The sequence below is a fragment of the Schistocerca piceifrons genome, chromosome X, assembly GCF_021461385.2.
Source record: "Schistocerca piceifrons isolate TAMUIC-IGC-003096 chromosome X, iqSchPice1.1, whole genome shotgun sequence".
Classification (NCBI taxonomy): Eukaryota; Metazoa; Arthropoda; class Insecta; order Orthoptera; family Acrididae; genus Schistocerca; species Schistocerca piceifrons.
The window spans coordinates 473049982-473122070 of record NC_060149.1 but is presented as its reverse complement, the minus strand read 5'-3'; positions in this window follow the sequence as shown (position 1 = coordinate 473122070).

Genomic DNA, 72089 nt, shown 5'->3' with positions numbered 1-72089 from the left:
TGTTTACACAGATGGATCTAAGCAGAGGGATTTTATTAGCTGTCTTGTCATGTTCTCTGACATTGTCCTCAGGATAGCACTCCCAAAGCAGTTTTCAATTTATTATGCATAATTGTCTGCTATCCTGAGGGCACTGGAGCAGATGAGATGTCTCCATGGCAAGAAATTCCTCATCTGCTCAGATTCCCAAAGTGTCCTTCTTGCTATTAGTCAGATGTACCCAGCAGATTGAATGGCACATGAAGAGTAGAATGCTGTCCTTCTCTTGCAAAAGCAGGACAAGGTAATAATTTTCTGCTGGGTGCCAGGGCATGTAGGCATACAGGGAAATGAGTTCACTGATGTGGCTGCCAAGGGGGGCTTGCTGCCTTCCATCTCCTGCTTAGCAATCAGTCTCCCTGGAGGCTGTTGTACACATATGACCCAGAAGACCATGTGATGGTGGAAGGCTCAGTGACTAGAAACAAGGAATAATAAGCTGCATTCAATGAAACGTTCAGTGTGACCATGGTTCACCTCCTTCTGACAATGATGAGCTGAAGAAGTAGCCCTTAAAAGGCTTATAGTGGGACATTGCTCATTGACACATGGCTTTCTCTTATGCTGTGAGGAGCCCCCATTGAGTAACAGGTGTGAAGCAGCTGCTGATTTGACATTTTTTCATCGAATGTGTTTATATGATGACTTGAGAGCAGATCTGTGTCTCCCACAGGATGTGCCCTCTATTGTTACTGATACTCAGGTGAGTGTGATTCATGCTTTAAGATTGTATGTGATGTCCAGACTTCTTCCCAGAATATTAGGAGTTAGATTTTAATGTCTCACAAAGTGGGTTGGCCACCCATTATTTGTAAGTAGTCACCCAACCACAGTATCTGTACCCTTTTTAATAGTGTGTGTACTTCTGTTTTATCCTTGGTTTTATCTAGTTATTCTACTTTGTTGTTATAATTGTTTTTGCCTCACCTTTATGGCAGGTCTTTTATGGATCTCACAAAGTCAGGATTGTAGTTTCAAGTCTTGTGTGTGGATACAACACAATTTTCACTGTTACTGTTAATTTTATTATAGATTCTCACCACCCTCATATCTTTTTGTTTCATGTAAGGGTCCTGATGACCTCACTTTTTGTGCCATAAATCACAAATCATCATCAAATTTCATGCAAATTGTTGAAGAAATATTCAACAATTTCAGAAATAACAAAAGTGTTCAGGTATAATGTCTGATTACAACCGAAAGTCAAACAACATGTACTGCTCAAAGTGAGCTGTCCATCTAACTAAAGGAACAAATTAGCCAGGAGACTCAAGCTTATTATCAGAAGCACTAGATCAAGACAGACCTAATGTATCTATTTTGTAAATTCCCTAGGTATGTTTCTTAACCCATACAATACCCCATCACTGGAGATGTGGACAAATTGCACTATTCCTGGACTTTTACATTACGCAGGTTTTAAGCCAGCAAGTGTTGTCATTAAAAGTACAACCAACAAGCTTGACCTTCGGTCTTTCTATTCGAATTTAATATTAGTACATCAATTAGCAGTGAATAAAGGAGTCAGTTTCAATACCTAATTCAGTTCCTTACTGTAAGCATCCTCAAAATCTGTCAATTTTTCCACTGATAGGCCACTGGATACTGAATCCAAAGGAGGAAATTTAAATGTTCTATAATTGTTCCTCTTACTCAGCTAGTTGTTCCTAGTATTTTTTAATCTATGGACAGTGTCAAATGTTATAAACACAGGGGAATCAAACAGCATGAAAGAATCTGAAGTGCTGAAACTTTTTAGTAAAAGTAAAAATATATTTTTATTACTTCTATCACTATCAGATATCATGACAACAAAATTCAGACCACAAGAAGAAAGGAAATATAATTTTTTTTTTTTGCTATGATCCTGATAACTGTTTAACAAACAAAACTGACACATAGCATCTGGTCTCAAGTGCCAGTTATGACAGCAGTGTCATCAACAAGGATGAATACATGGCACTAAAGCATGTTTATTAAACATACAAAAAAGTAGAGACAGAGATAAACTGTCTGGATTAGTAGAGAATGCATCTATGTATACATACATACAACATTCTAGTAATTTTCTGTGTTCTGTAAATAGTCAACCATCCAAAAATTCTAGAACTCACAAATATCAAATACATAGGCCTATTGTTGTAGATGGCAGGAACTGACATACATCTACATCAACATCCATGCTCTGCAAGCCACCTGGTGGAGTGTGAAGATGTAAGAAAAGCAAGCATGTCCCTGGTAGCTGATGGAGAATGACATTCTTCATATTTATTCTACTTACTCTAGTGTTAATCTTTTCTGGAGTTTAGCATAAAACCTGAAACTTCTCCTCCTCTTCTGTTTCTGTATGTTTCCTTCCATTCTCTTGTTCAAACCTTGTAGGAGGCTGCACCTTACATGAATATGACAGGAAGTTAGGAGCTGGTATGACTCCTGATAAATTCAGTCATCTCTGTTGAGAGGATTCCTGGCATTGCTGACTTTTGACACAACACTGTCCTCAATATCTTTCATACAGACAACATATTTCTTGGATGGTTTCCAGTCACTTCTGGGAATGTTTTTCAACCAAAATATTCACTTCCTGTGTGGTATCAAAACAATGATACATAACCCTCTTTGTAGTGATATAATGCCAAGAGTTCTCAATATGCATACTGAGCCAACTGTCTCATTATACATAATATTAAGCTTAGCTTATGGGAAACAGTTTTCATGTGTTGTTTTCATTTTAGCTGTTTATCACTACACTTCTTACATCACTGCAAAATTTATGAATTCCAAAATTACTTGACTATCATGTCACAAAGTATCTAGGTAAATTAAAAGGTATTACCTGTTCCTCTGAAGAAGGATATTTAGGATTTGATAACTACAGAAGCAGGCTTCAGACTTAATTTGAGTTCAAAAACATGTGTCACAAGCAACTTGAACACATTAGGAGCAGAAACTGTGCACATAACTAAGGAAACTATTGAAGTTATGAACATTGTAATCAAGCACTGTTTAACAACAGAGTACAGGACAGTTTCTAGGAACTGAGATATTACTGTTAACTACATAGAACATTCTCACTGGAGCTATACTATCTAGTTTTATTGGATAGCACACATGAGGTTAATAGGTAAGAAAAATAATTGTTGAACGGGTTTGATAGCTGAAAAGACAAAGGAGTCCACAATCATACTTGTTGAAACATCTTTTGTTATAGGCTTTAGATAGATAGTAATAATAATTTTTAAGCTAATATTTTCATACAGGCATGCAGTGTCAAGAGATTTATTGGATTGTTACATAAGTTCATAGCATTTTTCCATAAGTTTAATAAATGCAACAGATACACATAACAGAGACTTTAGCCATCAATAATATATTCTCCTTCACTGTTTACAACAGTATGACAATTCCGGGTAACTTTTTTATCCCATGAGTGTAGAAATCATGTGGTTTTGAGATGAAGAACTCATCAATAGAAGTTTGGAGTGGATTTTTCTCTAGAAAGGACCTTCCCTGAAGATGTTTGATAAAGAGTGGGAAAGGTGAAAATCTGAGGGTGCAAGATCAAATGAATAAGGTTGGTGTGGAATGACTTCTCAACCCAACTCTTGTATAGTGTTTTTTGTCAGCATAGCAGAATGTTGGGGGTGGGAGTCTTCTCATTGAGTAGCATCACTTAGAGCAGTCTTACTGTTAATTGTTCTGGGATTGTGTCAACAAGGCATCTCAGTTGTCAATAAATGTCAGCAGCGATTTTTACTCCTCAGGCAAACAATTTGTAGTACACCATGCTGTTACTGTTTCACCAGATGCATAGCATTATCTTTTGTAGATGTGCACAAGTCTTGGCACGGGGAGTTGCTGCTTTGTTTGGGCTCAGCCATTCCATTCATTTCCTTAAGCTGGCTGCTGTGGCAGCGGTTCTAGGCGCTTCAGTTTGGAACCGCACTGCTGCTGCGGTCGCAGGTTTGAATCCTGCCTTGGACATGGATGTGTGTGATGTCCTTAGGTTAGTTAGGTTTAAGTAGTTCTAAGTCTAGGGGACTGATGACCTCAGATGTTAAGTCCCATAGTGCTTAGAACCATTTGAACCATTTTTCCTTAAGGGATGGTCATGTTGTTCATGAGCCAATTGATGATGAGCAAACAGAGATGCATATATGGTCCACTGATATCTATGATTTTGGCTTAGAGCGTGCAGTGCCCGTACACCCAATTTTTTAACCATCCCCATCACATGCAAATACTGCACAGTGGTGGAATTATGACAGTCCATCACATTTATCAGTTACTGAACACACTAACATGGATCATTATCCTCATATGTGGTGCAAATGCTTCTCAATGCCTCAGCTGCTTTAACCCTTCTATTGAACTCAGACAGAAGAATATGCTGGAAATGTTCTGATTTCTCAAGTTGGCACTCCGTTTTCTGGCATCCTAACTCCACTCTCTGTCTCCAAATGACAAAAGACAATACACAAACTCAAATAGCAACAGTAAACTACAAATAAAAAATGACTGTTGATAAATAAATCCACAGCAGCTGCAATACCAACTTGTAAAACAAAAATACTATGAACATATGCACCAACCCATTACTTAACTGTGATTCCAAGTAAGTAAATAAATATTAATTTAGCAAGCAATGCATCCAATATAGTTCCTCAGAATCTTTGAGGTTTCATAAACAGATATAATAATACTTCTTATTTGCTTAAATAGATTATGAATTAACAATATGAGAGAAAGAAAGTTGCTACTCACCACATAGCGGAGATGCTGAGTCGCGATAGCCACAATAAAAAGATTCACACAATCGTAGCTTTCGGCCATTAAGGCCTTTGTCAGCAGTAGACACACATACACATACACACACTCACACAAGCACTACTTACACACACGTCTGCAGTCTCAGAAAGCTGAAACTACACTGCGAACAGCAGCACCAGTGCATGATGGGAGTGGCGACTGGGTGGGGCTAAGGAGGAGGCAGGGGCGGCTAGGGGGAGGGATAGTATGGTAGGAGTGGTGGACAGTGAAGTGTTGCATTTTAGACACAGGGCAGGAGAGAAGGTGCGGAGGGGGGGGTGGGGGTGGGGGGGGTAAGTAGCGGAAAGGAGAGAAATAAAAATAAAAAGAAATTAAAAGACTGGGTGTGGATGTGAAATGATGGCTGTGTAGTGCTGGAATGGGAACAGGAAGGGGGGGCTGGATGGGTGAGGACAGTGACTAATGAAGATTGAGGCCAGGAAGGTTATGAGAATGTAGGGTGTATTACAGGGAAAGTTCCCACCTGCACAGTTGAGAAAAGCAGGTGTTGGTGGGAAGGATCCATATGGCACAGGCTGTGAAGCAGTCATAGAGGTGAGGGGTATCATGTTTGGCAGCGTGTTCAGCTACAGGGTGGTCTACTTGTTTTTTGGCCACAGTTTGTCGGTGGCCATTCATGCAGACAGACAGCTTGTTGGTTGTCATGCCTACATAGAATGCAGCACAGTGGTTGCAGCTTAGCTTGTAAATCAGATGACTGGTTTCACAGGTAGCCCTGCCTTTGATGGGATAGGTGATGTTAGTGACCGGAGTGGAGTAGGTGGTGGTGGTGGTGGTGGTGGTGTGTGTTTGTGTGTGTGTGTGTGTGTGTGTGTGTGTGTGTGTGTGTGTCTGTGTATGTGTGTATACTGCTGATAAAGGTTTTAATGGCTGTAAGCTACGATTGCGTGAATCTTTTAATTGTGCCTATTGCAACTCAGCATCTCTGCTATATGGTGTGTAGCAACTTTCCTTCTCTCATATTGTTACACTCCATCCTGGATTTGCCATTGTTAGATTAGGAATTACAAATTTATTAATATATGGACATAACTGAATGACAGGAACATATAATTTATTGTTAAAATGTAAGACTGTCAATTAACAGCTTGTTATTGAGGCAGTAATGTATTATTTTATAAGTTAGAAGTGATAAATTTTTCCACATTGTCCTAGACATACCTCCACATAAACAGAATAGCATTATGATAAACTACTATGTTCCAGGATGTGCGGCATTAACGAAAATATCCTAGTGAATGAGCTTCTGTGTATTACAAAATGCCACTTAACAAACTAACATGGATGGAATCTTACCTCCATAACAGAAAGCACAGGGTATTATTAGTAGACTGTATCTCAAGCACGAAAATAATGTCAGAATGTGATAACCTAACATGTGGAGTGCCACTCAAATTGGTACTGGGCCAATGCTTGTTTATAGTCTACATAAATTATCTTCCAATGACTCTGAAGATTAAAAATTGTTTTCTTTGTTAATAACACAATGATATTAATTGTCAAAACACACCCCAGTAGTCACAGCTCAGGCGACAGCTGAACAGATCTGCAAGTGATTCACATCTAAAAGTTTAAGTCTTATTCTCATAAAGACACAAATTATGCCATTTCAAACAAGCAGTAATTTAGTTCCAGAAATAGACATTAATGATCATTCACAGAATGAAGCACAATGTGTAAACATCCTTGGGATCCAGCTGGATAACAACTTTGAATGGAGTCTGTACATGAATAAACTAATCAAGAAGCTCATTTCAATGTGTTATGCCCTCAGAAATCTCCCCCATCATGTTGACCTAAAGACAAGAGTTGTGTCTTGTTTTGTGAATTTTCAATCCCTATTGTCTTACAGAATTATTTCCTGGGGCAGTGTACCAAAATTAGCTAAACTATTTCTTGATTAATGTGAGCAGTAAGTGTAAAGTAGGTAGTCATATCTCTTACAGAAACTTTTTAAGGATCTTGGAATTCTTGTACTTACTTCACAATACATTTTTGGTGACACAATTAGCAAAATGTTAAAAAAGTGCTGAAGAATTGAATTTTTGAATACCTTTATTTTTTCTCTCGCTGTACTCCAAAATTTTCCATCTGCCATGCTGTGTATCACTTACATTGTCTTGTATTTCATGCATAAGCAAATTAGCTTTAATAATGTGTGTTATCTCAATATTAAGAGGTACTTACTGCACTTATTGTGGATTGACGTTTCCCACAGAAAGCCATAGATCATGAGTGGCTCATCAAGTATGAAGCTACAAAGCTGGCTATAACAGACACCATCTCATCGGAAGAGTTATTGTGCAGTTAAGACCAAGCAACAACTACTCATGTTTCTCCAGGGCTTCCAATCCATAGACACCCCCAGAAAATTTGCATAACATACAGTCCATGGAGAATTTACTGATTAACTGCATCATATCTTGCACTCCATGAAGCAAAACTGTCATTCTGCTGTATGTGCCATAGCAGCCAGACTTATGATTCAAACTGTGGGAAGTTTCATTTGCTGTCTATGGTGTATGCTATGACAATTTAAAATTTGTACTTACCATCAGTGTTATAGAATTTCAAACTGTTTTGCTATAATCAGATATTATTAACCCTTAAGTGGTATCATACGTCTGTAAGATGGTTGTGGAACTTTATGGTGACCATACCCCAATGCTTTGGGGTTGTTACACCTTACCCCTATGTGAACCTTTCAGTTGAAGTGTTGGCTACTTGCCCTGAAGGTATGGTACTGTTTTCCCTATTTGAACGTGAGTAAATACACAATAAAGTCACCATGACATCTTACAGACTTATGATACGATTCAGATGTTTATTATTTGGCAGATATTTTATCAACAGTTTACATTTATTGCATTAATTACTGTGTAGGATATTACAGTTATTAATAATAGTGTATCATAATTAATGTCCATAGTCTGGAGTCTACTAGATCCATTTCACCATTCAAAACATCAAAGCTCTGCACACTCCAGTGTGACCCAAGTGCTTTCCGGCAGCAGTGCAGTGTACTACAATAGCAGCCTCATCAACACATGACAGCTGACAACCTAGCAGCAGTCACAATGATTGCCATGATATCAACAAATAATCAAGCAATAGATGTAGGTATCATTTATGATGTGGACCACAGGCAAGAAAAATGTGTACTTCACCTGTCAGCTAGCCAAACAACAACAGCAATCAGGTGTTGGCACGCCCAGTTGCCTTGTGAAGAAGTACCTACCCACCAACATCAAAGTACACCACTGATCCACCATTTTGCATGATCCAAAGACAGCCTCTGCCAACCAGTTGAAAGAGCTGGGTCCACCCCTGGCATTGGCAATGTCAGTTTTCCAGAAATGCCAAATCAACATGTTATTCCTTGTACTCATATTGTCCAGGACACTTGTTTCACAAACTTATTTAACTGAATCTTAATAAGATTCTGCTGGCAAAGAAAAACAATCAGTCTGTGGTCACATACTGCCTCACTACTGCTAATAATTCAAAAATTCATTCATTTGGTAAATGCTTCAAAGTAGAGAACTTGGGCTTCAAGGAACCATTACAGTGGGTTTTCCTAATAGCTGATGAGATATTTGGACAACGTATTAGTGTTCAAAAATTTCTGTCAGAATACGACAGAAATTTAATATTTTTGATAGACTTAAAAGTATGGCTTACAGAGAAACAAAGACAAATGTATTCTTCATCAGAAGAAGGCAGGACACTTGGTTACTCTGTGCAGCATTACACTTTTATACCATAAGGTTGACTTTCTAGGTATGGCAAACTTCTGTAAATGCCATCTACCCCACATGGCAGCCTTACTGTGGCCTGCCACAGCTGAATTGTCAGGATCAAATACAAGAGGACAATACCCCATAACTAGGACTCCAGAAATGTTGCAAGCATTTGAAAAGGTAAAATCCATCTTACAGTATTCCATCGTCTTAATGCACCCCATCCATTGTACACCTCTTGCCATCATAATGAAGGCTAGCCAGACAGCAATACAAGCAGCAATTCATCTACATCTTCATCTACATTGGTACTCCACAATCTACATTACAGTGAGTGGTAGAGGGTATCCTGTACCACTATTAGTCATTTCCTTTCCTCATATGCTCACAAAAAGACTGAGAGTAAAACAACTTTCTCTCTATATGCCCCCATATGTGACCTAAATTATCTTGTCTCATCTTTGTGGTCCTTATGCATAATGTGTATTGGAGGCAGCAGAATCATTCTGCGGTCAGCTTCAAATGCCAGTTCTCTACATTTTATCAATAGTATTCCTTGGAAAGAATATCACCTTCTGTCCAGGGATTCCCAATTGAGTTCCCAAACCATCTCAGTAACACTTGCATGTTGTTTGAACCTACCAGTAATAAATTTAGCAGCCTACCTCTTAATTGCTTCAATCACTTTCTTTAATCTGACAGGTATGGATCCCAAACACTTGATCAGTACCCAAGAGTAGGTCATACTAGCATCCTGTATGTGGTCTCCTGTAAGAATGAACCACACTCTCCTAGAATTCTCCCAATAAACCGAAGTTGACCATTCACCTGTCCTACCACATTCCTCACAAGCTTGTTCCATTTGAGATCACTTTGCAGTGTTATGCCCAGGTACTTAAATAATGTGACTGTATCAAACAGGATGCTACTAATGCTGTATCCAAACATCAGAGTTTGTTTTTCCACTGATCCACATTAACTTACATTTTATGGGATCTGCCTCTGCCCTTCATCCATGTTTTGCAGTATATCATGTGAGAAAAGGAAAGCTGAGTTTCATATGAAAAATTCTTTCTATAACCATGGTGGTCATAAGCTTCTTGGTCTCAAGACAATTTGTGATATTCGAACTGAGAATATGTTCAAGGTTTCTGCAGCTAACAGATGTTTTGGATATTGGTATTTAATTTTGAAGGTCTGTTCTTTTGCCCTTCTTATACACAGGAGCTACCTGCACTTTTTTCAGTCACTTGGGGCTTTGCACTGGGTGTGAGATTCATCATAAATGCAAGCAAAGAAAGGAACTTATGCCGTTGAATATTATTTGAAAAACAGAATTGGGATTCTATCTAGACATGGTGACTTATTTGTTTTGAAGTCCTTCAGTTGGTTGTCTACACCAGGTATGCTTATTACTACATTGCCCATACAGGACCCTGTTTGGTGGTCAAATAATGGTATGCTTGTATGATTCTCCTGCATGAACGATTTCTTGAGTGTAAAATTTAAAACTTCAGCTTTCATTTTCCTATCTTCAACTGTTACACCAGACTGATCAACAAATGACTGGATTCAAACCCTAGACACACAGTAATTTTACATAGGATTCTCTGCCACATGTTTCGCTAAGGTTAGACTGTGTAGTAATTGTATGCTTTGTGCATAGGTCTTTTCATAGACACGTGTATCTCTGCTTAACTTTGCTTGCTGACAATTTTGTGTTCTTTTGAACTGAGTGTGCAATAACCTCTGCCTCCTCAGCATTGTCAGAACCTTATTACTAACCATGGTGGGTATTCTCTGTTCTTAATCCATTTACTAGGCACATAATTCTCCAGGCCGTGAATTACAGTCTACTTAATCTTTGGCCATAATACTGGAACTAAGTGACATCAGTTCACTGTCTAAGTGAGATGTTAACAACTGCTTATCTGCTCTTTCTAGCAGAAATACTCTCCTAGCCTTCTTGACTGATTTATTAAGTTTTGTAACCATAGTTACTATAATGACATCCTGTTTGCTAATCCCTATTTCTCTGTTGACGTTGCTGATAAGGTTCAATCTATAAGGTCTAAGATATGTCCACTGCATGTAGGCTGCCAAAATAGCTGCTCAAGACAGTTTTCAGAAAACATGTTCAAAAGTACTTCACATGACTGTCTGTGCCCTCTGCAATGAATCCATAGTCATCCAAGTCTGTACTCAGTAGGCTAACGTCATCTCCAGTTAGTAATGCATGATCTGTTGTCTCCAATTAGTAATGTATGATCTGGATATTTACAGACTACTGACCATAGAACATCTTTGAATAACTCTAGAACTGTCAGTAGCACAATCAGGTGGCCAACAAAAACATACAACAATTAACTTGGTTTCTACTGCAACTATTATACATAACCAGATAACGTTACTGTCACACTCAATTTCAGCCTTAACAGAGGTAATATTTTTGTCAACTGCAATGAACACTCACCCTCCTGTAGCCTCTAATATGTCTTTCTGATATATATTCCATGACTCACTAAATATCTCAGAGCTTTCCACTTTGGGTTTCAGCCAGCTCTTGGTCCCAAGAATAATTTGAGTGAAAGAACTTTCCTGGAATGCAGTAAATTCAGGAACTGGAAGACTTCAACAATTTACTGATATAATTTTGACAGTCAAAGTTTCTTTGCTGTGAATGTGGTATGATTGCTCTTGGTGCATATTGACTATTGAGTGTTCGTCGGAGTACCTCAAACTATGACCTAGCCTAAAAAACCCCCATTTGCACTCCACAAGTACTCTGCTATCTGAGTAGCTGCTTTCTTTGTGTAGTGCACTCTGACCTGTCAAGAGGAGTCTTACAAATCCCCAGGCAACAATGCAGGTCCAGAAATCTGCAATCAAGACTGTCACAGAGCCGATGAATCCTTTGGTTGAGGCACTCCACTCAGCTTCAAACCAAAGGACCCCAATCAACTCTGGGAACAACGTTGCAAATTGTGAGCTCTGCATACACCCTAGTCATAAGGCGAGCAGCCTTCACCACTTCCACCAGCGACCTGTAGGAACTGAGGATGGCCTCAGAACCTATGTGACAATCGTCATTGATGCTGAATTGAGCCACACCTTGCAGACAGCTGCACCCGGCATGCTCAATAGCCACAGGCAATGTCACCTCCACATCTTGGATGTGGCCCCTGGCACACATATCGAGTGCACATTGGCTTTCTTTCCAACCCTGAACGCTATCAGCCTAAGGGGCTCCTACCACGCCTAATAGAAGGTATGTGGCAATTGCTTTGTTTCTATTCCTTGAAACTGACCAAGTCACAAAGTAAGTGGAGTGCTTACAAGAGGGAGCTGTTAGCTTTGTATGAAGCCATTATACATTTTAGGCTGCAAATAGATCCACTTTTTCACTTATCATAAACTTATTTCTTTTGCTTTCAAAACATCATGTGAATCTCTTTCACCATGACAATTCTGCCACCGGGAATTTACTACCAACATTAGACATGAGGAAAGCGGGTTGGGGGTTGATAATTTAATGGTTGTCATATTTTTCCCATGTAAATCAGCTACAAGAAGCTGGCAGTAATGTAGTACACCTTTCAATAAGCCTATAAATCCATATTGACTTGCTGCGACCTCACACTCGAGTGTAAGGTTTTAATTACATTTTTGCAGCAATTGATCCATTTAGCTGCTGTGTGGAAACAGTGCCTGTTGATATTTTTACTTCCCCTCTTGTTTTGACATCCTTAAATTTGTTTCTTCACTATTAACTAATTACCATTAACATACGTAAGCATAAACTGCATTTTCATAAAATAGAAAGGTTGCCCCCCCCCCCCCAGTTTTAAAGAATATAGCACCAGATCTAATTTTCTGCTTCATTTTGTGTAAGTAACAAATTTCCTGATTTATTTAGACTATTCCTAGTTAATATCTTTTGTTATAGGATGAAATCAGTAATTGTTTCATAACTTAAATTCTATTGTTGACTTATAAGCAAATATAAATTCTGTACTAATTACAAACATTTGGAGGAACTACTAATAGTAATCTTAAAGTATCCATTTGGTTCTATTTGAAAACATGTTAACAAAGCCAGCCCTTAATTAATTCCAAACGAATTACAAGTTTTGTCAAAAAAGTATTCCTTTTATAAATATATCTGTTAATTTCATCATTTAAACAAATAATTCGGGTTAATTCTTGTATTAGAAGAAACTGTTGACAAAATGGAATATTTCAATGTATTCAGTTAATTTAATGAGGTAAGTTTTAATTGTAATTTCTGTAAATTAAACATCAAACAATGTGTAGTTTCAGTACCTATTATTGTGATGATACATAAAGACACAATTTTTGGGCTTGAGACAGTCCATCCACAGCCAAGTTTTAGATGATGAACCTGTATTCATTAGATCAACAACAATGCATCAACTTAACTGTGAAATAAGTGTGACACAAATAGGCTGTGTGCTAAAACAATGATAGTGTCTGTTCAATATGTATCACAGTATTTGGCAGGAACTGTGAACTGTGTGGTTAAGTTTTTACTGCTCACAGATATGCAACAGTAAACTATTGTAGCACCATGCTGATGTATGCTTGAAAACTATTAATGAGGTTTATCAAAAATTAAACAATAGTGCACTGGCCATATTAACTGTGCATAGTGGGGGGTTGTGACAAGTGAAAGTAAAGAACTTTGAAACACAACTGTGCACCTGTCAGCTACATTATTTGTGGTAGTCAGAGTTGAAATTCCACCTCCCATTTTTCAGCCAGTATCACAGTGCAGTACATCGACACCGAGAACCATCAACAGAGAAATGAAGCACTGTGAATATCACAACCTAGGCTCTACCTACTAAGTAGTTACACATAATTTAATTAAATATTAGAGATTAAGGATTAAGAATACAATCTGAAATCTATAATATTCCCTCCTCCCCCCCCCCCCACTGTCCCCCTCCCCTCCCTCCTCAGCTAGAGGAAAATGGCTGTATTCATGATTGATGATCAGCACTTGTGCAATATGGATTTGTAAAACCTGGGGATTTTAACCAGGAGACAGGATACTGCTCCCAGTTTCTGAACACTGTAGTTTCTGTGCTCATTCTAATGTATGCAAACAATGTCACAGCAGGTAAGAACTATGATTTGACATCTTGATTTTTGAGGAGAGTGAAAATGTCATTACAAAAAGTTACAATGCCCAAGGTGTCGCTCACTCAAGACATGCTGCTTCTGGCTAGCTCTGCATCACATGTGCCTTGTAGCTGTCTCGCTATCTCAGTGCGCCACCTGCGCACACTGCGCTATGACCTCAGCACTAGTTTGAAACCTGCTTCTGTTGCCTTTGTCTGTTACTGCCTCCAGCCAGCTTCATAACACTACCTGTTTTCCCAGTACAAAGTCTGATAAATTGTTTCACCACTCTGTAGTATATGCCTTTTCTATGCTTAGCAGTGTTGAGCGATTTCCGACCCGCTATGCGTTGTCAGTTGATAGCCAGTTAATAATTGGTACCAATAATTTGTATTTTTCTTTTTTTTCTCTCCCCTTATGGTTTCATGTCAGGTTTAAACATTTCATCATCATTTTGTAGCGCAGCAACGTCCTTGCTATTGCCCATATGTTATTTCGTGCATGTGTTTTTACGTTTTATGCCATTTGTGTTGTATAATATGTACTTGTACTTTATATTGCTCAGTATGTAAAGGCCCACCACAGCCCTGGATTTTAGATATATTGCACTACACCAACCCTCCCATTTTGTAAGACTCCCCTTGCAGTCATGTTATCCCACTTCATGAGTTAGCGATTGCGGAATCCTATTATGCACCATGTTTGTGTCCAGAGTTGGACTGATATGTTCACAAGTGAGTGAAGCACCCCATTTACATGAAATACCCAATAGAGATGAGTTGAATGCACCCCTGAAGTTGAGAAGAAGCACGTTACCCTCTCGCTGTAGAGCGGTAAGCGAAATAGATTTTGTGCTAGGAGAGATGTGATTAAGTTTCACGCAAGTGTATAAACAATAGTAGTTAGCACCCCATGTGCATGTTGCACATTTATGAGTCTACCCAGATGAATTTAGGTTTCGTTGTTATTCACCCTACTTCTTGTGAAGTAATTGATTGACGAAGTGAAGTTGTTACAAGCGAGCATGGGAATCGATACTGCTACCTTTTGGGTACAGTGCCCCACCGTGCATTTAGGAAGTGACAGATACCTGTTTGTTTATTCAATCAAACACACCCATGACATTCCAAGATGGAAGCTCCCACTGAAATAAGCATTTGTTTGTGGATGATTAGCACCCATGATGTGATGTCGTCACACAAGCACGGTAACGCTCTATCTTGTTCAAGATTGTACTACTACACTATAGTAGTTTATTATACTTTATTATGTAGTTCACACCCCCATTTTTCATAGTTCACCCTGTTACTTCAGTAGAAATTCCCCCCTCCCCCAACATGTATCCGTCCTATGTCTTCCTTGCCCATGCATTCCACTGGGTTCTTGCCTTTACTTTGAGTTACTTGTTCCCACCTCAACAACTACTTTCTACCTCCCTCCTCCAGGGCCTTGTACTTACACATTGCAGTTAGTACCTGCAGAGTGCCCAGCTGATTGGTTTATTCTTTCAATTTCATAAACTGATCGCCTCCCAATCTCTTTCATCTATGTGTCATTGCCTTCCCCCAGAGAGAGGGGGAAGGATACCTTTTATATTTCAATACTGCTATGTAGTTGATCCACTGTCGATTAACACAGACCAGATCTGTTTTAACCCAGTTTAGTAGAGGCCAAATTTCGTTTACTTGGTTCCTTACTCTCTTGCTAGGCTGGGGGTAGGTGACTGATTCTGCTGTGGAAGTCCCTGTGGATGGTACGCCCTACTGCCGTATCAGTCACTGCAGATATTTTTCTTTTTTGCCCTCCCTTTTTTCTATTATCCTACTGCCAGGTCAATGTTTCTATTCTGTCTTTTTCCTTTCTTCTGTCAGGGAAGGGTAGCTTGGCTATGCCTTCCAGCAGGACCACAAGAACTAATATAATCCTGAATATTAGACACACTTTTCCAGCCATTTTACAGAGGTATTGTTCGTCCTTCGATTGCAGTAGCCCATTAACTACTTTCTGAGATATTACCATTGGGAAAAATCTGCGTTTTGGGCTAGTTATCCAAGCAAGTGTCTGATCACTCAGAAGATGTGTGTATGCAATCCCATATCTCTGTACCCTGCAACTATTAGGTATCACCGCTGAATCAGTTTTATTCTGAAACCTGTTATCTGAGCCTGTTCCAAATTATACTCCATTCCTTACTCTTTAATGTGAACACCTTCCCGGTTCACCCAGGTGTGCCTCTCGGCATAGCTGGCCAGTATGTCAGGCGAACCCGGCATTGGATCACAGATGTCAGTAAACAAATACACCCAGAACAAACTCCGCATTAAAGGCAACACACTTTTCCCGTTGGTCAAATCTCTTTTCCTTCTAAACCCCAACATTCCAGTACTAAAGCTTCCGATTTAGCAAATCACTTATGAAATCCCTACATACAGTGAATTCCACCTACACATTGATTGCAGGCATTTATTAATGCAACCCCTCTTTGTTGCACCCTTTCTGAGCTAGATGATGAGCAAGCACGACCATAACCCCCTCAGCCCCTCACTACCACTGCAGTTCTTTGGAATCTTTCCCGACTATTTATTCTTTTTCTGCCCATGCCTTCTGTTTTTCGCAAGTGGTAGTTCCTTAATTAGTTAACCCAATGCACGACGCTACGAGATGACTTCCAGCTGTTAACCCCCAGAGGGCAGTGAAGTTCTGTTGATGATGAAGAAGAACTGATTTTTTTTCCCCCTGTAAGTTGATTTGTGTTCAGTGAAGAGTTCCTGTGTGTGTTGTGGTAGGTGATGTTAAATGGTCTGTTTTATGCTGTCACCTCAAGGTCAGAGCAAAACCATTAGACATGATTCACTTTACCATGCAGAGAGTTTACAGTTGATACAAAGTTTTGGAGTCATTTAAATTGCATGTTATGCTACCAGTGACTGCTTACTATAAGCAGAGCACGGTGCAACCATGCAGACTGGAACAGCTGTCACCTTGTGATAAGCCAGTCATGACCCCAAATGCTACCAGTTCTTCACTATTCTTCACCTTGTCTGCCGTAATCAATTCTAATTTTCATATGATTTATTCATCATTTATTGTACAATTCTAGAGTGACAATGTACAGAGATTATAACTATGTTACAAATACTTTCGAGCAACCCAGCCCTACTGTGTGCTAGTTCTTGGGAGGCTTGGAGGTTGTGAAGTGGGGGTGGAGCTGCGGCCAGCTGCTGGGAGTGGACACATCATTTGCTCTCTTCTGCTGGCAGCTTCCAAACTGATCGCCGTAAGCGATAGCGATTTACTATTTAATAGCTCTCCCTGTAATATCACTACCCCCACTGAGGAGGTGTTTGCATGTTTGTCCTAGTTCTGTATTACTCCTTTAGAAATTATCTTGATTGATTTATCACTATGAGTAGAGTTTAGAAAAGGACTTTTTGCGTGACTTCGGTCGCCCCTTCTGCTGTCCCTGAACAGCATTCTCCCGGGGAATACCATGTTAAGTTGTGAAATGGGAGCAAGAGTGTTTCTTTCTGCCCCCATATGGTAGTTGTCAGTAAAAGGTAGTACTGAGAGAAAGGAATAGTAAATAAGTAAAATCTACCCAAAAGAAAAAGCATGGCCCTCCTTTAGATGTAAGCAACAAAATATGCATGTGAAGTGATTCAAAACTGTCAACCCTCTTCCCCCATTCCCCTTGTGATCTGTGCATCGACCCTTCCGTAACCCCCCCCCCCCCCCCCCCCTTATACACTCTGGTGGAAGTTGCAGTGCATCACAGTGCTCTGCTGCCTGCCACGGTCAGCGACCTCCGCTGCTGCTACCACCAACAGCTGATCGCTGAAACCAGCGCACTACTCACAGCATCCCACACCATCGCCGCACCATCCATCGTCATCCAAATTTTGTCAAGGAAGCATTCATCACCTAATTATTGTAATTGGGCCAATACTGAATGGATTTATTAGTACAAAAAATTTGAATTTTATTTTTGCTTGGTGTCCGTCAGTGCCTGGCGGTAAGTTGCAGTGTCTCAGTCACATTGCCCAAAACCAGATAGAACCACCCTGAAACTCACGTGTTGACCCATCAGCAGCTAAACTCATGTGTTGCTGATGAGGTAACGCTACCGAACTGCCCCTCTTATGATCTGACCGACCAATAGGTCAAGTCGGGGTGGAACCGAGGCCAGCTGCCGGGAGCAGACACACCATTTGGTCTCTTCTGCTGGCAGCTTCCGGCTGCCCATTCAGTCTTGCCTGCTTCTCCAGGCCTGCCTTTCCTTTTTACGGCATTAAAACTTCATTCAGTCAAAACTATTTTTGATTTTTCACCTCAACGGGTGCCTACTGCTTTCCCCTCCTGGCCAATCCTGACTCAATAACAGTATGTTGGAATGTTCAACATCTTCTCCTAAACAGCTGGACCAATTTCAAGCAGACTTGGTAAACATATCACTTGGTGCACATATCAGAATCTGTCTGGAACACATCACTATGGGGCTAGCAACAATCCACCTATTGAAGGTGTGGATGAAGAAAAAGTGTAGCAATGACGTGAGTCCCCAAAATTTATTCATCCAATTTTTGAGAGTGAGTGCATTTAATGACTTGCTACAAACTTTAAACATGATTTCAAAGCCTTACAAAGCTTTTTTCTTGCTGACAAACCCCATATAATTTTGAAATGAAGAAAAGTTTACTACTTACTACATTTTGCTAATCTTGAAGTAAAACTCTCACATCAAGCACGATGTTTTAATTTATTACTTCTTTAGTAAATACGATATTTGCAGCATATTTTGTTGGCAGTATTCTCATCTACTACTGAATATACCTGAAAAATTATTCAATGTACTCATTGAGAAACCGCCACTGGCCAGATATTTAATTATTCCGATCTTCAATTAGTTCACCTTCTCCTCCCTCCTCACTCTGGCCATCTCCTCCTTCCCCCTGTCCCTGTCGATCACCTCTTGCCCCCTCTCTCTCTCTCCACCTCCTCCTTCTCCCTCTCCTATCCACCTTCTCCTCCTTCCTCTAACTTGTTGCAATCCTCTGAGTAGTGTCATTCTCAAATATTGGACAACTAAAATATGAGTATTACGTTATGTCATCTTGGATTGTATTGCTTTCTCATCCCCAGCCTCACCTCTTTGGTAGGTGGGTGGTTCTTACTCCCACAGTCATTCTTTCCAGACAGTAAATGATATGTGTAACAAGTCTGACTGAAACTGGTCCAGTGGTTTTGGAGGAGTTGTGGAACATACATATATATGTATATACATACATAATAGGTACATCCATTTTTATAACTTGTATGGGTGACACATAGTTCAGGAGATACAATGTCATAAACACTGAGGTGCATGAAAAACTGCCACATCCTACATGACATGTAAGTGTGTTATTTCTTTCCTACTAACTCTATTCACAATATATTCTGCAAGCTGTATGTACCAACAAAGTTACATCACTGTAGGACATGTAGTTCAGAAGATATGATGGGATGAACACTGAGCTGCATGAAAACAAAACTGCATAGCGAAATTTGATAGAGACCCAGGTAAACTATGTGTAAAAATGTGTGAAAATACCTGGGAAATACCTGTATATGTGTATACAAAGACATAGGTAAAAAGCTCATAAATCTGTGGATTGATTTCAACCAAACTTGGTGCACATACTTACTTCTACCTGGAAAGAAATTTTTTTGGGGCTAGAACGAGCCATGTCCTGTTGGAATGGGGTAGATAATGTGGAGAGAAAAGGATGTTGGAGGAAATGAACAGACAGGCAGATGGGGGAGGGGGAGGAGGAGACAGACACAAATAGGGGGGAGGAGCAGATGGACAGAGATATGGAAAGGAGGATATAGACAGAAAGGGAAGAGGGTGAAATGGACAGAGAGAGGGAAGAGGAGGGGATGGACAGAGAAAGAAAGAGGAGCAAATGAACAGAGAAACGAGGAGGAGGAGATGGACAGTGATAAGCTGGAGGAGTAGATGGATAGAGGGAATGGGAGGAGAAGATGGACAAGAGCTGGGAAGGAGGAGATGAATAGAGAGAGGGGACAGATGAGGAGATCGACAGGGAACAAAGGAGCAGATGGACAGAGGGAAAACGGGCAGATGACCTGGGGGAGAAGAAGTTGATGGATAGAGGAGAGAGGAGGAGATGGGCAGACAGAGGGGCGAAAGGGAGGAGGACAGAGAGAGGGGAGAGAAAGAGAGGGACAGTGAAAGTAAAGGGGAGGATAAAGAGACAGGCAGGGAGATGGGAGGAGGAGATGGGCATATAGATGGGCAGGAGGAGGTGGATGAAGATAGGGGAGAGGTAAAGATGGGCTTAGAGGGGTGAGGAGAATATAGAGGGGGGAAGAGGAGATGGACAGAGAAAGAAAAAAAGAAGAGATAATCAGTGATGCAGGAGAGAAGGAGATGCACAGAGAAAGGAAAGGGGAGGGTGTGGGCTGAGAAAGGGAGGGAGGATATGGACAGTGGAGAAAGGAGTGGATGCATAGAGGGGGAGAAGCAGATAGAGAATGAGAGGAAAGAGGAGGAGATGGAAATAGACAAGGGGAAGGAATAGGTAGTCAGATAGAGGGAGGAGGAGGAGTTGGACAGAGTGAGGGGCAAGAGAAAATGGACAGGGAAAGGGAAGAGGCAGAAATGTAGAGAGAGAAGTGAGAGAAAGAGATGGACAGAGAAAAGGAAGAGGAGGAGATGCACAGAACAAGGGGGACAAAGTTGTGAACAGAGAGAGGGAGGAGAATGAGATCTACAGAGAGAGGGAAGGAGGAAATGAACAGGGACAGGGAAGAGGAGGAGATGGACCAAGAGAGGGCTGAGGAGGAGATGGGCAGATTGATGGGAAAATGGAGATGGACAATGAGAGGGTGGGACGAGATGAACTTAGAGGAGTTGAGGAGGAGATTGACTTAGAGAGGGAAGAAGGAGATGAACATGGGGATGAGGAGATGGACTGAGTTGGGAGGAGGGCTAATTCAAGATTGGGATAAATGCAGGATGGTTATATTTATAGTGTGGCTACTCACAGAGGTCCATTGTGGGTTGTAGTTATCATGTGGCAGTGAAACGTGGTAGATACCCTAATGTAATAGTGTGGAACCGATTTATGCTGAAAATGAATTAGTTGCAATTTTGGTCACCACTTGCAAGTCTGCCACTGTGAATGCAAGAAAGATGTATAGAAATGGTTTCATATGAAAACAGATTAGTTATGACATGTGTTGAACAGAAAATGTCAAACAAGTGTGAAAAACATAATGTTGACTCTATTATAAACGACCACATACTCAGTTTGTTCAATATGAGAGTCAGAGAAATCAAAAGGATGCTGCATCCATAAAATGATGTGACGAACAGTTGCTCATGGCCAGTCTGGAGAAATATGAGCAACATTTTTCCTGTATACTGGCCTTCACATCAGCTAAAGACTGAATATGCCCTAGTAAATGCATTTGTTTACATATCCCCAGAGTCAAAATCAAATGGTTCGAATGACTCTGAGCACTATGGGACTTAACATCTGAGGTCATCAGTCCCCTATAACTTAGAACTACTTAAACCTAACTAACCTAAGGATATACACACATCCATGCCCGAGGCAGGATTTGAACCTGCGACCATAGCCCAGAGTCAAAAGTCACAGGGATTCAGATGAGGTGATATTGCAGGCCATTCACCTGGGAAACCTCTGGACATTTGTGGAAGGTTGCCTTAAGCAGATCTTTCACCACAGAGGACATGCCCCATCTTGTGGTGGTTGCCACACAGTTGCACTCTTCCAACACAGGAATTACATGCTGTACAAGGAGGTCTTGATAACATTCAGATATCACAGTACATCTGACAGGCCTTCTGAGTGTATTCTCTATGATGAAGACTGGACCAAGGATAAAGGTGCTTGCGATACCACACAGTCACAAGTGCAGTGTCTCTTCGTGCATAATACATGGTTTAACAGTAACTCATATGAAGCAGTTCTGTGTATCACCATGCCCTGCAGTGTAAAATGTGCCTCATCACTTCGTAGGATATTGCCTAGCCACATGTCATCAACTCTGACCTGTCCCAGAAACTGAAGAGCTAACATTCATAACATTATACAGATCATGGGGTTTCAGTTGCTGTATCGTCTGGATCTTGTAGGTACCACTGTAAAATAGACCTCAAAACTTCCTGTACTGTTGAACTTGGGATGGATAACTCTAATGACATGGCACAAGGACTAGTACAACCTGTGGCAAATGCCATTTGGTCGGTTACAGCAACAGCAACCTCATCAATAACTTGCACCAGAATAGGACACCTTCCTCTTTTAGGTACCACACCAAGTTCATCTGTGTTTTTAAATTTCATTACAATCTTCCTTAAACCATTTAATGATATATGAGCCTATCCTCAGACCTTTCAATCAGTGATACTCTATCAATGCAGCACTGAAATTGCTGCTGTCCCCATAAAACAGTTTCACTGGCAGCACACAGTATCTCTTTTTGATAACCATATTGTTTGCTCGTGTTATGGCTTGTCAAATGACAACATGGATGTCATACTGCCATGAAAAGAGTGTACAGCACCAGATACGCACCTGGTAGCCACTGTGGGAGCTGATTTGTTTTCCAGTATAAATAAGTTTTTCATTAGCGCAGGAGCATATCCATCAAGTTTTCCTGCCATATGATAATTACTGCCCACAATGGGCCTCTGTGAGTACCTGCTCTTTAATTATAGCAGCCGGGTACATGCTGGTACTCAGCTAGTAATCTCATAAATCATGTGTGAAGGTAAGTAGCAGGGAGATATGTGCCAGATTTCATCTGCATTATCAATTACCATTGAAACAGACTCTCAAGAGGAGATGTTGAATCTTTTATATTCAGTTGGCATCCTTTTGAAATGTCTTGTTTTACACATGGGTCTTCCATTCTAGTGCATTTCCTCTGTGCAGATACCTTCTAGTGCAGAAAAAATTAACAGCAAATACAATACATCATGAGTATTCTTACAACTAATTGTGTGAACTAGTTCCTTTACATTTGAATATTAGTATTTTTTAAATGAATAGTGAATTTCAGAAAGGCACTGTATCTGCACCACTCCTCACTGTAATTAATCAAAGCAGTGGGATACCTTGTAATTGTTCACCTCTACTTGTGCTTTCAAGTTTCAAGTGGCAAATTACTAATACATTGAGCTTCGTATGATCTTGATTCCATGACAGTAGTCAATGTTTAGTTACAAGTTGAAATTTTTCCTCTGTTCCTGTTATCTCAATTCTTGTCTGAGTAATTAGCTGATATATTTGGTATAACAATTTTGGTATCTCTGACACACCTATACTTATGACAGTATTTTCCTGATCCAAGGCAGAGTAATGAGAATTATTAAGGTAATACATAGGCTGTCAATGCTGCTGTGTTTTCATGTTCCTCTGCATATGCTATTAGTTTCAACTTATAGCTCACATCATATGAATAGATTCTATTTTTTTTCCATTACAAAACTACCTACTAACAAAAATATTGTTCTGCTACTGATAATGCAAATTACTTTCAGTTGAAGTTCACTGTCACCAGTGACCAATGAATGTAATTACACACCATAGGCTAGGCAGTGCTCTGGGTTTGTGATGACAGGGTGGGAGGGAGACTGTGTTAGCAAGCTCGTGAATACCTGCAATGCATCTTTCTTGCCTTGATGCACTGCTGCTGCCAGTTGAATCCAATGTTGTGAGGTAGAGATAGGTTTCCAGTGGTATTGAATATATGGCAGTTTTTAAGACCTACAGGAATCTTAAATCAAACACAGGACATGTATATATTTATTTTGACTATAAGATGCACGAGGCAATTTTTTTTTTTTTAAATAAAAGGGGGGTGGTATCTTACAGTCCGTTACATATATACACTACTGACCATTAAAATTGCTACACCATGAACACGACGTGCTACAGACACAAAATTTAAACGGCAGGAAGAAGATGCTGTGATATGCAAATGATTAGTTTTTCAGAGCATTCACACAAGGTTGGTGCCAGTGGCGACACCTACAACGTGCTGACATGAGGAAAGTTTCCAACCGATTTCTCATACACAAACAGCAGTTGACCAGTGTTGCCTTGTGAAACGTTGTGACACCTCGTGTAAGAAGGAGAAATGCGTACCATCATGTTTCTGACCTTGATAAAGGTGGAATTGTAGCCTATCGCGATTGTGGCTTATCGTATCACGACATTGCTGCTCGCGTTGGTCGAGATCCAATGACTGTTAGCAGAATATGGAATCAGTGGGTTCAGGAGGGTAATACAGAATGCTGTGCTGGATCCCAATGGCCTCGTATCACTAGTAGTCGAGATGACAGGTATCTTATCCACATGGCTGTAACGGATCGTGCCGCCACATCTTGAAGTCTAAGTCAAGAGATGGGGACCTTTGCAAGACAACAACCATCTGCACGAACAGTTTGATGATGTTTGCAGCAGCATAGACTATCAGCTCAGAGACCATGGCTGTGGTTACCCTTGACGCTGCATCACAGACAGGAGCGTCTGTGATGGTGTACTCAGTGACGAACCTGGGTGCACAAATGGCAAAACGTAATTTTTCTGGATGAATCCAGGTTCTGTTTACAGCATCATGATGGCCGCATCTGTGTTTGGTGACATTGTGGTGAACGCACATTGGAAGCATGTTTTCGTCATCGCTATACTGGCGTATCACGCGATGTGGTGGTATGGGATGGCATTGGTTATACATCTCGGTCACCTCCTTTTCCCATTGATGGACTTTGAACAGTGGACATTACATTTCAGATGTGTTACGACCCGTGGCTCTACTCTTCATTCAATCACTGCAAAACCCTACATTTCAGCAGGATAATGCATGACCGCATGTTGCAGGTCCTGTACGGGCCTTTCTGGATACAGAAAATGTTCGACTGCTGCCCTGCCCAGCACATTCTCCAGATCTCTCGCCAATTGAAAATATCTGGTCGATGGTGGCCGAGCAACTGGCTCATCACAATACGCCAGTCACTACTCTTGATGAACTGTAGTATCGTGTTGAAGCTGCATGGGCAGCTGTACCTGTACATGCCTTCCAAGCTCTGTTTGACTCAATGCCTAGGCATATCAAGGCTGTTATTACGGCCAGAGGTGGATGTTCTGGGTACTGATTTCTCGGGATCTATGCACCCAAATTGCGTGAAAATGGGCATGGTACCAGGTTCAGCTTCATGAAAGGTTTGTCTTGCCATAATGGACACATTTTTCTGGCTCAGCAAATGGTTGGTTGTCTATGTTTCCTTCCACTATACAAACTGGAGCATACCCCTTTTTGTAATGATATGCTATTAATGTCGCAAAACAGCTTGGCTGAGAATCAAAGAGTGTTTCTGTTGATGGCATATGTGATAAAAGTGACAACTTTTGTTATTAACCCACCAATATGCTCTGAGAAATCCTTTTGATTGTGTAATGGAACTCAGCTCCAACCATTTGTGACTGGATAAAGGAAGAAGGAACAAAACTGACTCAGAGCATAAAAATCCTTCATCATCATTTGAACTGACATATGGTACAGTCTTTATGTACTGTAAGTGTGCGGCGCGGAATGTTACTTTTTACCGCCCTGCCAGTGTCCAGCAATGTTCATTTGTCTAGTTAAAAGCTGTAGTAGAAAATACTAGACCACTACTGTCTATTGCAGGTCGCAACATACATAGAATTGTCCGGTAAATGGAATATGGCTAGCTACTGAAATAAAAGTTTTAACCTGGCAATGTAAATTTTCAGGTATATTTTTACGATAAAGATCATAGTTAATACTGCCAAGTCCGTACTAAGTGGCAACACAACGTAAAGTTCACATGCACAATACAATCACACACGTAGCCAGTTTATGGTATTTACACCCGTTACCAAATTTAATAGATTTTACCAGATCATTTAGTTATGAAAATGCTCGCTCAAATGTTGTGCACCATGCTCTACACGTAATACCTGTTCCAGTCTTAGATCGCACAACACGCCATGCAAAAGCAATAATTTTGATATTCCATCCAAAATTCCACACGACTCCCACTATACCGTTCACTTAAATGCACTTTGTACTACTTTGTGAACTAGTAATTAGCATTTTTCTACGATTTTACAATACTTTTGGAAGAGCTGCTTTCAATGAGATGTTACTAGTTCAAACCCTCAGCCCCGACCAACCTAGACCACACCAAAGGCTTTGTTCCCAGCATAGATTGGTGCCAGCCTGCATTTTTCTGATTGGCTGATATCACAAACAGCAAATCAGGTTGCAGTATTATCCTGCGCTAACCCGCACTTTACTTCAATGACCAATCCTAGAAAAATATTTCTTTCTATGGCAATTGCTAAATAAATAAATTTAGAAAAGTATCAAATATAAATAAGAATAATCTTCACAAGGATTTAAAGTCACTTAGTCTTGTACAGGGTTATTAAAAATGATTGAAGCGATTTCACAGCTCTACAACAACTTTACTATTTGAGAAATTTTCACAATGCTTTGCACACACATACAAAAACTCAAAAAGTTTTTTAGGCATTCATAAATGTTCGATATGTGCCCCTTTAGTGATTCGGCAGACATCAGGCCGATAATCAAGTTCCTCCCACACTCGGGACAGTATGTTCCCATCAATGAGTTCGAAAGCTTTGTTGATGCGAGCTCGCAGTTCTGGCACGTTTCTTGGTAGAGGAGGTTTAAACACTGATTCTTTCACATAACCCCACAGAAAGAAATCGCATGGGGTTAAGTCGGGAGAGCGTGGAGGCCATGACATGAATTGCTGATCATGATCTCCACCACGACCGATCCGTCGGTTATCCAATCTCCTGTTTAAGAAATGCCGACCATCATGATGGAAGTGCGTTGGAGCACCATCCTGTTGAAAGATGAAGTCAACGCTGTCAGTCTCCAGTTGTGGCATGGGCCAATTTTCCAGCATGTCCAGATACACGTGTCCAGTAACGTTTTTTTCACAGAAGAAAAAGGGGCTGTAAACTTTAAACCGTGAGACTGCACAAAACACGTTAACTTTTGGCGAATTGCGAATTTGCTGCACGAATGCGTGAGGATTCTCTACCGCCCAGATTCACACATTGTGTCTGTTCACTTCACCATTAAGAAAAAATGTTGCTTCATCACTGAAAACAAGTTTCGCACTGAACACATCCTCTTCCATGAGTTGTTGCAACCGTGCCGAAAATTCAAAGCGTTTGACTTTGTCATCGGGTGTCAGGGCTTGTAGCAATTGTAAATGGTAAGGCTTCTGCTTTAGCCTTTTCCGTAAGATTTTCCAAACCGTCGGCTGTGGTACGTTTAGCTCCCTGCTTGCTTTATTCATCGACTTCCGCGGGCTACGCGTGAAACTTGCCCGCACGCGTTCAACCGTTTCTTCGCTCACTGCAGGCCAACCCGTTGATTTCCCCTTACAGAGGCATCCAGAAGCTTTAAACTGCGCATACCATCACCGAATGGAGTTAGCAGTTGGTGGATCTTTGTTGAACTTCGTCCTGAAGTGTCGTTGCACTGTTATGACTGACTGATGTGAGTGCATTTCAAGCACGACATACGCTTTCTCGGTTCCTGTCGCCATTTTGTCTCACTGCGCTCTCGAGCGCGCTGGCGGCAGAAACCTCAAGTGCGGCTTCAGCCGAATAAATCTTTATGAGTTTTTCTATATATCTGTAGTGTGTCGTGACCATATGTCAATGAATGGAGCTACAGTGAATTTATGAAATCGCTTCAATCATTTGTAATAGCCCTGTACAAAAAGGTGTGCATTATTCAGGAACACACATTTTCAATAACTTGCCAGCAGCCATAAAAAGTTTAACAACCAATGAAATTCAGTTTAAGAGAAGCCTAAAGGATTTATTGGTGGCCAACTCCTTCTACTCCATTGATGAATTTCTTAGTAAAACCAACTGATTTGTATATAAGTACAACATAACTTCTGCACAATTTCAGTGCAGTAATGTGTTCATTGAAAATTTGTGTATCTGTCTGTGTGTGTGTGTGTGTGTGTGTGTGTGTGTGTGTGTGTGTGTGTGTGTGTGTGTGTGTAAGTATAATCTAACTTCTGCACCATTTCAGTGCAGTAATGTGTTCATTGTAAATAAGTATTACAGTAGTTGTATTACATGTTTATTACCTTATAAATAAATAAAAAACTTTTTTATTTTAAATTCAGTGCATTAGGATTTGTAAAATGACTCTTAGTGTTCATTAAAAATGACGATCATTCCACTTGGAACCTGTGGAATGGTACATTAGCTTATTTGTTTTAGTTGTAAATATTTGTCATGTATTGTTGTTTTTCTGACATGGTCCACATCCTGGAGGACATCCTCACTACGGATCAATTGGAATGAAAGTAGATCTAATTTAATCTAATGTAAACATTTATCATGTATTGTTGTTTTTCTGATGTGTTCCACATCCTGGAGGACCTCCTCATTATGGATCAATTGGAATGAAAGTAAATCTAATCTGACAAATATGGATGTTGCCATAGGTTACTTAATATGGTAATAATAATAGTAATTTTATTGTCATTTGGCCATTACAGCATTAGACAACATCAGGCATATAACACAACATAACTGATAATTCAAAGAAAACAAGAGGGTTACATTTGAAATAATCATTTATGTCATAGAATGGGTGAGCAACTAGCCACTCACACAGTTTTTTTTTTCTTTTTTTTTTAGTGCTTGTTCAGGTAGTTCTTCTACATATTGTGGAAGCTTATTAAATAATTTGTGTCCCATCAGTTCATAGCTGTTAAGTGACTTTGACAGTCTGTGGTAAGGAGTATAAATGAATCTGCTCCTTCTGTGTTGTAGAAATGTATATTTTCTCTACATTTTTCTTCCAGTAACTTCTTTTTTGCATGGAGTAAATCATAGTAAGTATATATGTTTATTACAGTCATGACTTTTTGTTCACAGAACAATGGTTTGTAATGTGCTTTATATGGAGAACCAGTAACTATCCTAATGATTTTCTTTTTTAGTATTTGGATGTCATGCACTGGACTCGAATTCCTCCATAAAATAATACCATATGTTAGGGTGCTTTGGAAACATGCAAAATACAACGTTCTAACATAATTTTGAGGTACACAGTCCATAGGTTGCCATAGCAATTACATCATTCTAGACAATTTACCACTAATATATTGTACATGTTGACCCCAGGATAATTTTTCATCTGTATGTACCCCTAAAAACTTAACACAACTATGATCATCTGATGGAGGCTTGTCTTTTAGACTAAAAACCATCTGCTGCATTTTGTTATCATTCAGTAGGAAGTAATTTGCTTTAAACTGATAGGATGCTTGCAACACAAGCTTTGAGGGTACTGAAATCATTAATACAATGAAGTAAAGTTCTATCATCTTCATATAGTACTGTCATGGACTCGATGAATGATGGCAGATTATGAATAATTATTAGGAACAGAAAAGGGCCGAGTACAGATCCCTGTGGTACACCTGTTTTAACTAATTCAATACTGGACTTTTCTTTACCTACACAGACAGCTTGCTTGGGATCCTATGGTATGATTTTCATGGTTTAAGGCTGTTACCTCCAATGCTGTAGTACTCCATTTATTGTAGGAGTATTTTATGCTCTACACAGTCAAAAGCCTTACTTAGCTCACAAAAGGTGACTTGAGCAAATCCTTTATCCTCAAACACTTGATGTATATGTTTGACTACTGACTCTATAACATCAACAGTCGACAAGTTTTTCCTAATACCATACTGTGATTCGCTAATTATTCCTGCATTTTCTAAGTACATATTTCACATTGAAATACTTTAGAGAGAGCTGGGACTAAGGAAATTGGTCTGTAATTTGAAGGTGAGTTAATATCTCCTTGTTTGTACATTGGGACTACCCTAGAAACTTTTCACTCATCAGGAAAATATCCCTCAGATATACGCATATTTATGCAGTATGTTAAAGGATACACAATACAATCTATTACTTTCTTAGAATGTTACAAAAAATGTCATATATGTCTACACTCTCAGATGATTTCAGATGTTCAACTATTTTGAGGGCAAGATTAGGTGGGACCTCAGGGAAGGTAAACATACTTGTATTTACTCGTGCTTTACAGACATTTTTTGAAATAATCTCAGATGAGCTACTAACAGGTTTGGTCATAGGATTTCCTACTTCTTGTACTGATTTAATAAAGAAATCTTTGAATTTCTGAGGGCATATACTGATTTTCCTATTTATTTCATCTTCAGTAACACTATTTATGCAGCTTTACATCTATTCATAGAATTCTCAATACTGCTGAAGTTGTGTGCTCTTTTGGCTTCCACAATGCCTTTTTTGAACTTATTCCTACAGTGAACATAGGATGATCTGGCATGGTTAGTCTTCAGATTTTTATGTATACTGTGCAACAACATAACTGGGTTTTGCAGATTTGTTAGTATACCATGGGTTTTCTTTGTTTATACCCTTGCCTTTGGAACCTTTGTCGATTATTTTGCATTTCTTTATCATTATGCAGTCATTAAATTTCGTGTCAAAATGGTTTGAAAAACCTTTCAAATATTAGTTTGCTGACAGATCTTTACATAGACTATTATTTGTGTCACCAGACCATTGGCCAAACCAGTTTCTGTTAGTAAGGGACTTACAAAACCTGTCAATTTTAACATATGTGACTGACCTACTAATTACCATTTTTGGGACAGACTTATCAATGTTACTCTTATCAGCACAGAACCTACTTATGTAATTTAAAGATACAGAATCATGATCTCAGAATGGGAATACTGTCACATCACATGATTCTTCTATAGTATTGAAACTAACAAAGATATTGTCAACACATGCTTCATCTCTTGTGGGTCTATTATTGATAAAGTACAGTTTGTACTCTCTTAGAAGATTTTTTAGCTCAGTGACACTATTCTTTGGTTGTTGTTACATCAAAATCTGCATTCAAATCTCCACCTATTACAATGTCATAACGTAATCATTCTGTCTTTCTAAGTGCATCTAACAGCATGTCCAGTTTTTCTAAAAATACACTAATGTTATCCTTAGGTGATCTATAAGGCTATTATCACTAACTTAAAACTGTCACTAACTATACCAGTAGCTTCAAAATTCTGTTCATCACACAAATAGCCTATATCCAATTTATTAATGGAGTGGCTGAGTGGCTGGTTAGTGTACAATGGCACATCACCCATTTTATGCATTTTTCTACAGTAACCATTTGATATTTTATAGTTATCAAATTTGATAGCTGTAAGTTCACTCTTTGTTGCCCAGTGTTCACTCAGGCAAAAAATATCACATTTGTTCTCTAGTCCAAAATTATTTACAATAAATTCTTGGCCTTTTACTCCTGGATTATACAGGTAGCAAATTTTAAGATCAGAATTGTTATTGTTTTTAGAATGAACACTTTTGTTAGGAGTTATAATATTTTTTACACTACCTATTTTATGTGCTTCTTTGTCTTGCTGTGTTCCACTAAAAAATCATGTAGGCTGAAAGGAGGCACTGTTTACCACTTACCCACAACACTTGATACTGCTTCTTCTGCTGTAGTTCTCTTCCATCCTTTTGACGGGTATGTGGTTATTGTTGCTGGTGTAACTTCTGCTGCAGTTTGTGGAGGTGCTTCTATAACTGATACATTTTCTACTACTGCTTCTGATGATGCCAATGGTACAAAGATGGTTCCCATTCTGATGCTGACATAGGCCTAATTTCTTCTAGAGATGTAGCCACAGATGTTTCTTCTTATGTGCTGTTGGTGTATTCTCAATTTCTTTGTCATTGGCAATGAACCTACTGCAGGTGGTGCAAGTTTTTTGTGCATGTCTACCCCTAGCACTTTTATTGCTTGAAGAATTTCTTTGGCCAGAACTTTCTTGCCTAGCTGATTTCTATGCAGTCCATATCTTGTAAAATGCTCTCTGTCAGAGCTGGTTGCCTCCATGAAGATTGTGTGCAAAAAACTGCTGCAGATCTTTCTGAGTTTTCGGTCTGTTGTAATGATCTCACTATTTACACATGAGTTTTCAATTAAGTCGTGTGAGTGAGGAACGGTTACAAAAAATACTTTCGCTTGTGACATTTTTCCTAATGCTTCTTTCAGTGCTTTTACAGTAAGGCTACTCTCGTTTTTATATACATCATTATCTCCCCCAATTACAACACAGTTCACACCATCTTTTACTGCAGTTTCACAATTTTGTAGCACTTCTTCTAAAGGAGCTCCAGGTTTTGTTATTCCAATGACTTTATAGTCTGACTCGATAGCTATTCTCTTACCATGACTCCTTGATAGAATGTAAATTTCTTCTTTTTCCTTCACTATTTGTTTTTCTGTCTTTCATTTCTTGTTGTCATGTACTGTGTTAACACCATGTTTATGTTTAAAAGGAGATAACAGTAACGAGCTGCCACAGGCACTTTTTTGATCAATAGAAGTATATGATCAGTTTCCTGCGATAATGGATTTTTTTTCCGTGTATTTTGACCATCTGAATTTAATGCCTTGTATCTGTTCATTAGTGGAACATGATTAATGTTCATATTTAACATGGGGGGGGGGAGGCATTTCTTAGGCCTAATTAACACACACTCCTGTTCACAGCTTTGCATCTCTGCTAGTATATCCACATACTGAAGCAAACTTTTCAGCATTTCAGTATATCGTCTGACTTGAATTAAGTTGTTTCGTAGTTCTTCCCTCACACTTATTTTAAGTCTTGCATTAGGCATTTCTAAGACAGCTTCAGGACTGTTGCTCTCAGTTCCGCAATCACATGAATTTTTACTAAGATTTGCTTCCATGAAGCAACATGAATGATACCATTTATGTGTCGCTACAAATGTTCTGACACATTTTATCCCTTTTCTTCATATAGTAGACAATTTAATGATGGTAATTTACTGATATTTACTGAGCAATTTACAAGTATGTCCATATGCACCACCATCTAGGACAGATGGGAGGTACATGTCAGAATTTCGGGTTGATGCTTGACTGGAGGGGATTGTAACAGGGAAGCCAGTAAAGTGTCAGATGAGAATCTCCCATGGAGTTATAGATTATGTAGTGAAGACAAGAAAAATCATGCAACAGTGGAAAAAGATCTGTGCCCTTCAGGACAGTTAGGAATGGTGTATTTTGTGGTAGGTAGGATGAAGGGATAACGGGAGTTACAGAATATCAGAGCTGGGAAAATTTGATAAGTAATAGGCAAAAGAAGAAAACCCCAGAAATCACACTTCAAATTCTGGCTAACAATCAGTTTTACATTCTATTGATAAAGAAGCTACACCACTATGGAATTGGAGCAACTGCTCTTGATATCATAAAGTCATTTCTGCAGAACAGAAAACAAGCAGTGGAAGTGTCACACAATCAAGGGAAACAGCTATCATAACTACAAGATATAAAACATGGGTTGTCACAGGCTAATATTCTAGGACCCCCCCTTTTGTTTATATATGTAAATGATTTACTTTGTAACGTAGACAGTAAACTGATACTCTTCACAGATGGCACAATAAGCATAACGGTGAGACCGAGCTTACAGGAGTAAAAGTTTGAAGTGAATGGGTTAATTCTCAATTATGAGAAAACTAATGCAATACTATTTAGCAACACCAAAAGAAAAGCAAGTGAAATGACAAATTTGCAAGAGCTAGATGTATGAGTAGTTGAAAGTGCTAAATTTTTAGGGATCACCGTGGACAGTTGTTTGGAATGGAAATATCATATTTCCAATATAATCAATAAACTTAGCAATGCTGTTTTTGCTCTGAGACAAATTAAGCCACTTGGCAGAGGCAATTTAAATATTCAAATTACAAAAGGAAGCAATTAGAATAATAGGAACCAAAAGAACAAGAGATAGTTGCAAGCCTCTTTTCAAAATATTTAAGATTCTAACCTTCTACAGCTTGTACATATATAAAATTCTGCTCCTAGCTTGGGATCATAAAGATAAATTCAACAAAAATGAAGATGTACACCACCGCCACCACACCAGAAACACCAAGAAATTAAGAAATTCACAGCATAACACAAATCAGTATGAGAGAAGCAGTGGTTATATGGCAGTAAAGTTGTACAACTCTTTACCACCACACATCACTAATGCCAAATCGAAGGATAAGTTTAAACAGTCAATCAAACAACTGCTATTAGAAACCCCTTTATATTCAATCAGAGAATTTCTTTCAAATGAAAATAACTGAAGCATCCAGGCATAGTACACTAGAAAATTGTTCACAGGTATAGAGGAAAAGAAAAACTAAAATGTGTTAACCTCTCAACAGCACTGTTTTATCTAAATATTTTGTTTTCTACAGTATTATTGCTGTCAATTTTTTTTATAAATGTAAACAAAATGGGATCTAGAATATGTATGTGCTATATGACTGTATTATACCTTATATTTAAAATGATGGACCCATAGTATAGAATTATTGCAATTAAATGTTCTGTAATTTAGATACATAGACTATGTATGCCTCATAAAATCCATTCACTTCACAGTATCTAAAATTTTGTAACTATGATGTACATTTCTAGAAATGTTGTGGCTAAAATTTATTAGTTATCTTAGCAAAACTGTAGTTAGAATCAGTAAAAGTAATGTATTTTATTGGAAAACTGACAAAGCAAATATGTACTTGGAGTTACTCCATAGATGTACAACATAAGCTGCTAAATAAAGAAAGAAAGAAAGAAACATGTTACCTAATATAGGAAAAGAGCCTCAACATGTTTTTGAGCAAAATAGAGTGCAACAGATTCATATGAATAAATTTAAAGCTAGATTATTAGAAAAGTCAGGTATAAAGTCCTGCTGGTAGGTAAGTCACCAGAGGGGTGTAGACCAAATCGAACGTTACAAGAAAATTTAGGTGTAAACAGCATGTCACAAGCATTGTAAAACCTGCTGTCAAGTTTAGCCATGTGTCAAGGAATGCATGAGCCTTGTGCAGAGATTTTGATGGATTGGATCAGGTACTTATAGTAGGAGTGGCAGAAAACAGCCTGTCTAGCAACTTAGAGTATTGCGTTAACAGTGACATGGGGGAAATAGGAGCAGCAATAGCACACACTCATGTGAAGTTTGTGGAGGTTTTGCAGTGCCATGACCAGCTCTGGGTTAACACAGCTGTTAACCACATAATCAAAAAGTTGAGCAGACTGCTTTTGACAGAAATAAAGTCTCATACCAGTGTCATAACTGTTGCTGCATGTGAGAGATAAGGATACACAGATCATGGCCTGCAGCTGAGTAGGAGAAGGAAGGACAGATTAACTGAGCACATTGTAGAAAGTGTAAGGTGAATCACAGACACATAAGACAATATGCATGTGATTACTGAAGTCAGAGAGGAATACTTTTTTAGGTTAGAGTCGGTCTACAGACAGACAGTACTGCAAGAAATTAGGTAGGAACATAACCCTAATACATGTGACAGTGTCCAGAAAATAAAATCAATTTGTTTCATCAAAACACTAGGCAGTTGGGAACAAGAGGGATAAGCTTCTTATACACATAGAAGATGTGGAAAATTCTGAAGAGATAGATGTTCTGTACTGCTGTGAATACCAGTTAACCACAAGGATGAAGAAGTTAAATATCAGGAATTATAGACTTACAGCACTTTTGTGTAGAGTTACATGGAAAAAGGAGGGGCTGTAACATACGTCAGAGTTGCACGTAAAGTCAGTAATACTGAGACAATTAGTTTTCTTGTAGATCATAACCTGGAACAATGTGCTTGTGAGTTGTCACTCCCCTGGTAATTGTAACAGTGTACAGATCGTATTTAGGAAACTTCCAGCAATTCATGATAGACCTATATGCATTAATGAGCTCCCTGTCAGACAAGAAGAAACAGTTGAGAGGTTTCTTACAAAAACTGGACAAGTTCAAAATTGTCATTTTTTTAGGAATTAAAAAAAGCTTTCCACCATTTAAACTGAAGCAAGAAAAGTGTCCAAACGATATTCATAATATGTTTAAGTAGGGACACTTTTCTCATTAATGTGCTTTTTTAAGTGAACAATCTATAGTTAATTCTTAAAGAGAAATTTTTCTTTGGACTTCTCTGGTATTTATAGAAAATCAAGAAAAGAAAAAGTGCTAATATTTTTCACTGGAGTAATTTATTGTATTTTCAAAATTCTGCCTGGAAGTGTGTAACAATGAACACAAGACAATATTGGTTTTATTACAACAAACTGAAAACAGTGGTTTATTTATTCCTACTGTTCCCATTATTGTTTGTTACAGATCCTCACAGCCATCAGTGTTATCATCACCTCCTCATCCTCTTTATAATTGTCATCTGTGATGCCATAAAGTGGGTCCTTGTAGAAGGTTGTGTTCCCTTCTTCCACGAACTACATCAGATTACAAAGATGTTTGGCTTTAGTTAGCTGAATAACTGATTGTCTTCATGCTACTGATGTAGATCCAAAGCAGTATACTATGTAGTAGGACTTCTCTTAACAATGATATGCATATTCCCTGAGCCCAAGTAAGAGTTTCAGTGGAGGCTTAGGAGTTTTCAAACAGAATGCACATAGCATGTTTAATGTCTACAAAATGATCGTTTTTTCATGAATGGAAGCACTTCAGTAATTTTCCTGACCCAAGTTTCAGATATTTCTGCAGTCTTTATCTTCTGCTTCTTATGCCCTATCAATGAGAAGTCTTCAACATTTGATTAATAGCTGTGTCCTCACACTGGAAACAAATATTTCATCCTTTTGTAGACCTTTAGGTGGTGCGCTTGTCTTTAGAAGCTCTGAACCATAATAAATTTTCTTTTTGCCCAGGATGCACGTCGCTAACGATTACAAGCTCATCTCTTTGATTTTCTAATGCGATGTTATTTGTTGTTGTTGTTGTGGTCTTCAGTCCTGAGACTGGTTTGATGCAGCTCTCCATGCTACTCTATCCTGTGCAAGCTTCTTCATCTCCCAATACCTACTGCAACCTACATCCTTCTGAATCTGCTTGGTGTATTTATCTTTTGGTCTCCCTCTACGATTTTTTCCCTCCACGCTGCCCTCCAATGGTAAATTTGTGATCCCTTGATGACTCAAAACATGTCCTACCAACCGATCCCTTCTTCTTGTCAAGTTGTGCCACAAACTTCTCTTCTCCCCAATCCTATTCAACACCTCCTCATTAGTTATGTGATCTACCCATCTAATCTTCAGCATTCTTCTGTAGCACCACATTTCGAAAGCTTCTATTCTCTTCTTGTCTAAACTATTTATCATCCATGTTTCACTTCCATACAAGGCTACACTCCATACAAATACTTTGAGAAACGACTTCCTGACACTTAAATCAATACTCGGTGTTAACAAATTTCTCTTCTTCAGAAACACTTTCCTTCCCATTGCCAGTCTACATTTTATATCCTCTCTACTTTGACCATCATCAGTTATTTTGCTCCCCAAATAGCAAAACTCCTTTACTATTTTAAGTGTCTCATTTCCTAATCTAATAACCTCAGCATCACCCGACTTAATTCGACTACATTCCATTATCCTCGTTTTGCTTTTGTTGATGTTGGGGGATAGTTCAAAACCATGGAAGTGACTTCATTAAGACCTTTATTTCCTTCATGTTCAAAATAGTGGGAAACTGAAACTGAGTCATCTGACCAGAATATGAATCCCAAAACACTGTACCATAATATTCTATCATAGTAAATGATATTTGTCTGCAAGGGGGATAGAGGCAAATTGTGCCTGTAGTCAAATGAAATACTGTTAATCAGCTCGTGTTTTACTGTCAGAAATTGTTTTCTTTTGTACTTACAAAATCTTCTGCCCTCTTCAAGTACAATGTCTTTTGTGCTACTTATTGACTCTTTTATTTTTCTGTCCAATGAATCACATGTTGTTGTTGTTGTTGTTGTTGTGGCCCTCAGTCCTGAGACTGGTTCGATGCAGCTCTCCATGCTACCCTATCCTGTGCAAGCTTCTTCATCTCCCAGTACCTACTGCAGCCTACATCCTTCTGAATCTGTTTAGTTTATTCATCTCTTGGGCTCCCTCTATGATTTTTACCCTCAACGCTGCCCTCCAATACTAAATTGGTGATCCCTTGATGCCTCAGAACGTGCCCTACCAACTGACCCCATCTTCTAGTGAAGTTGTGCCACAAATTTCTCTTCTCTCCAGTTCTATTCAATACCTCCTCATTAGTTATGTGATCTACCCATCTAATCTTCAGCATTCTTCTGTAGCACCACATTTTGAAAGCTTCTATTCTCTTCTAGTCTAAACTATTTATTGTCTACGTTTCACTTCCATACATGGCTACACTCCATACAAATACATTGAGAAACTACTTCCTGACACTTAAATTTATACTCTATGTTAACAAATTTCTCTTCTTCAGGAATGCTTTCCTTCCCATTGCCAGTCTACATTTTATATCCTCTCTACTTCGACCAGCATCAGTTATTTTGCTCCCCAAATAGCAAAACTCATTTACTACTTTAAGCTTCTCATTTCCTAATCTAATTCCCACAGTATCACCCAATTTAATTTGACTACATTCCATTATCCTCATTTTGCTTTGGTTGATGTTCATCCTATATCCTCCTTTCAAAACATTATCCATTCCGTTCAACTGCTCTTCCAAGCCCTTTGCTGTCTCTGACAGAATTACAACGTCATCGGCAAACCTCAAAATTTTTATTTCTTCTCCATGGATTTTAATTCGTACTCCAAATTTTTCTTTTGTTTCTTTTACTGCTTGCTCAATACACAGATTGAATAACATCGGGGAAAGGCTACAAGCCTGTCTCACTCCCTTCCCAACCACTGCTTCCCTTTCATGTCCCTCAACTCTTATAACTGTCATCTGGTTTCTGTACAAATTGTAAATAGCCTTTCGCTCCCTGTATTTTACCCCTGCCACCTTCAGAATTTGAAAGAGAGTATTCCAGTCAACATTGTCCAAAGATATCTCTAAGTCTACAAATGCTACAATTGTAGGTTTGCCTTTTCTTAATCTGTTTTCTAAGATAAGTCATAGGGTCAGTTTTGCCTCACGTGTTCCAACATTTCTACGAAATCCAAACTGATCTTCCCCGAGGTCCACTTCGACGAGTTTTTCCATTCATCTGTAAAGAATTCATGTTAGTATTTTGCAGCAATGGCTTATTAAACTGATAATTCGGTAATTTTCACATCTGTCAACACCTGCTTCCTTTGGGATTGGAATTATTACATTCTACTTGAAGTCTGAGCGTATTTCGCCTGTCACATACATCTTGCTCACTAGCTGGTAGAGTTTTGTTAGGCCTGGCTCTTCCAAGGCTGTCAGTAGTTCTAATGAAATGTTGTCTACTCCCGGGGCCTTATTCTGACTTAGGTCTTTCAGTGCTCTGTCAGACTCTTCACGCAGTATCATATCTCCTATTTCATCTTCATCTACATTCTCTTCCATTTCTATAATATTGTCCTCAAGAACATCACCCTTGTACAGACCCTCTATATGTTCCTTCCACCTTTCTGCTTTCCCTTCTTTGCTTTGAAGTGGATTTCCATCTGAGTTCTTGATATTCATGCAAGTGGCTCTCTTTTCTCCAAAGGTCTCTTTAATTTTTCTGTAGGCAGTATCTATCTTACCCCTAGTGATATGCGTCTCTACATCCTTGCATTTGTCCTCTAGCCACCCCTGCTTAGCCATTTTGCACTTTCTGTCGATCTCATTTTTGAGACGTTTGTATTCCTTTTTGCTTGCTTCATTTACTGCATTTTTGTATTTTTTCCTTTCATCAATTAAATTCAATATCTCTTCTGTTACCCAAGGATTTCTATTAGCCCACATCTATTTACCTACTTGATCATCTGCTACCTTCACTATTTCATCTCTCAAAGCTACCCATTCTTCTTCTACTGTATTTCTTTCCCCCATTCTTGTCAGTTGTTCCCTAATGCTCTCTCTGAAGCTCTCTACAACATCTGGTTCTTTCAGTTTATCTAGATCCCATCTCTTCAAATTCCTACCTTTTTGCAGTTTCATCAGTTTTAATCCACAGTTCATAACCAATAGATTGTGGTCAGAGTCCACATCTGCCCCTGGAAATGTCTTACAGTTTAAAACCTGGTTCCTAAATCTCTGTCTTACCATTATATAATCTATCTGAAACCTTCTAGTATCTCCAGGCTTCTTCCATACATACAACCTTCTTTCATGATTCTTGAACCAAGTGTTAGCTATGATTAAGTTATACTCTGTGCAAAATTCTACCAGGTGGCTTCCTCTTTCATTTCTTCCCCCCCAACCCATATTCACCTACTACGTTTCCTTCTCTTCCTTTTCCTACTATCAAATTCCAGTCACCCATGACTATTAAATTTTCGTTTCCTTTCACTATCTGAATAATTTCTTGTATCTCATCATACATTTCATCAATCTCTTCATCATCTGCAGAGCTAGTTGGCATATAAACTTGTACTACTGTGGTAAGCGTGGGCTTTGCATCTATCTTGGCCACAATAATGCATTCACTATGCTGTTTGTAGTACCTTACCCGCATTCCTATTTTCCTATTCATTATTAAACCTACTCCTGCATTACCCCTAATTGATTTTGGATTTATAACCCTGTAGTCACCTACCTGCCCAATTACGATATCTGACATTCCATGCTCTGATCCATAGAACGCCAGTTTTCTTTCTCCTGATAACAACATCCTTCTGACTAGTCCCCACCTGGAGATCCAAAAGGGGGACCATTTTACCTCCAGAATATTTTATCTAAGAGGACACCATTATCATTTAGCCGTACAGTAAAGCCTCATGCTCTCGGGAAAAATTACGGCTGTAATTTTCCCTTGCTTTCAACCGTTCACAGTACCGGCACAGCAAGGTCATTTTGGTTAATGTTACAGGGCCAGATCAGTCCATCACCCAGACTGCTGCCGTTGTGGTTGCACCCATGGTACGGCTATCTATATCGCTGAGGCACGCAAGCCTCCCCACCAATGGCAAGGTCCATGGTTCATGGGGGGAAGATGAATCACATATAGTACATATATCAGATCTGGAATATACAAACTTGTGTATTAAGTTTTATACACTTTCCAGTAGCTTTTATAATGAATACATGAAATATATTCACATTTGCAAATATGGACAACCGTCAGCAATATAATGGAATGAAAACAATGAAAATTTGTGCCAGATAGTTACTTGAACCCAGGTGTGTTGCTTATCACAAGCAGTCACCTTACCGTTAGGCTAGCCAAGTGTAACTCACTGCCAAACCCAGACCTCCATACGTCATCAACCATGGCCTACAACCTGTACCTGTTCATTCATTATGTATAATCCCATACAGGGAAGACATTTTAATTGAATGTTGCTTGCCCAGTGTGGACAAATACAATATTGCAGAGCTTGTGATGCTCAGGAGCATGTCAGAAGGAACTTTGCTTCATACTTCTCAATAACATGGGCACTGCATTATTGTATTTATAAGGAAGATTGATACAGTACTTGTGTGAAAATTTTAGATGTGTATTGTTTATAGTCAAATTTTTTGGCAGGTGCTTTGGAATTGTGTCATCATGCAGAGAGTAGTGTGATTGCATTGCTTTAAAGGATAATGTATGACATTCAGTCTTGTGAAAAACTGACTCTGATATTGTTTTTTGGTATGTTTTTATGGAAGCCTCTTTTATCTTTTGGAGACTGCCCATACCCTACAATACTATTCTGGATACTGTACAGCCTGTACTTTGTTATTCCATGAAAGCTAGGGAATGCTATTTTACAAACTGGAATACCCCTACCTTCAGTTCTAAGCTTGTAATAAAGTAAAGCTACTACATGCGCGAACAACCCGGTGGCTGACGGGAATGACCATAAAGGTATTTCCCATTTACAATCGCTCCCATCAGCCACCACACTGAGTGTTAACTTTGCTTGCACGAACAGTACATGACTACTATATCTTCCTTTGTCTGCAATCCTGGGCTGCTTCCTCTGAATGTGGTGCATAGTAAGCAGTCCGATATGATGACAATAGGAAACCTACAAATTGAGGCCTTATCTAGTTTCTGTAGAAAAACACAGGTATTAGTCAGATTTTTATAGAAGAGCAGACATTTCAAATGTTTCTTTGGACCTCTATGGCTTTTGCAGAAATCAGTTCCACCATGAAACAAATATGGTGACAGAAGAACATGATGGTATTAAATCAAAATATCCATTTTTTTATGTGTATGATCTTTGTAACAGACCCCTCAGTTGGTAGTTTGTGGAGATTTCATTGCATATTTCTTCAAAGATATGGGCTCTAAAAATGAACTGGATCATTATTCCAGTATCTCAATGTAATTTCAGTAATCAGTGCTCAGGCTGGAACAAATAACATGTACATAATTGTTTATGGATTATCTGATTGTAATGTACAGTCAATGGAAATAAATGATATAGGGCTGTAAATCTCTGAGGGAGGATGATACAAAGCAAGTAGGCTTGTTAATAAGAAAGGGATGTAATATTTTAAATGTAAGTTGGAAGAGGAGGCAAGGAGTGGGGTGTATGTAGAAAAGTATAGTAATGTCTTATTCAATTTGTTCCATACCAAAATTCCTTGGTGGCTCAGATGGATAGAGCGTCTGCCATGTAAGCAGGAGATCCCAGGTTTGAGTCCCGGTCGGGGCACACATTTTCATCTGTTCCCGTTGACGTATGTCAATGCCTGTAAGCAGCTAAGGGTGTTCATTTCATTGTAATTTCATTCTAACGAGCTGCATGGTCACCGATGGTATCTGTTCTTTCAGACATGTCCGAAAGAACAGATATCATCTTAGTAAATATCTTAAGGAAAGTCAATCAAATGTCAAGAAGTACCTACGTCCTGACAAAAATTAAAATTGCAGATAATAAGATTAAAGCTCTATGGGTTACTATCAAATGGGAGGCAGAACACCCAGTCAATGTACAACATACAACAACAATTAAACTAAATGACAATGTTGTCACTGATAATTCACAAGTTGTGAGTAGTTTTAACAATATCTTTCTAAATGTAGCAACAAAAACAGGATTAAATGGATCAGTTGAAACAGCACAAGAATATATTAAAAAATGTTATATCACAAAACATTAAGCAAATAGGAGTACCAACATCCTTCACTGATATCAACAAAACTTTAAAAAATCTAAAAAACAAAAGCTCGTTTGATGTTATGGGGTTTCGAACAGAAGTTTGAAAAGTTGGTCTAATTTAAGACATAATGTCTTTAGTGATAAATGTCTATGTAAACCATCAAAAATGAAGAAAATTTTTCCTGACAGATTAGAATATGCAAAAGATAAACATCTTCATAAGAATCATCTAATTTCCTTATTGACATCTTTTTCCAAAACATTCAAAAGCCAATGTATCCAAGAGTAGGATCACATTTAAGTAAAAACAATTTACTTAGCACCTACATCACAGTTTGGATTCAAGAAGGCTTGCTTGACAGAGAATGGTATTTATAAATTCACTCATCAGATAATACAAGCCTTAAATAATAAAGGTATTTTTGTGATCTTTCCAAGGGGTTTGACTGTGTAGATCATATTAAGCTCTTAGAAAAACTCAAATAATATGGAACTGATGGCTTTACACACAACTTAACAAACAGAATGCAAAACCTTGAGTTATTGATGCAAACAATATTATAAGAGTAGAACATTATATTGACTGGAAAGAAGGCACAAAAGGAGTCTGACAGGGTTCAATTTTGGGTCCAGTCCTATTCCTTATATATCTATGAATGACCTTCCACTTAACATTTAACAAGAAAAAATTGGCACTTTTTGCCGACAATACTAGTGTTATCATAAATACCTTTAGAGAGAAAGCCATAAAAGTTCCAGTCGCGTATGGTTCGCGGGAAGAATGACTGCCGGAAAGCCTCCGTGCATGCTCGAATCTCTCAAATTTTACATTCGTGATCTCCTCGGGAGGTATAAGTAGAGGGAAGCAATATATTCGATACCTCATCCAGAAACGTACCCTCTCCAAACCTAGACAGCAAGCTACACCGCGATGCAGAGAGCCTCTCTTGCAGAGTCTGCCACTTGAGTTTGCTAAACATCTCTGTAATGCTATCACACTTACCAAATAACCCTGTGATAAAACATGCCGCTCTTCTTTGGATCTTCTCAATCTTCTCTGTTGACCCGACCTTGTACGGATCCCACACTGATGAGCGATACTCAAGTATAGGTCGAACGAGTGTTTTGTAAGCCACCTCCTTTGTAGAAGGACTACATTTTCTAAGGACTCTACCAATGAATCTCAACCTAGCACCCGCCTTACCAACAATTAATTTTATATGATCATTCCACTTCAAATCGTTATGTATGCATACTCCCAGATATTTTACAGAAGTAACTGCTACCAATGTTTGTTCTACTATCATATAATCATACAATAAAGGATCCTTCTTTCTTGAATATGTGACAGTGTGGGGAAGAAATGCGAAAATTTAGTTTTGCTGCAAATTACTATCTGTTGGCCTTAATTGTCATCACTGGGGTTGATAAATTCAGCTTTCCCTACAACACTAGATGGAAAAATTGTCTTTATTACCCATTCATATAGATGCCAGTGGCTCAGAAATGAGTTCAATATGCAGCAATAAAAGTTTTTGACCATTTACCCAATAACATGACAGTTAGCAAAGCAAGTTTCAAATCTAACACAAAATCATATCTCCCAGACAACTCCTTCTGTTCCAAGGATAAACTTCTGTTAAAAAAATTGGTAGCCTGAAAGGAAAATCTTGTTTTTAAGGGTAGTTGCTTGAGTATGTGACAGTACAAGGAAGAAATGTGAAAATTTAGTTTCGCTGCAAATTCAGCTTTCCTTCCCTGACTGCATTAATAATTGAAATGATGTAATGAAATTGCTCCTAATGCTATTAACCAATACCACAGTTAATAAGTAGGATTATGCAGGAGCAAATTACGTGAAATGACAAGCCCCAACTATAATGTTTCAATTTTCACTAATAAAGATTATTGTCTTAAAATGTTCGCACAAATTCAAAGACTGGAGAAACCAACTATTTCAGTAAGTGGTTAAAAGCAACTCAAGTTCCCAGCATAACAACAGATAAGCTTTCTATATAAAACTGAATATAAAACTGCTGCAAAACATTAACGGTGTTCACTGTTAATCAGTACAGGAGAGTAAACCACAGATTAACTTGCACCTAATTAGAGGTAAACCAACACATTACAGTAAACTGTGAGTGCCAATTTGTAGCAAAAACCATCAAAGTTACTCACAGGTAAAACTGAGACAAAGTCCAACTTTAATGTTCAGAAACAGTGTCCAAAACCCAGTTTACATGAGAATTAGAAACTCAGACAGTATACTGGCAGAAAATAATCAGACCCCTGACTAGGCTCTGAGTTTACAAGTCCAGCTACTGGATTAACCATAAGACTTTTCTCTTCCTAAAGCATGCACAGCTGGAAACACCACTCACCATAACTAAGATGTTGCTTCAACAAGTGCACACAGATCACTCCCTCCTAGCATAGGTCTAACCCCAACCAGGTCATACTGAACACTGCCCCCATAATGATGGACGTTGTCCCTAATATAGCCTTAGTCCACCTCCTGTGTGAAATTCCCATATACCTCGCTTACTGAGGTTCGCAGTTTCACCAGCTTGACTTACATCTTTTTATACACAGTACCAGGGGGAGGCCATGCCTGGGAGCGGGGCTCATGACCCCCCACCTACCTCTCAGGGAAAAGGAAAAACATAGTGTAATCATATGGTTTTCTTTCAAGAAAAAAATTAAAAAGACTATACTATGCAGGATTTTAACAGGGTAGCACCTGGAACATTTTTATGGCTACTTTTGAATTCATCTTCCAAACTATTAGAAATACTTCACCTCTCTTTGGGTTGCCCCCAACCCCTGCAACCCACCATACAGGCACTCTTGCAGAATACTTACTAATGCTTTGACTATACCATTAGCTGAACAATGATATTCTTGTCTGAAATGATGTATTAAGTTGTACATGTAACAGTTTGCCCAGTAATTGAACTTGAGTAATTGCAAACTTCACTGCAATTCTCAAAAGAGATTCTTCCACTTCGTACCACTAAATATTATTACAAATATTAACTTGGCAGCACTTCCTTAACAGATTGTTACTGCTCTTTTTATTGCACTACTCAGAATTTACATATATTTAATAGTTCATTGGTTATTAAGAAAAATATGTAAAATTATAGACAAAGAAACATAAAATAAAAATTATACATCTTAAGAACTAATGATCGTAAATTGTGTGTTATGACCTCTGCCAATGCTTATGTTGTTGCTGTATGTGTACTTCTTTTATGGTAGTTTTTATATCAATTTTCAATTAAAGTCCAATTAAAATGTTTCTCTCTGTTGAATTACTTGTGCCATAAATTGTGTGAATGTACCAGTCAAAGCACCTAACCATGAGAAAAAAGTGGACTGTCTGATCTTCATTGTACATCAATCATCAAAAGAAATTATTATAGTTTAGCTGATGGGAGATTACAAGAAAAGTTCTTGATGTTGTATTTTTTTATATGGTGTGATTAAAAATAAGATCTGCATACTGGCAGAATGCTCCCCTCTTTCATATCTTGTATCATCCTTCATTGTATGGTTAAGCATTTGCTTTGTGTAAGAGCAAATGTGAACAATAGGTAGCTGCCATGAGCTGCCATTGTGTCTTCAATGGCAGAGCTGACTTCATATCCATATTTTTTTGACTTTGACAGACACACATGTACAGCCACCAGATGGTGGTTAGCGTGCACTAAAATGAGACTGACACAAATTAGCACATGGACCCAATCCTGCACTGCAGCAACTAAACACTTAAGCTCAGCTGACACCATGGCCAGTGCCTACATTATGGGGCATGCACCATTCACATGTTACTCACAGCTGAACCCTTTCTTTCACACATAAACACAGTCCATTGTGTTACAATTAGGATTAAAAAGCTAGTGTATTGTTTAATATTAACACTAATCCTGTATGCATATCCTGTAAACTGACTCATTTCGCATCATTTCAATAAATGAATAATTCAGATGATCTATGACTAACTAAAGGGTGAGGTGATGTTGAGGTACTATTGAATCCAGTAGGCATGTGGCAGTTGGAATTTGCTTTGTAACACTGTCAGTTGAGAAAATCCTCAGTAAGTGGTTAATTTTGTGCATAACTATTCCTCTGGTAGTTTGGAGGAGTTGCAACAAGATCTCCCAAAACCCATGCAGCACCCTGAATGATTTACACAGCAAACATAATGATGTTGTTTCCCACAACAAAACTTGACATCAGGAGTCTTATACACATATCAAAAAATAAGAAGTTGGTAGGTATGGATGAGGTACCAGTCTCTGATCTGAAGGTGTGTGTAGAGAGCATACAAGCTCCATTAACAAATATAATATTTGAGTCTTTTCACTTCAGTATTTTTTAGAATACCTGAAGCAAGCATGAGTCGTACTCTTACTAAAGAAAAGCAATGAGGAGAGTATGGAAAACTACAGGGCACTTTTACTACTATCAGCATTGTTCAAAGTAACTGAATCAAACATGAGTTGTGTAATTAAATACACTGTTTTTAATGAAGCACAGTTTGCTTTCCTAAGTGAGAGAAGTTCAGAAAAATGGTATTTCAAGCTCTAGACAAGGGTGACTGTATTACAGGCATATTATTTGACTTTTCCAATACTCTTGACACTCTTAATCATCAAATACTAATTAAAAAGTGAAAAGCACTAGGTGTAAGAGGATTGACAAAAAATGTGGTTCCAAACTTAATTAGAGAACAGGATTCAAAATACAGAGATAGTTCACATGTCTGCTGATGATAATTTTTAGTAAAATAATTATCAGACAAGAAACACACAAACATAGGTGTCCCTCAGTGCAGTGTATTGGGCCCAATTCTATTCTTAATATAATTGTATCAGTGCCTTTCCAGGTAGAATAAGACATGGAGAAAAAGTTCTCTCTGATAATAACAGCAACATTACAGGCACTGATGAAACACTTGAACTCTATTACAGAAAGCAAATGACACCCTCAGGGATGTTTACAACTGGGCAGTATGTGATGGATTAATGTTGAATGTATAGAAAAAAACAGCACGGCCTTCAGCATACAAAGGGAAAACACTCTGTCACTTTAAGCATTTATGTTAAATCTATAGATTGTGAACTGAACATAAAGTTTTTATAGATGAATATTGATCATTAGTAAACATGGATAGAACACACAAAGATAATGGCAAAAGGAAAATCATCAGCATGTTATATGCATAGGGTTCTATCACAAATTTGTAACAGCCAACATCTTGTTGTGACATTCTATTACTGTGTTCTATTAATTAGTAGACATTGAAGTATTTTCTGAGGGATCAAAGGCACAAAACATGTATACAATTTTCACACTGCAGAAAGGGGCCATAAGAATAACAACTAGATGTAGTAGTCAGGTTGACTGCAAAGAACTATTTAAAAAACTGTGTATTCTTAATGCATGAAGTCATTACTTGTACCAATCTGTTCAACACATAGTTCAAGAGATGCGTGAAAAACTGCTCCATCAAACATGAGACTTAAATTTATTACTTGTTTGATTGATTACTTGTTTGCTACATCCTCTACTCGCAAAAAAATTTCACAGACAGTATCCATATATGATGCTGAATGCAAATACAAGATTATATCATTGTATGACATGTAGTTCAGGAGAAATGATGTCAGAAACACTGAGATGCATGAAAAAATCACATACTATGCATAATTTTGACCTACTATGATCTGAAAGAACTGAGTCCCAATTAAAAAAAAAAAAAAGAGCATAAATTCTTATTTTTTGTTAATATTGTAAGAAAATGAAACGCCTACATCTGTCCTTATGATCTTCTTTATTGTGTGGCTACCTGTTTCAGCTCTTCAGGGTGCCACCTTAAGGACATTGTTGGTAGTCAAGGGATCAACACGATCCATATATGTGCTGCATCAGTGACCAGCATAATTGGTGTATGCAGACTTTAAACTTAAGTGTCAGAGTTGTCAGTTGATGGAGTGCTGACATCAAAGATTACAGTCTGCATAAACCAGGTAGGTTGGCCACTGATGTGGTGTACACGTGGATAGTGTTAACCCCTTCAGCATCAACTATGGGCTGAGGATGGTACATTAAAGTGCTAAAACTGGCAGCTTCACAATAAATAAGGTTATAAGGACAGCTGTAGGCATTTTATTTTCTGGCAGTAGTGAACGGCTGTGGTCCCCTAGACCTCCAGTCAAAAAGATGGACATACAAAAACTTTTGTTAATAGTCAGACAAGACTGCTGCACTCCATTTAGTCTTAGTTCAGTGCATTGTTAATGTAGTAACACAGTTCATGTTTTCCATCGCACTTCACATAGCGTAGACTGGGAACTGTTTCCCAGGCATGCCCGATGTGAACTGACTGGGCACGGCCCGTGCTGCCTGAGTTGTTGTTGTTCCTCCGGCAGAGGTCACGGCCGAATTCTCGTGTGCCCTCTGGAGGTTGGGACTCTACTTGCAGCAACTACCATCCGTGACGTGCCGTGCCGATGTGCGCCTTCCACGATCTTTCTGGTGGCTACTGCAGTTAACATATCTCAGAACTTTTATGGTTCCAGTGCAGTATGAATCACAGCAGTTGCAGTACTCATGCTATTCACTCATGTACAGCTGGGTGTGGATCATTCTGTGCTTGGGTTTGATTGTTTACTGTGATAATCTGGTCTTCATATTTACTTCCAGTTATGTGATAAGTGTAATTATACTAATAACTATATAGAAACACAAAATATTGAAGATTTTTAGAAAATTTTTGTATAAAATAGTCTGTACTTGTGTGCAGATATATAGTTTCATGTTTCTGCATAACAGGCCATGGCAAGAAAATTGGAAGATAAGTTGATAATGAAGTTACTCTAGAGGTTTTCCTATCTGATGTTCATTCACCAATTTAGGAAAGTACTGATCTTGAAACAAAATATGTTCTTCAATAATTCCAGTTCACCAATTACAAGGTCAAACAAACAAAAGACTATATCACATCTTATTTCACCATCAACAGAATATTTACATTTATTATCCAGAACCTGAAGAAATTCAGTATTTATTTATTTTATTTAATCATGTCCAAGCCATAGACAACCCACATATTACATGTACACACAAATACAAATACAATACACATATGTATAAGTAAAACAAACCCAAAATGGGGAGTCACATTACAACATAAAGACAAACATAGTATATATATCATATCAAGTCCCACCAAAATTCAGCGCATTTAACTGCCACTGCCGTAGCGTTTGCCAGATCTTCTTTCCTGCACACTTCCCCCATGTTGCTGCATTCCAGGAGGTGGTCCATTGTTTGGGTCTGTCCGCACTGGCACATGTCTGTCCCGTCTCGGTATCCCCATTTACACATGTTTACGTTGCATCTGCCCACCCCAGTTCGTAGGCGGTTGAGGGTTCTCCATAATGGCCATTTTAGTTCATTTCCAGAGGCCAATTGTTCGTTGGGTGAGATTAGAGGTGCCTGGTCTCCCGTAGGCAGTGTTGCTTTCCATTTTGACAATCTGGCATTTTGTTTTGAGGTTTCGATCGGTTGAACTGAGGTGAGGAAACTCCGTCTTGATTTTGGACGTGTGTGTGGAGGGCTTTGTCTGAAGAGAGGATGGCACTGGTCGCGCAGCTGCTTGAGGTGCTCTGCTTTGCTTGCTATAGCTTGTCTGATGTTGGGTGGAGCTATGCCACTAAGCAAATAAAGTTGGCTAACCGGGGTGGGTCTTAGGCATCCCGTGATTATGCGACAGGCATCGTTCAGCAGAGGATCCACTCGTTTCGCATGTGCTGATCTTTCCCAAACTGGGCAGCGTATTCAGCAACCGAGTAGCAGAGTGCAAGTGCCGACGTACGTAAAGTATGTGGGTCGGCATCCCATTTTGTGGAGATGAGCTTACTAAGAAGGTTGTTTCTTGTTGATAGTTTGCCCCTGACCTTGTCTACATGATGTCTGTAAGTAAGTGTGCGATCAAGGGTGACGCCTAAATAACAAGGAGTGCTGCTGAACGCAATCCGTTGGTTGTTCCACGTGATGTTTAGGGTATGTTTGGCGTCTCGGTTTCGAAGATGGAATAGGCAGGATAATGTTTTTGCTGCATTCGGGCGTAGGCAGTTGGCTTCGTAGTATGGCGTTAGACCATTGAGGGCATTCGTAAGGCTAATTTCTATGTTGTTAAAGTTCCGACCCTGCACGGCTATTGCAAGATCATCCGCGTAAGCAGAGCTCCTAGTCCCTGGTGCAACTGGTTGATCATTCACATATATGTTGAAAAGAGTGGGTGCGAGGACACTGCCTTTGGGTAGTCCATTTTTCTGGATACGCCATCGGCTTCGCTTCCCTCCTAGGTTTACGATGAACAGTCTGTTGCTGAGAAGAGTTGATATAATTTGTATCAGCCCAAAATCATTAGTCATAGCGTATATTTTAGTGAGCAGCAGTTTGTGATTTACAGTGTCGAATGCGGATGAGAGGTCGACAAGTACGGCTCCAGTAATTAGACGGTTCTCGTACCCATGCTCTATAAACTGGGTAAGGTTCAAGACCTGTCCAGTGCAAGTTTTCCCAGGGCAAAACCCCGCCTGTTCCGGAATTATCTGATGATCAATATTAGGCACAAGTCGATTCAGCAGCATGCGCTCGAACACCTTGTACAAGCAGCCAAGTAATGTTACCGGTCTGAAATTTTTTGGCTCGTCCAATGGTTTGCCGGGTTTTGGAATGGCTATGACCTTGCCCTTTCTCCAGATTTTCGGGACGTTGTTTAGCCGGATACAGGTATTGAAAAGTAGGAGCAGCCAGTTTTTCGTGTACTCGCCAAATTTAAGGATCTGTTCATTCCTAAGGTCGTCTAGCCCTGCTGCTTTGCCAGGTTTCAGAGATTTAAGTGCGGACTCTAGCTCTTCGATGGTAAATGGACGGCTGTAGTAGTTCGTGTCACTTTCGCCACTTCTTATTGGGATGGTTTTTGCTGGAGTCTTCGTTTTCCCATTAAGAACGAGTTGGTGCGCTATTTGGTTGGCTGTTACTCTTGGTACTTCCGTTTGCTGCTTAGGGTCATTATTTAGCTTCTTAATTGTCTTCCAGGCAATCTGGCTAGAATGTTTCATGTCTACACTTTCAGTTAGATGTTGCCATTCTTCTCGGCGCTTCTCGATTAGCTGGTCGGTAAGTGCATTTGCAAGTTCAAGAGTTTCTTCAGAGAATGGGTTCTCCTCATACTTTTCCTTATATGCATCGTATAGTTGCCGGCTGTCTTTCGTTAGGCCCGGTACAAACTCCGTTCTGCAGCCCCTAGGGATAGACTTTCTTGATACATTCTGGACGATTTCTATGAACTTATCGTAGTTGCTGGGTGTTGGTTCTAGAGTTTGCAGCTTTTCGTCGATTCCAATTGCGAAACCTTCCCAGTTTGCCCTCTTGAAATTAAATCTTCGTCGAAATGGAATCCGCACTGGCACCACTGCTGAAGTAACTGTGAGTTTGATGGGTCTATGTTGGGAGTGTGGAATAGGACCCAGGGCATCTTTCACGCACTCAGTTACCAAGTTCTGGCTGATGAAGACGAGGTCAGGGTTGTATCCCCTTTGCCACCTGCCGCTGTTAATAGATTGGGGGAGTTTGGTGTCGTGTATGAGACAGAGTGATTCAGCATCTGCCTATGTCTCCACCTTGAGTCCGTCTTCATTAGATTCATTGTATCCCCAGCGTGTATGGTGGCTATTGAGGTCACCCATTACAATACTGCCCGTGGGAAGGGAAATATTGCGCGGCAGGTCATATTCGAATGGCGTATTTGGAGGTTTATATATTCATGTTATTGTCATATGATTAGTCTCAACTCTGAGAAGTTCAATGTTGTTTTTGTCTGAAAGTTGAAACCCGTCGTAGGCTACTCCCTCTCGTATGAAAATTGCACTTCTGTATTGATCGTCAGGCCGTTCGATTGCCAGTTTCATGCCCGCAATTTTAGGTCTATTGCTGTTTGGGCCTCGGTGCGTTTCCTGTAGGCATAGGACGTGACATTCGTTCGATCTGCACAAATCAGCCAGTATATCCTGTTTGGCAGGTGATAATGCCTCCACATTTATGGAGATGATAGTCAAACGTGGTCTTAAGAAGGACCGATGACGAGAGTCGTCATGCGTTTTGTTCTTCCTTGTGATGGCTTGGTGGTAGCAGAATCAGCAGGACTACAAGTAGTCCTCCCAGGGCCGCGACGTGGACGCTTCTGCTGTGGCCCCAAGAAATTCAGTGTAAAGATGGTAATGAAAACAAATCTTTCCCTACAGTTTTCAGAGCAAAAGAAGAGAGGAGGTGATTTTCATTTTCAAATGAAATTTGAACCCAAAATCTTGAAGCTCAAAGTCATATTTTATTGTTAATCATGGAAAATGTGAAAAACTATGCTATTTATAATACAGAATCAATAACTCATCCAAAATGTTCACATTGTGAGCTGTTTTTATGTGTTAATGAGAGAGACAGTAGTTTATATTTAAACCCATTCTCTTGAAGTAATGTTTGTCAAAGACTGGACCATAATGACATAACAGGACTGTGAAGCCCCTGCTTTTTTTTTTAAGAAAAAAAGCATATTTCTCTGATTTTCTTTCTACTAAAGCAATTTCCAACCTACCATAATGGAAAAAAAACTGAAAAATTTTAATCCCAAAGAACAAATATTCAGATCATAAATAGTTAAATCTATTGTTCCTTTGCTATTCACAACTCACTTTGCGTACTGTATGCAGAAATGCCACTGAATATAACTGCAAGATTATATCATTTTATGACACAGAGCTCAGGAGACATAATGTCACAAACATTGAGCTGTGTGAAAACGAAATTGCAGGATATAATACAGAGATTTGGACGTGCCTGAAAGCACAAACACCACACATGTAATAATAATTTCTAATCCTTGATGGCATTTCATGATATCATCAGTCGGGGAGCATCTGTGGCGCCGATGAGATCGACACCAGTATTGATCTGAGTATCGTCTTGGAACTAAGCTAAACATTATCTTTGTGCAGTTCCGCCACCCAGTTCTTAGTAAGCCTTGGTTGTGTAAAGAGGTGAATAAATGAACTATTGCATAAATGGGATTATTGTTTGGTGTAACCGACCCAAACTTCTCCCTCGCTGGTGACCCCAAGTTGTAACGTCTTCCGTTTTTGCCATTTTACTGTACGCCCTCCAGGGCTGCAACACGATGCCTCTCACTCAACGATTACGTCGATTTCGGTGGACGTTTTTGAGCCTCGAACAATAAGTGAGGTTAGGAGCGTGAATGACTCCGGCCTTCGTTCCCACCACATGTGCCCTCCCTCATCGATGGTGCAGTTACCTCTTACGGATCTCCGTGCAGTGTGGGACCAATGTTGATTTCTGCAAATACTTCGTTGGACAACCTACCACTGCCAGGACAATGATTTGCCATGCCGCAATTCGTGCAGTACCACGCAGATTCCTGCCACGTGGCTGGAACTGCTTTGTTCACAGGTCACTCTCCTCAGCATCTGACCACGTCCGCACCTGCCTCAGTTAAGCATCAGCACATGCCTTCCTGCTTCGACACCTCATCCTGCAAGAGGAACAATAACTTGTTATCTGTGCCTGACCTCCATCTCTGTCCCACTGCTACGCCTCAGTGTTTTGTGCCACGACATTCACCTTATCTGCACACTGTTTTGAGTGGAGTGACTATGAACAGTGAACATTCACACCTTCCGTCCAATGTTTGACATCATTTTCCACACTGTGCTGGCACCAGTCGAGCTTCCGCTACCGTTCTCGGCACATCTCGGTGCCTCATCTGTGTCAGTCTTCCGCAACATGTCAATCCGAATACAACCACAACGTGTTGAGCTTCCACAACTGCAAACAACACATTACGGTGTCTCACCCATGTCGGGCTTCCGCGCCACCTTCACGCTGCCACCCGACCAGCCGTCATCACCACATCCCCAGGAGGCACACTCTCCTGGAATACTACAGCAACAACAGCTTGTTTCAGGCAGTGCCCTGACGAATTCAACTCAACCTTTCCTTCCGAACATTCTACAACGCTTACCGACGCTGCCGCCGTTTAATCACGACAGAGCAACAACCTGGTTCAAAATTGTGGATGAAGTGTTCAACCATTACAAACTAGATGATTCAGCCAGATTTCTGTGCCTCATCACCCACCTGCACGACCAGGAGGACTTGATTGCTGACCTGGCCGACGCCCCAGACTCATCTACCCAGTACACTCTAGCCAAAGAGACAGTTCTACGTCGGCTTGCACGTTCAACTGAGGCAGCAATACGACAAGTGCTCCACGTTGAGCAACTAGGCAACACAAACCTTCCCAACTCTGGAGACAGCTACACGCCCTGGTCAGCGCCGATCTACTCTCTGACACTGCTCTCCTCGCCATCTTGTCAGATAAGCTATCTCCTCACATCTGCTTTGCTCTGGCTCAGAGGCCTCCCAAACCTGTCGAGCAAACAGTGACAAGTGCTGACAAGGTACACGATGCATCACTGCTCTATTTCGCCAGCCACTGCCTACCTGACAAGTCTCAGGTTCAGGCTCATTGTCCTAGGGCTGGACACGGCCGGGGCCGCACTGTGCCGACCATTCCGCTCACTCCGGAAAGCAGTAAACAAGCACGCCCATGGTCATGCCCCCTCCTGCAACTGAGCCTACTGCTACCACTGAACCTCGGCCACCGCCACTGGCAATGAACGTTCGGCAGGAAATGCAACCACACCCCCCATACAGTTGCTTCCACACACAGTTTGGTGAGGCGGCACGGAACTGCAGGCCACCCTGCTACTGCCTTGTCGAGCTTGAACACATCACTCGCCTACGCAAGGAAAACTTTGAATTCTCCCTCTGGCTCCACGAAACACAGCTCCAGCTCTCCGATGCAGCAAAGGAAATACAGACACTACAACAAGGACAAAGCAAGGTCAGTAAGTGCGCCGAATCTGCTTGCAATCCTAGCAATCGAGCTTCCGTGTGTTTACCTCCCGCTTCCCCTCGCAACTGTGCTATCAAGACTGCCATAACGTGTACTGACAGTTCCGCAGGGCCACACCCTCCTAACACGTCAGCATTTGACACTCGGCTGGACAGAAGTGTGCATGCGCGACGAGTGTCACGTGTTCCTGAACTGACAGCTCCTAACCCGCCCCTCGCGGACAGCACCTCAAACAATGCAACTTCGGCTCCTGCGCGCCGTCGTGTGACCGCCACTGACAACACAAACAGTGCACTCCCACCAAGCATTTCGCCCGCGACCGTGCTGCCACAGGCCGCGCCCTCGGACAATGTACTCACTAATGCTTCACGAGCTCTACCAAGCTCACCCGACCATGGTGCCACTGCTTCGGGCCGGCGGCCATCTTGTCATGTTAACTCCTGGGACACTTCACCGCATCGGCTCCCGTCGAATCCGCTGAGTAGCTCTGAACACCACGACAACACCTAGCCTGCCCTGCCCACCACACATTGTAAACAAACCGCCTCCCGTTCCGCCAGCAACATTTATGTCGTCACCAACGACACTGTTCACAAGCTTCGCCTCACGCCAGGCCCCCAATCTCCAGTAAACCACGTCGACTTTGTCCCGAGCGCCTCTCCAACCTTAAAAAGCAGATCTCTGAACTTCTAAGCTCCGGCGTCATTGACCCCTCTGCCAGTAGCTGGTCTACGCCCATTCATATGACACTCAAGAAAGACGGGTTCTGACGCATGTGCGGAGACTACTGTTGACTAAACGCACGAACAATTATGGACACCTACCCCATACCCAACATTGTAGACTTTACCAGTTCTCTTGCAGGTGCAACCACCAGATCCCCATGGCACCTGAAGACATCGAGAAGACAGCAATCACAACCCTGATCGGGTTATTTTAGTTTCGATTCATGCCTGTCAGTCTGAAAAATGCAACCCAGACCTGGCAACGCTTCATCAACGAAGTGCTATACAAACTAAAATTCTGATTTGCATATCTTCATGACATTCTTGTGTTCAGCTCCTCCGTCGAGGACAACATTCGACATGTGCAAACTGTTGTGAACACTCTCACAGCAGCAGGCATTGAGACCAACCAGGGCAAATTGCAGCTACATCAACCCGCTATCACTTTTCTCGGTTTTCTGGTCTCTGCCGACGGCATTTCACCGCCCCCTGAGAAAGTACAAACAATACTAAACCTACCTAGACCTTCGTCATTCAAAGAGCTCTGGCACTTTCTGGGGACGGTTAATTATTATCGCCGAGATCTACCTCAAGCTGTGGAGATTCAGGCTCCACTGACGGACGCCTTGGCAAGCAACCACACTTCTGAATCTCAGCCCGTTCCATGGACCCCTGCTATAACTGTCTCTTTTACTGCCCTAAAAAATCTTCTTGCCGAGGCATGCAACATCGTGTATCCTCATCCCAATGCACAGCTTTTCATCACCACAGATGCGAGTGATACTGCCATCAGCGCTGTCCATAGCCAGACAATCGACGGCCAAACTTCGCCTCTGCAGTTCTTACCGCGCGAGCTCACCAATGCACAACGGAAATATTCAGCGTTTGAAGGGAGTTGCTCGCGGTCTACAAAGCGATCAAGTATTTTAAGACTGACATTGAGGGATGACCTTTCTATTTTTTAACAGACCACAAACCCCTGGCAACGGCCATTATAAACCCGCCAGCTGACCCGCCTCCTCGCCGCTTCAGATACATGGACTTCATATCTCAGTTCACCACTGATGTCAGACACATAAAGGGTGCTGACAATATAGTTGCTGATTTTCTTTCATGCGTTGACGCTGTTCATTTGCTGTTAGACCTCTCTGAACTGCCTAACCTCCAACCCGCTGACGAGGACATGCAAAACCTGATTTCAGACTCTACCTCTTCACTTCACTTCGTCAGCACCACCTTCCCCGGCATTTCTGGTGAGATGTGGTGTGACGACAGTACGAGCACAATACGCCTCCTCATCCCAACCATGCTCCGTCGAGCTGTCTTCAACACACTGCATAATTTAGCCCACCCCAATGTTTGTGTGTCCGCCTGCCTCATAGCGGAGCGCTTTGTGTGGAGAAATGTCAACAAGCACACTTCACCCCCATCCCCCCCCTCAGCACCTTTTCGATTCCTCCTGGGCGTTTCCAGCATATTCATATTGACATTGTCGGCCCTCTGCCCCCCTCTAATGGCTTTCGTTATGTTCTCCGGTCTATCAACTGAACAGCGGGCTGGATCGAGGCTGTCCCCCTCCCCAATATCATGGCAGAAACTGTTGCTCGAGCTTTCGTCAAGTCATGGGTATCGCGTTTCAGATGTCCAGCTATCATCATGACTGACCAGGGCAGACAATTTGAGTAGGCCCTGTTCAACGCGATTTGTAACATTTGAGGCATCCGTCGTATCCATACCACAGCATATCACCCGCAAAGTAATGTGCTAGTTGAGTGCTGGCACTGCACTTTCAAGGCGGCTCTTCGATGCCACAACTCTCTATGGATGGATGCCCTTCCCCTTGTGCTACTCAGCGTTTGTGCGATCTATGAGGAAGACCGCAAAGGCACAATAGAAGAGTTCATATACGGCCAGAACATTGTTCTCCCTGGCGAACTTGTGAACCCTTCTGCTGCTCTCCCTCAGTCTGGCTTACCTTCCTTCATGGACTGCATCAGACGCCACTTCATCAACCTCCACACCCCTCTGCCCGCCAGCCATTCCCGCCCTAAGGTTCAGCTCCCGAAATCTCTGGACAATTGCAAGTACGATATGCTCCGAGATGACACAGTGTACAACCTCCATATACCAGCCCGTACTGAGTTCTCCGGTGCTCAGCCAACACCTATGACGTCGAGATAAAAGATTCAGCTGTTACAGTCTCTCTCAACAGACTGAAGCCTGCTCATGTCGAGCCCGCTTCTACCCCTCTTCAGGCCACAACCATGCCACTCACTGTTGTGGCTCATGACACTCTGACCACTCCCTCCACGTCGGACTTACACATTCGGTCGAGTGACTTCCAGCTCCAATCGTCGAGCTCTTCTCCGACCTTGCCCTCTACTCCGGTCTGACGCACTCCATCGATTGATCGCATGCTCCCCACGCAGAGCTTACCTACAATCACGCCCTCGCCGTTGGGCCCTTCTCTGGTCTCTTCAACCTCTCCCCCACCGCCTGCCTCGCCCTGACGAGGTTTCTCATGGCCCCCATCTTGAATGTGCCCTAGCTCGAGGTGTTTGTGCCTGTCCCACCCGGACATAATCCATGACATCTCTATAATACTATGCGATGACACACTGTTCGTCATGTGTTTCCCTTCATCTGGTGCTCATGACACAACCTCCGCCATTCCCTGCCACCTGGTGAAATGTGTTCCCCTCTCACCCAACATCGACCTGGACATGCTTCGTGAGTTCGCCACACTCACAGGAGAAATAGTCGCTCCATTCCACCTGCAACCCGCTGGCCTCCCTGTCACCGCACGGCCAGCATGCCCAGAACTACGCCTGGCGTGCTTCAATGACTTCCAGGTTCGGTGGCTGAACCTTCCTTCATGACATCTACCGACACAGCTTCCCGACAATGCTGTCAAGCTGACCATGGTCTGTGGTCCGGCTCCTGCGGACCACCCCTGCCAACGCCATAGTAACCCCCCCCCCCCCTGGCCTCTCAAGAGTACTCCGTACTGCAAGGGTGGTGCTATGTGCTGCCAATGAGATCGACACGAGTATCGATCTGAGTATCGTCTTTGAACTAAGCTAAACATTATCTTCGTGCAGTTCTGCCAGCCAGTTCTTTGTAAGCCCTGCTTGTGTAAAGAGGTCAATAAATGAACTATTGCAAAAATGGGAGTATTGTTTGGTGTAACTGACCCGAACTTCTCCCTCACATCCTAGGTCCAGTTACCTATGAGGATCATGCAAGATGCTGTGAGCATTGAGGAAAATGGACAGGGGAGGGGGCACTATGAAAGTAGTGTGAGACAAGCTGGAAATCTGGGTTGGACAGGAAGTGTGCTCCAATAACTGAAATGGCTAAGGCAGCCACTTCTGTAAAATAGGAAACCTGTGTTCGAGTTCTGGTACCAGCATAAATTTTCGTTTGTTTCCATTATTTCAATGCCGTCATGCTGTTGACATCAGTATTTCTCTTTCATCATGAAATATATGTGACGTGAACATATGTGGGCAAAGTTGCACATAAAAGGGGCCTCCTAAACCCCTCGATCAATTTCAATCAAACTTGCCACACACACCTTATTGTCTGTAAAGAAATACTATCAGCATTAGAATCAGCCACCTCCTATTGGGATGGGGTGATAAAACAGAGAGAGAAGGGGGTAGGAGGAACTAAATAAACAGAGAGGAGGTAGGAGGATATGGATACATACAGGAAGGAAGAGAAGATGTGTAGATAGAGGGGTAAGAGGAAATGGACAGATAGGGAAGAAGAGGAGATGGACAGAGAAAGGGGGTGGGGGGAATGGGCAGAGAGATGAGAAGGAGGTGATGTGCTTAGAGGGGGTGATGAAGAGAGAGAGGAGAGGAGGAGATGGACTTAGAGGGGTGGAAAGGAGATGGATAGAGAGATGGAGGAGCAGATGGACACAGAAAGGAAAGAGAAGGAGATGGACAGAGACAGGGGGGAAGAAGAGATGGACAGGGAGAGTGGGAGGAGGAGGTGGACATAGAGAGGGGAGGAGGAGATGGACTTACAGAAGGCAGGAGGAAGATGACAGAAGGAAAGGAGCAGATGGGCAGAGGGAGGAGTAGCAAATGGATGACGAGAGGGAGAAGGAGAAGACGGACTGATAGAAGATTGGAATACATACATACCTGGGCAGCCCCAGTTACTCAGCTAATTGTATAATAAATTGACCAAGGTGATGGAAAATATTATGAAAATACTTCTTTTTAAAAAGGAAGCTAAAACAAATGTCAGAAATAATGCATGCTACTCAATTGAAGATAACTTAGAGTCCATTATGTAGTGATTAATAAAGAGAGGAGACTAAGCAGAAGAACACTTGGAGTCACACCTATCACTGGCATATGCACTGCACTTGATTTACTCTATGTAGATAGCCTGTAGTGCTATCATTCCATGCATCTACTTAACTGGATCCTAGCTTACTGCTGTAAATTTCATTACTATGTGTAAGACTTTTAATTTTCTAACCATACTTCAGTTTTTCTCTTTGGATACTACAATAGTCACATGTTTGTTGCCCAGGTCCCACCATCAGGTGCCAATAGTGTGTGTAGTGCAAAACTATGTTTCTTATATATACACACATAAGTTATCTGGTGTAAACTATGTGTAATTAAAAGAGCATTGTACAATAGGGACCAACTGAATGAGACAGTGCAGTTTTTAAGACACTGTTATATTCATGAGGATGGAGTTTTCTCTGTCCAGCCATCATGATATAGATTTTTCACGGTTTTCCAAAATTATTTAGGCAAATTTTAGGATGGTTCTTTGCAAGACCATGGGCAACTGCTTGCCCTATCCTTGAAACAATATACTTACACAGCCTTTGTGTAAAAATAGATTCCTTGATAAAAAATGATGTATCCAGAAGACTTGGTGAAATGTCAACGTAACTTATACACTTACACACCATGGGTAGGGTATGTAAATCATTAAAGTTTCAATTCTCTATGACAGGTTAAACAGCCATTAGAGAGCATCACTGTTATTCATGTCTTGTGTTATTACCAGGCCTCATGGTTCTGCCCACCCCGGACCACCTTTGTTGAAATAACATCACATATGCTCTCAACCCGTGAAGTTCAATTTCATTTCCTATTTCCCTTATGGGTCATTCATTTTGCTTGTCAGGCAGTGTATTTGGAGCCATTATTTTTCAATGTATTATGATGACTAATACTATGCCATTCTGAGGTGATCCCTGGAAAAATAAATAAATAAATAAATAAATAAATAATGAACTTATTAACATGCCATGACAATTTTTCTTTTTTCACATGTCGCACAGTGAAACATATTACCACATTCCCAGCATCAGAGGATACGGTTTGGTTTCAGGTTCAGGAGAATGGAACTCAACAAAAATGTGAAGCCCTCAAGGAAGGGCTCTGCAATGATCATTGACTCTACCAATTAGAAATTGCCAAGGCAGTATCTATTACTAGATAGCTCCCACTGCTTTGTTCACGTAGACTGTATGGCCTGCAGATTTCATTTTGTTTTCAGTTAATCAAATATTTATGTTCACAAACTGAAACACCTTCTATGCTTTTCATGCTAATTATGGGCCATATAAACATGGTATTTCCTGATTGTACTTCTGATTGAAAAGTTATTCTGATTGCTGGAGTCTTAAGCTTTTGTTAATCAGGCCTTTTGCATTTAAGTGGAGATATTTCCATAGCAACTTTCCTCCCATAACAAATATTTCTTATAATTTTTAACATTTTTATGCAGCAACAGCAAGTGATATTGTTTATATAAGAATAAATATTTCTTAATATCTAACTGAGAAGTGAAATAACAGTTTTCATAAACTTAGCTTTAATGCTTTTAATGTAAAATAATACTTTCCTAATAATTTTCATCCCCTATTACACTCCCTTAGGCTCTGAATTTCCAAAAACACAGAAACATGTATTTTTTTTTATTTCTGACTAAGAAGTCAAACACTGGTTGTTATAGACATAGCTTTAAAAATCCTCTAGTAGTTCCTTAGCAATTATTTATGTTCAAAAACATTTCACCCACTGTTTCAGCTCTTTAGTGGTTGAATTTCCAAAAATGCTAAAACACATAGTTTTTATTTTCTGACAGAGAAACCAAATACCAATCTTCACAGTTCTAGCTTCAAAATTCCCTTAATAGTGACATGCTTGTAAAAAGGTTTTCATCTCCTATTTCACCCTCTTAGAAATGGAATTTCAGATATTCTCTTCATAAATGATGCCTACTTATAAGACTCACACACTCTCCAAACTTCAGGTTTCTATTCTTAGTGGTTTGGGCTGGGTGATGATGAGTCAGTGAATCAGTCTGATCCTATTTCATCCCCTTAGTGGCTGAATTTCCAAAAATAGTGAAACATGTATTTTCTTAATTATAATTGAGAAGACAAATTTAAATTTTCATAGATTTAGTTTTAAAAATGCTTTCATAATAAACTATTTTCATAAAATATCTCATCTCGTATTTCACCCACTTAGGGGTTTAATTTCCAAAAACACTGAAACACATATTTTTTATTTCTAACCAAGAAGTCAAATATCAGTGTTCATAAATGTAGCTTTCAAAATAATTTAGTAGTTCTTTAATAATGATATAGTTTCAAAAAAATCTTTAACCTACTATTTCACCCCAAAAGCATTAAATTTCCAAAAATGCTGGAACACCTATTTCCTTATTCCTGACCAAAAGCAAATAACAATTTTTGTAGGTCTAGCTTCAAAATTGCCTTAATAGTGACTTTTTCAAAAAAACATTTCACCTCCCCTAGGGTTGGAATTTAAAAAATCCTTTCTTAAATGATGACTATGGTATAAGATCCATATGTTCTCCAAATTTCAGTTTCTATCCTTAGTGGTTTCAGAAGGGTGATGATGAGTGAGTCAGTGAGACATTACCTTTTACATATAGAGATAACTGCCAAATTCTAATACTTTAAATGCATTAATATTGTCTTGAGGCATTTTGAGTATGTAGACCACATTTCAAAGCAGAATATATCTGAAAGTCATCTAGTAGTTGTTACACATATCATTGCAGTTTGGAACTGGGAGTATTTACATGAGGAGTGCTTCATAGGATGGAAAGTTGACTTGATACCACTTAGTATAATTTTATTATAAAAGATATTACAGTATAACAACTATTTCCTGAGGAACAATTCTGTTTCCAACATCGTAAGTCTCCAACATAGTTGTCAGCGATGGTGCAGGAGAGGTTTTCAGAAATCAGTGAGCTTTCTTTTCTCAGTGAGCTTCCTTCTACAACATACCTGAATTCTACTATAAAGATATTGGCAAAACTGAAACAGACAATGTGAAAAAAAGTTTCCTGACTCCAGGCTATGAACTCATGATGACCTTTGCAATGTCACCCTTCCTGTCAGGGGTGAAGTGGGGAAAAATCAGAGATTTATTAGCTGCCTTATAGACTTCCTTCCTAATAGAGTGGAGGTGGTCATAGAAATTGACAACATTTGGCTGATTCATAACATGAATGTGAAACCACACTTTTTGAGAGCTGAAAATATCTTTTTATGAATTATGAAGTATCACTTTTGTTAATGTCATTTTCTCTGTAGGTTAAACAACTCCCAATATGATTTACAGTCTGTCTGTTATACCACAAAGCCACAAAACCTTTAACTGGTTTCTTACCAGTTTTCCATTCTTGATTCCACCTGATGGCATCAGCTGCACTTCCTATGTATGTAACCCTATGTTGTCCCTTAGGTTTCATGTGTATTTTTAGAGAGTGTATTCAGGTGTTGAATGTCAGGAAAGTATTTATTGTTCAACTATGCTAACAATTATTTGTGTTCATTACATTTATGAGCAGTACTTGTAACTAATCTGACCTGGAACTACACATCAGAAACCTACAACCCATCTTCTTCAGTTGGCCTCCTGCTATCAATGGGCTTAGACACTTGTTAAAGAAAACGCACAACACCACAGCAAATTATTTATAATCTCTTAACATTTATTGGCACACAATGTTTCTTTTCTAATAATTAGTTTAGTAATATGCACAAGTCTCGATTTTGAACAAGATCTCTAAGTTTCTCCAGTTAACAAGCAGTCACTAAGTTTAATTGCGCCACACTAACATATTAATTTGCATGACTCTCAAAAACATAGTGGCTTCAGATTTCAACAGTTTTGTGCCAACTGACTGAGAATTGCATGATGTTTACAGATTCACTAGTAGACCTGGACTACATAACATGAACTGATCTAAAAATTACTAATGAGACATGGATTGCTTGGATGCTAGCTTCCAAATCACTGATACATAATAGTAATCAATTCATTTATCAGGTACAGATAGTAATATGGAAAATTTCAATTTGACGAAATATTATTCTATTATATTTTAGTCAGTAACTTAAAACAGAGCAACATCAAAGGAAACAAAGACACAGCAGGCAAAGAAATGAGTTTAACTAAGAATGGAATTCCTAGAAAATGGAATAATACTAGGTAGATCTTTATGGTGGATTTCCAAAGCCTGCCAAAAAGTTTTGAGAAAGTGAAGTTTTCTGTTTGGAAAAAGTAACAAACTAACAAGATACATTACTGAAATCATACAATTTTGGAAGCAGAAAAATCAGGGCTATAAAACTGTGGTACTGAACTTTGAAAATAACTACATTTTAGGATTCAGAATTTCACAGCACGAAAATTTTGAATACAAATAACTTTTCACATATGATACAAAGTTTCTGGGAAAAGTCAAATATTTATAGGAAAGAGGATAATGAAGACTTTCAAATGACCTATACTGATCAAGAAACAAATAATTCTTTGCTCATAGCAAATTTCACCTTCACATGGTTTGTGTGTATAGTGCATTATAAATATTTGTTTAATGGTTCATGCTGGCACTGAGAATTATGTTTGTTGCTGTGAGGTGGTGCATGTATTCATGCTTCCCTGCATCTGGTGGTACGTTTTTCCCATTTCTTGCTGTGGGGTGGTGACCGTGTTCAAATGCCCTAGGCTACTATTTTAATACATTGACCTTTTATCTTGAAAGTCCATTCTTTTAAAATAGTAAGAGATCACATAAAATAATTTTACACCAGATTTATCACAAATTATGTGTTGTCTCATTTTTTAAGAGAGCACTCTTGTTGAAGGGTCGTATGGAGTTTTATTCACAGCTGTTCATTGCATCTGGCTGACAGATAATACAGCACATATTACTGCATTGTTGGTACCATAAATTGTAGGGTCAAGTGTGAGCCACTGATGGTACATGCCACCTGATGAGGAGGTGTAGTGTGAGTCACTAGTACATGCCACCCTGTGAAGAGTTCCAGCATGAGCCATTGCTGACTTTAGCCCATATAAAAAGGTACTCATCAGCATTTAATTTCTTCTTCTATCTCGTACTCAAAACAAATGGCATACTTGGAAAAAAAATCTCACGGGAGATAAGGAATAGAGATAAGGAGAGGACAAACTTTATTGGCTATAATACAACATACAGTCACCGTTGATCTTTATTTTACAATTGCCATTGCCGACTTTAGCCCATGTAAAAAGGTACTCATCAGCATTTAATTTCTTCCTCTTTCTTGTACTCAAAACAAATGGCATACTTGGAACAAGTGTACCATAAGGCTGTTTAGCCAAGAGTCCTGTAGTCTTAGCTATACTCCATGTCTTCCAAGCCAGAATGTTAGCATCTGGAAATGCTTCAAGGCCACCATAATCTGCATGATTGCCCCATACAACAGCCAGTGTCAGCCAGGTACTACCTCCAAACACTGCTTGCACACCACAGGTGAAGTTCAAATGGAGTCCACGAAAAACATTTGGACCTCCAATCAATTGCTGCTTATTAAACTGGTCAGCCAAGTCAATATTAATCGCCTTCAAGCTGCGATACACAGGAACGCTGCACCACCAGCGATGATGCCATGCACGTCGCAGAGGCATGCCATTGTGAACATGTTAAATAAACTTTTGTTCTTCGGGCTTGCAGCGCAAAATATGTCTTTTAATGACATGATTACTTATGAATAATATCCAGATACACTGCTATGTAACTTGTTTATATTTTATCTCATACACAATGAGCCCAGTTCGGCAAATTGCCATCGTCAGGTGGTCTGTAAATACATAGATAAGCACTGGTCTTAATATAATTGTTTTGTAACTATGACCTGAAAATTTATAATATATGATTAGGTGTTTACCTTAAAAATAACATCATTGCTGTCATGTCCTGTCTGTTTGGAATTATTACTTTCTCCCAGGTGTAGAGTGGAGATGTATATCGGATGTTTTTTGTTTTCCTAATATGCTACTTTTCTGACCATTGGATGACAGTGGGTCAACAATGTTACATGTTTACATAATTACCATTATAAATAAGTGATGTGTGAAATTCAGTTGTTTATTATTATTTTTTCATATAGGTTTGTTTCTAATTATGTTTTGCCTAAAGTTAGTTTTAGTTTCATTTTACATTTTTAATTTTTTGTAATCACTGTTGTTGTCTATGATTATGTTGGTGTTCTGTCTCTATTTTACACTACTCATGTTATCGCTGTTACTATGGATGTGTGTTGTTAATAATCAGTGATATTATTATTTTACCCATTTTCCTGATTTATAATGTGAATAAAATTTTCTATATACTATTTGTGCTTTAGGTCAGTTTGATTGTTTAATAAATTTTTTGGCTTGCTGTATGCATGTCAATATATCTCTATTTCCTCAACGATGTTCAACAGTGTCCCCTTTTGCGTAACATGGAGGGTTTCTGGTGCTTCGTTAATGGGTTTTACATAGTGTTTCTCTGCTTGTAAATGTTAAAAAAATGTGGATGAGTTGTTTTCACTTTCTCTGGTGTGCTCTTTATATCTAATTCTGAAGCTCCTACCAGTTTGCCCTATGTAGAATTTTTGACATGTGTTACACGAAATTTTGTAAATGCTGAGATTGTTGTGTAATGGAATTTTCGAGCTACCTTTGTGAATTTTGTGTTTGAGGCTGTGTGTCAGTTTTGTTGAATAATTTGTTAATTTTGTACAAGATGTTTCCTAGGTAGGTCATGGTTACCTATTTTGTTTTCTTCTGTTTCATTGTGTGTATGCTTAGTGTTATTTCTTTATGTATATTGTGCCTTTTATGTTGTGTTTTATTGTGGTGTAATTGTGCTACAATTTTGGGGTCATAATCATTTTGCTGGGCAATGTATTCTAAGATTTTTATTTCCCTCTGGATTGCTTCATCTTCTAGCTTGGTAAGTTTATTAATCTGTTCAACATTGTATGGAAGAATGCGAGTTTGTGGGCTTTCACATATCATGAGTGTGCATTGATAATACAGTCTGTGGTGCGAGGCCTTCTGTGAATTTGGAAGCAATATTTGTTGTTAGTTTTCTTAATAGTTAGGTCGAGGAAGTAAATTGTTTTGTTAGTTTTGTGTTCTATGGTGAATTTCATTTTGGGGTGTAATCAATTAATTACACCCCAAAATGAAATTCATCATAGAACATGAAACTAACAAAACAATTAACTTCCTCAACCTAACTATTAAGGACACTAACAACAAACATTGCATCCAAATTCACAGAAATCCCACCACAAGAGACTGTATTATCAATGCACACTCATGATATCTGAAAGCCCACAAACACGCATTCCTTCCACACAATGCTGAACAGATTAATAAACTTATCACTAAAAGATGAAGCAATCCAGAGGGAAATAAAAATCTTAGAAAACGTAGCCCAGCAAAACGATTATGACCACAAAATTGTAACACAATTATACCACAATAAAACACAATCAGAAAGAAACGATACACATAAAGAAATAACACTAAGCATATACACAATGAAAATGAAGAAAGCAAAATACGTAACCATGACCTATCTAGGAAACTTATGGAACAAAATCAACAAATTATTCAACAAAACCAACACTGCATTTTCATTTCAAAACACTCACAGCCTCAAACACAAAATTCACAAATGCAGCTCAAAAATTCACATACCCAACAATCCCTGCAGTTACAAAATTTCGTGTAGCACATGTCAAAAATTCTATATAGGGCAAACTAGTAGAAACTTCAAAATTAGATAGAAAGCACACACAAGAAAAAGTGAAAACAACTCATCTACATTTTTTCAACATTTACAAGCAGAGAAACACTATGTAAAACCTCTAAATGAAGCACTAGAAATCCTCCGTATTATGCAAAAGGGAACATAGTTGAACATCCTTGAGGGACTAGAGTTATATTCACATGCATACAGCAATCCAACAGATTTACTGAATGAACAAACCAACCTAAAGCACAAAAAGTATATAGAAAATTTTATTCACATTATAAATCAGGAAAACAGGTAAAGTAATAATATCAGTGACTCTAAACAACACACATCCACAGTAACAGTGGTAAAATGAGTAGTGTAAAATAGAGACAGAACACCAACATAAATCATAGACTAAAACAATTATTATGAAAAATTAAAAACGTAAAATAAAACTAAAACTAACTATAGAGGCAATGGAAGTGTATGCACTGCAGGTGGGTTGCACTTCTGAGGAGAAGCAAGAGTCTGAAGAGGAAATGCAGCAGCATATGGAAAGGAAGAATGTGGTAGTAATGGGGGATTTAAATGCACATGTTGGAAGAGAACGACAAGGCTGTGGATGTGTGCTTGGACCAGAGGGTTGGGGCTGCTGAAATGAGGTAGGTGAACGGCAATTGGAGTTCTGTCAAAGGAATGGTTTGCTGGTTGGTTCAGGAAAAGAAAGAGCCACAAGATTACCTGGTTCAGTCAAGACTTAAAGAGAAAGTTGATAGTTGACTACTTCCTGTATGATAATGAGATGAATAGGAACACCATTGACATTAAGGTAACACCATCAGAGGCCTTGGATAGTGACCACCAATTGCTGGTGTTAAACCTGAGAGGGACTAAAGATAATAAAAGGGCAGAAAACCAGGCAAGATGTATAATGGTATGGAAGTTGATGAAGGAAGAAAGCAGGCTACAGTACCTACAAGTAGTAAAGGAAAGCATCCCAAAGCATGAACCAAAAATGGTAGAAGAAGAATAGGGTAGATTCAAGGGAACATTAGTAACTGCGGTGGAAGTAATGTATGGGATGACGAATAACGAAAAGAGATGGAAAGAAACACCCTGGTGGAATGATAACACAAAGGATATGGTAGAGAAGAAGATTATCAAGCAAGAAAGAAAGAAGGAAAAAGAGTGGTGGGGGAGGAGAGAAGGGAGTGGATGGGACAGTGGACCAGAATGATGGAGGAGGATAGTGAAGGAGCCGGCCGCTGTTGCTGAGCGACTCTCGGCGCTTCAGTCTGGAACCGCGCTGCTGCTATGGTCGCAGGTTCAACTCCTGCCTCAGGCATGGATGTGTGTGATGTCCTTAGGTTAGTTAGGTTTAAGTAGTTCTAATTCAAAGGGACTGATGACCTCAGATGTTAAATCCCATAGTGCTTAGAGACATTTGAACCATTTTTGATAGTGAAGGTTCAAAAAAGGTGTTATATAGGATGATTAAAAGTAAGAGGAAGAATGGTGCAACAGATTATGCCTGAATGGTGAACAAAAGTGGCCAAGATGTAGAGAATAAGGAGGAACTCAAGATTATGTGGAAGGAGTATTTTGAAGAACTCCTGAACCCGAATGGAGACCAGGATGAGCAGGAACAAGCCAAGGAGAAAAAAACAGGAGGAACAGCAAATAGAAAAAGATCTTACATGGGGAGAAGTGGGAGAGCCATTGTGCAAGATGAAAGGTGGGAAGTCACCAGGTCTGGGTGTGCTAAGTGTAGAAATAGTGAGAGCAGCAGGAAAGGTGGGGGATACAATGGCTATATCAAGAAATGAAAATTGTGTGCAGACAGAAGATTATCCCAGAAGACTGGAGGAAGGAAATAATTGTCCCAGTCTTTAAGAAGGGAAATAGAAAAGAGTGCAAGAACTATTGGGTGATAACACTGATGAGTCATTGTGGAAAGATTCTTGAGAAATTTTTGAAGCACAAACTCGGCAAAGGAGGGATGAGAGAAGAGAAACATGGCTTCAGAACAGGAATGTCTGCAGTGGATCTAAGTTTTGCTATAAGACAATTGTAAGCAAAACATTATGAATATGGAATAGATCTACTAACGACCTTCCTGAACATTGAAAAAGCATATGATAGTGAACGTAGAAGCAAAGTGTCAGAAGCCCTGCAGAACAGAGGAGTAGCAAAACAGATTATTTGGAGGATAAAGGAAATGTACCATGGAAGTGTGAGCTGTGTGAAAGTGTGAGGAGAGAGATCAGCTTGGACTGAACAGAAGAATGGCTTGAGGCAGGGAAGTGGACTTCTACCATTATTCTTCATTGTAGTGATGGTTGATATAATGACTACAGTAGCACAAGTAATTGATAAAGGAAGATGAAAGCTGTGGTGTTTGCAGATGATCTGATGATTTGGGAGAATAAGGAGTAGGAAGTACAAGAGCAGCTGGATGTATGGAAATGAACAGTACAAGAACAGGACGAAATTTAGTATAAATAAGAGTGACATGATTATCACAACAAGAGCAAAGGAGAGATGAACAACTGGAATAACAATTGGTGAGGAACAATTGAGGAGAGTAGAGAGTTTCAAGTACCTAGGAAGCCTGATACACGAAAACAGATAAAATTCCAGAGAAATATACAAGCAGGGGAGAAAAGCAGAAGCATTTTGGAAGAGTGTCAGTAGCCTGATACGGAGCAAGGGTGTACCCCATATCAGTAAAAAGATTATATCCCGGTCACAAAAAAATGGTTCAAATGGCTCTGAACACAATGGGACTCAACATCTGAGGTCATCAGTCCCCTAGAACCTTGAACTACTTAAACATAACTAACCTAAGGACATCACACACATCTATGCCCAATGCAGGATTCGAACCTGCGACTCTAGTGGTCGTGTGGTTCCAGACTGAAGTGCCCAGAACCGCTCAACCACAGCGTCCAGCTCCTGGTCATATCATGTCCTGATCCTGACATATGCATCCAAAACTTGTGTTGTGAAAGGAAGAGAGAAAAGCAAAGTATAGTCTAGTGAGATGAAATCCTTGAGGAACAGTATTGGAGTGACAAAGACAGACAGGTTAAGAAATGAGAGTATCAGAGAGTTAATGAGGGTGGAACCACCACAGGAAGAGATAGAGGAAGCAAGGCTGAGATGGTATGGACATGTTAAACGAATGGAGGAGAAGAGGATACCCAGGAGGATACACAAGATGAAACTGGAAGGAAAGGGACCAAGAAGAAGACCAAGAGACACATGGCT